Genomic DNA, 66,001 nt, shown 5'->3' with positions numbered 1-66,001 from the left:
CATGCAGCCAAGAATACTATATCCAGCTAGGCTATCATTGAAAATAGAAGGAGAGATTAAAAGCTTCCAGGACAAACAAAAACTGAAAGAATTTGCAAACACCAAACCAGCTCTACAGGAAATATTGAAAGGGGTCCTCTAAGCAAAGAGAGACCCTAAAAGTAGTAGATCAGAAATGAACAGAGACAATACAGAATAACAGTCACCTTACAGGCAATACAATGGCACTAAATTCATATCTCTCAATACTTACCCTGAATGTTAATGGGCTAAATGACCCAATCAAAAGACACAGGGTATCAGAATGGATAAAAAAACAAAACCCATCTATATGTTGCCTACAAGAAACTCATTTTAAACCCGAAGACACCTCCAGATTTAAAGTGAGGGGGTGGAAAAGAATTTGCCATGCTAATGGACATCAGAAGAAAGCAGGAGTGGCAATCCTTCTATCAGATCAATTAGATTTTAAGCCAAAGACTATAATAAGAGATGAGGAAGGACACTATATCATACTCAAAGGGTCTGTACAACAAGAAGATCTAACAATTTTAAATATCTATGCCCCTAATGTGGGAGCAGCCAACTATATAAACCAATTAATAACAAAATCAAAGAAACACATCAACAATAATACAATAATAGTAGGGGACTTGAACACTCCCCTCACTGAAATGGACAGATCATCCAAGCAAAAGATCAACAAGGAAATCAAGGCCTTAAATGACACACTGGACCAGATGGACATCACAGATAAATTCAGAATATTTCATCCCAAAGCAACAGAATACACATTCTTCTCTAGTGCACATGGAACATTCTCCAGAATAGATCACATCCTGGGTCCTAAATCAGGTCTCAACTGGTATCAAAAGATTGGGATCATTCCCTGCATATTTTCAGACCACAATGCTCTGAAGCTAGAACTCAATCACAAGAGGAAATTTGGAAAGAACCCAAAATACATGGAGACTAAACAGCATCCTTCTAAAGAATGAATGGGTCAACCAGGAAATTAAAGAAGAATTGAAAAAATTCATGGAAACAAATGATAATGAAAACACAACGGTTCAAAATCTGTGGGACACGACAAAGGCAGTCCTGAGAGGAAAATATATAGCAGTGCAAGCCTTTCTCAAGAAACAAGAAAGGTCTCAGGTACACCCTACACCTAAAGGAGCTGGAGAAAGAACAAGAAAGAAACCCTAAACCCAGCAGGAGAAGAGAAATCATAAAGATCAGAGCAGAAATCAATGAAATAGAAACCAAAAAATCAATAGAACAAATCAACGAAACTAGGAGCTGGTTCTTTGAAAGAATTAATAAGATTGATAAACCCCTGGCCAGACTTATCAAAAAGAAAAGAGAAAGGACCCAAATAAATAAAATCATGAATGAAAGAGGAAAGATCACAACTAACACCAAAGAAATACAGACGATTATAAGAACATACTATGAGCAACTCTACGCCAACAAATTTGACAATCTGGAAGAAATGGATGCATTCCTAGAGACATATAAACTACCACAACTGAACCAGGAAGAAATAGAAAGCCTGAACAGACCCATAACCAGTAAGGAGATTGAAACAGTCATCAAAAATCTCCAAACAAACAAAAGCCCAGGGCCAGACGGCTTCCCAGGAGAATTCTACCAAACATTTAAAGAAGAACTAATTCCTATTCTCCTCAAACTGTTCCAAAAAATAGAAATGGAAGGAAAACTTCCAAACTCATTTTATGAGGCCAGCATCACCTTGATCCCAAAACCAGACAAGGATCCCATCAAAAAAGAGAACTACAGACCAATATCCTTGATGAACACAGATGCAAAAATTCTCACCAAAATACTAGCCAATAGGATTCAACAGTACATTAAAAGGATTATTCACCACGACCAAGTGGGATTTATTCCAGGGCTGCAAGGTTGGTTCAACATCTGCAAATCAATCAATGTGATACAACACATTAATAAAAGAAAGAACAAGAACCATACGATACTCTCAATAGATGCTGAAAAAGCATTTGACAAAGTCCAGCATCCCTTCCTGATCAAAACTCTTCAAAGTGTAGGGATAGAGGGCACATACCTCAATATTATCAAAGCCATCTATGAAAAACCCACCGCAAATATAATTCTCAATGGAGAAAAACTGAAAGCTTTTCCACTAAGGTCAGGAACACGGCAGGGATGTCCGTTATCACCACTGCTATTCAACATAGTACAAGAAGTCCTAGCCTCAGCAATCAGACAACAAAAGGAAATTAAAGGCATCCATATTGGCAAAGAAGAAGTCAAACTATCACTCTTCGCAGATGATATGATACTATATGTGGAAAACCCAAAAGACTCCACTCCAAAACTGCTAGAACTTGTACAGGAATTCAGTAAAGTGTCAGGATATAAAATCAATGCACAGAAATCAGTTGCATTTCTCTACACCAACAACAAGACAGAAGAAAGAGAAATTAAGGAGTCCATCCCATTTACAATTGCACCCAAAACTATAAGATACCTAGGAATAAACCTAACCAAAGAGACTAAGAATCTATACACAGAAAACTATAAAGTACTCATGAAAGAAATTGAGGAAGACACAAAGAAATGGAAAAATGTTCCATGCTCCTGGATTGGAAGAATAAATATTGTGAAAATGTCTATGCTACCTAAAGCAATCTACACATTTAATGCAATTCCTATCAAAGTACCATCCATTTTTTTCAAAGAAATGGAACAAATAATCCTAAAATTTATATGGAACCAGAAAAGACCTCGAATAGCCAAAGCAATATTGAAAAAGAAAGCCAAAGTTGGTGGCATCACAATTCCGGACTTCAAGCTCTATTACAAAGCTGTCATCATCAAGACAGCATGGTACTGGCACAAAAACAGACACATAGATCAATGGAACAGAATAGAGAGCCCAGAAATAGACCCTCAACTCTATGGTCAACTAATCTTCGACAAAGCAGGAAAGAATATCCAATGGAACAAAGACAGCCTCTTCAATAAATGGTGTTGGGAAAATTGGACAGCCACATGCAGAAAAATGAAATTGGATCATTTCCTTACACCACACACGAAAATAGACTCAAAATGGATGAAGGACCTCAATGTGAGGAAGGAATCCATCAAAATCCTTGAGGAGAACACAGGCAGCAACCTCTTCGACCTCAACCGCAACAACATTTTCCTAGGAACATCGCCAAAGGCAAGGAAAGCAAGGGCAAAAATGAACTATTGGGATTTTATCAAGATCAAAAGCTTTTGCACAGCAAAGGAAATAGTTAACAAAACCAAAAGACAACTGACAGAATGGGAGAAGATATTTGCAAACGACATATCTTCGACTAGATAAAGGGCTAGTGTCCAAAATCTATAAAGAACTTAGCAAACTCAACACCCAAAGAACAAATAATCCAATCAAGAAATGGGCAGAGGACATGAACAGACATTTCTGCAAAGAAGACATCCAAATGGCCAACAGACACATGAAAAAGTGCTCCACATCACTCGGCATCAGGGAAATACAAATCAAAACCACAATGAGATACCACCTCACACCAGTCAGAATGGCTAAAATTAACAAGTCAGGAAATGACAGATGCTGGCGAGGATGCGGAGAAAGGGGAACCCTCCTACACTGTTGGTGGGAATGCAAGCTGGTGCAACCACTCTGGAAAACAGCATGGAGGTTCCTCAAAATTTTGAAAATAGAACTACCCTATGACCCAGCAATTGCACTACTGGGTATTTATCCTAAAGATACAAACGTAGTGATTCGAAGGGGCACGTGCACCCGAATGTTTATAGCAGCAATGTCTACAATAGCCAAACTATGGAAAGAACCTAGATGTCCATCAACAGACGAATGGATAAAGAAGATGTGGTATATATACACAATGGAATACTATGCAGCCATCAAAAGAAATGAAATCTTGCCATTTGCGATGACATGGATGGAACTAGAGGGTATCATGCTTAGCGAAATAAGTCAATCGGAGAAAGACAACTATCATCTGATCTCCCTGATATGAGGGAGAGGAGATGCAACATGGGGAGTTAAGGGGGTAGGAGAAGAGTAAATGAAACAGATGGGATTGGGAGGGAGACAAACCATAAGTGACTCTTAATCTCACAAAACAAACTGAGGGTTGATGGGGGGAGGCAGGTTGGGAGAGGGGGGGTGGGGTTATGGACATTGGGGAGGGTATGTGTTATGGTGAGTGCTGTGAAATGTGTAAACCTGGCGATTCACAGACCTGTACCCCTGGGGATAAAAATATATTATATGTTTAAAAAAAAAAATTTAAATTAAAAATAAATAAATAAATAAATAAAAAGAACTAATGGGGGAAAAAATTAAAAAAAAAAAAAAAAAAAACAAAAACAAAGAAAATCCAAACTAAGTTTGAAACTTTTGACTCAGAGTTAAAGAGTTTAAAGAGAATGTGTTTTGGCCAGAATAACCATTTTATTTCTAGGAGGTATTTGAGAGGCTCCGTTTTCTCCTGCCTTTTCTTCACCTTTTGCCTTCTATCTAGCTGGTAAAGCCTGCCCTGATTCCATGAATAAAGCAGGAATTGAGTTAGACAGTAATGCTATTACCTCCGGCCCTACGGTCTTATCACCATCCACGACAGCATGACGGCTTATGAAATATTCACAGAAGGCCCACACTAAAGCTGGCACAGCCTCAGAGTCTGTGAAGCTATGCTTTGCTTTGGATTTAAGAATAAGAAACAAGAAAGCTCAAAGTGCATTCACGTCTGCAGACTTGTTAAAACACCCTCCACACTGCACTCTGCCTGGGTAAAATAGAGTCTACAATTTCAGATGTTTCATCAGAGGTGGGACTCCGCATTATGGATTGAATGTTTGTGTCCCCCCAAAATTCCTATGTTGAAGCCGAACCCCCAGTGTGATGTTATTTGGAGATGCAGCCTTTGGGAGATAATTAGGGTCAGATGAGGTCATGAGGGTGGACCCGCATGATGGGATTAACGCTCTTCTGCGAAGAGACCCGAGAGCTCATGCTCTGTCATGAGCTCATGCTCTGTCATGTGTGCGCTCTCTCTCCCCCAACTCTCTGCCTCTCTCCCTCTTGTTCTCTGCCATGTGAGGACATACCCACAAAGAGGGCCCTTACTAGAAATCCGGTCAGCTGGGTCTGGCTCTTGGACTTCCCAGCCGCCAGAACTGGGAGAAAATAAGTGCCTGTCATTTAAGCCACCCAGGCTGTGGTGTTCCGTTATGCCAGCCTGAGCTGACTAATACGTTATGAAATCATTATCATTAACCACACGGAGAGAGGATGTGTGGCAGCAGCAAGTTGTGTACAAGACTTCATAGTCCTGAACACACATAAATCCTCTCCTGATTAAAAAAAGAGAGAGAGATAGTTTCGGGGCAGCATTTTTGTTATATTCTACATGTGCTCAATCTTATTTGAGTGAAATGAGGCAGTTATGTGCACAGCACGTTTTCTGGGAGCTCAACCTCTCTATCATCCCTGCCATGGTGCCTGAAATTCCCGCCCCTAGGGTCACTTTTTAAGGGACTTCTGGGAAACAGGCATTTTTAATTGGGTCATTCTAAAGGAGTAACAAAAAGCCTTGTAATGGCTTCAGAGGGATGACCCGGACTCCGACGAAGCTGTTTCAGGTTTCTAATCCGATTCTCGCAGTAGCTCCTCAAGGGAAGCAGGACAAATACTATTGCCCTGGATGTAGGAACGAGTGTCCCAGAGAGGGGATGAGGGACTGAATCTACACAGGATGTCAGATCCAACATACTAGAAATGCATAGCCATCCCTTAGCTTCCTTAGAATCAGAGAACAAGTTGAGAGGTCACTTACTGAGCTGGGATCAGTGCAAGGCGACAGGTCAGTCCTAAGGGATCTTTGGATCCAAGCCATGAGAGAACAACGGGAGGATGAGCTGTCCCCTTTTCAAGCATAGTATGAAGCTCACCCGGGAGAAGTGTCTCTACCCGAGGGATGCAGAATTAACATCGACACCTTCGTTTCTTGTCCTGATCTCCTTGTTGGCCAGGTCCCTTCTCTTTGCTCTTATTACACCTCTTTCTGTATTCAACAGATTTTCATAGTCTGGTGTGCTTTAAGAATGTACCGTGTTGTTGACAAGGCTCAAAGTGATTACATTCTAACTCAGAGCATCTCTGCATGCCATTGCACTCGTCGTTCCCTCCATCCGCACGCCCTTCCTTCCTGTCCGTCCACCACTCTCACAACCACCTCCGTAGCTGGCCTGGCCACTGCTCTGTCTTCAGAGTTAGGCTGATAAGACACAAGCATATATATTGATCAGAGCAATACATAATAATTATGCATATAAAAAAGACCACAAGTTAATTTACAAAGGGAATAACAGGTTTTGTGTTAGGACCTATAAGTGACCTTCCTATGAGATCATGATAATGACTTTATCATTTTAAAATACAATTAAATGCCATTCCAGATATTTTGTTCTGGTAATCCCTCTCTCAAACTAATAGTTACTAACTGGTAACTTTATTCTCCTTGCACCAGGCAAACCCTCTCTTTCTGTAGCCTGTCAGAAAGAAAGAGACCATGGACTTTAGAGCTATGCAAATCCTGCTTCTGCCTCCTTCTAGTAAGTGTTTACTTAACCTCTCTAAGCCTGAGTGTTCTCATCCATAGGACTGAAATGGCTCTTAGTTCAGAGGGCCACGGGGAAGGACCAGGGGTCTATGTGCAGCAGCTGGTGCAGTGGCTGACATATTGCTGGTATGTCGTACACGGTAGTTCTCACCTTGCTGAGACAGGGTTCACAACCAGCAGCACATTATCCATCCCAAATTCCTCAACATCCAGGAGGAGCCCTAGCACGAAGTAGGTGCTTTAAAAATGTTCATAGAAGGAATACAAATGAATGGATGCAAAGGACACAGTAATCCCATTGGTAAGTTACCTCCTCGAGCACTGGGATCGATGTCCTCCAGCTGAAGACCAGCAAGAACACATCTGTGGTGGAACGAGTTAGGTTTATTATCTCCACAGCCAAGAAGACTGGACCCCACAGACATCTCACTAAGTGTCGAGAAGGACTTATTATAGGAGTCAGACTTTATATGGAGGTACTTTTGGGGAGGCCTTAAGGAAAGGTGGCTCTGCTTCAGATTGAGTGCTGTCAGGAAGTGGGTATGAGCCAGGGATTGGATCTTTTAATAAATCTTATCTAGAGAAAAGGAGAGTAGAGCGAAGCTGATACCATGTTTGGTAAAGATCCAGCAGCCGCTTGTCTTAGGCAGGATGGGGGGATGTTGGGTTGTTTTTGTGGTTTGGACAATATTTATGACTTTGTAGTGTTCAGCTGTGATTAGGAAGTGGTCTTGTTATCTGGATCCATGACAGTCACAGTGGCCTTGTCTGAGGCTGGTGTTCTATGAAATTATTCACGGGAGAGCAGCCAAACCTAGTGCTGGGTGCCAGGCCTGCTCTCAATGCTGGGGTGGTGTTTCTTTCTCTCACTCTGGAAGATTTAATTGTTATTGTTTTTTCTTATAGAAGTTTAGCTGACACACAGTGTGACAGTGGTTTCTGGGGTACAACATAGTGATTCAGCAAGTCTAACAAGATTTAACTCTTAAAAATTTGTCTCTATCAGTCTATCCCTCTGTGGGACATTTACCTATTATTCATTGACTATTAACCAAATCCCTATATTTAGTCAGGCAAATGTTTAACTTTTGCCAAGAAATCTCTATTTGATGATTCCACTTGTTCAGGTTAAGGTTGCAAAAATAAATGAGAATGATAATATCACACAAAGAAACATATCAGGACTTTTTCATTTTCTTGTCTTAATGAAGTTCTTTGGTTATAGATCCAAAATGAGAGAGGCCCCAAGATTTAGAGGAGGAAATATAATAGGAAAAATTCAAAAAATTTCTAGTACAAGTTAAACTATAACAAAGGCCATAATTGAATGTTATCAAAAACAGCTCATCCCGGATGACATCCGCATGGTACTGAAACCCTCCCAGAGTCATTGCATTAGTAGTATGACCATCACTGTGTATAGCTCTTAGATCTCGCCAACAACATTATAAATTATATTACCCTTCTTTTACAGAAGATAGAATCTGAGCCTCAAAGATGTCCAGTAACTCTTTCAAGACCTCACACACAGTGGGTGATAAAGCTATATAAGACTGGGGGCGCCTGGGTGGCTCAGTTGGTTAAATGTCTGACTCTTGACCTCCGTTCAGGTCTTGATCTCAGAGTCATGAGTTCAAGCCCCGCAATGGGCTCCATGCAGTGCGGAGCTGACTTAAAAACAAACAAACAAACAAAAAATCCTCAAGACTGCAAAACCGCCTGGACCACAGCCCCTCTTCTCTCTGCTCCTTCCCAGAGCCACTGTCTTTAATGATGCTAGCATGATACTGAAACCAACCAGGAACAGTCAATAATTATAAGTAAAAAACTTCTAGTTTGGGGAATTGTCACTTGTAATGAGAATATATTAGAACAAAGATGGGTATTATCAAGACAGCTGAAAACGTAAGGTGATGAACAAGATGGAACCTGATGGGAAAAGCATTGTATTTGGGGTTTTGTTTGTTTGGGTGTGTGTGTGTGTGTGTATGTGTGTGTGTGTGTGTGTGTGTTTGGTGATGACACAGATCCCCATGGAGAAAAACATGAAATCTAGTAGACATACTGTTTAGTCACTAGAAAGGAATGTCAGTTTAGGTACTCCAGACAGTAGACACTAAGACAAATTCAAAAATGCAAGAGGCTTCTCCAATGAAGACATACAAATGGCTATCAGACACATGAAAAAATGTTCATCATCACTAGCCATCAGGGAGATTCAAATTAAAACCACATTGAGATACCACCTTACACCAGTTAGAATGGGCAAAATTAGCAAGACAGGAAACAACATGTGTTGGAGAGGATGTGGAGAAAGGGGAACCCTCTTCCACGGTTGGTGGGAATGCAAGTTGGTGCAGCCACTTTGGAAAACAGTGTGGCGATTCCTCAAGAAATTAAAAATAGAGGTTCCTTATGCCCCTGCAATTGCACTACTGGGTATTTACCCCAAAGATACAGATGGAGTGAAAAGAAGGGCCATCTGTACCCCAATGTTCATAGCAGCAATGGCCACGGTCGCCAAACTGTGGAAAGAACCAAGATGCCCTTCAACGGACGAATGGATAAGGAAGATGTGGTCCATATACACTATGGAGTATGATGCCTCCATCAGAAAGGATGAATACCCAACTTTTGTAGCAACATAGACAGGACCAGAAGAGATGATGCTGAGTGAAATAAGTCAAGCAGAAAGAGTCAATTATCATATGGTTTCACTTATTTGTGGAGCATAACAAATAGCATGGAGGACAAGGGGAAATGGAGAGGAGAAAGGAGTTGAGGGAAATTGGAAGGGGAGGTGAACCGTGAGAGACTATGGACACTGAAAACAATCTGAGGGTTTTGAAGGGGCGAGGGGTGGGAGGTTGGGGGAACCAGGTGGTGGGTATTGGAGAGGGCACGGATTGCATGGAGCACTGGGTGTGGTGCAAAAACAATGAATACTGTTATGCTGAAAAGAAATAAAAAATTTAAAAAAAAGAAATGTGGAAAAAAATGCAAGAGGCTTATTAGAAAGGTGAGAGAGGCGAGAATGCCCTCGAAAAGGTGTTTCAGTGTGTTCGGACTGCAGTAACAAAATGCCATCAGCCACCTCGCTTAGAAACAATGGCAATTTATTTCTCACAGCTGAGGTGAAAGCAAGGTTATTCTCCCTGGATCGCTCCCTCCCCACCCCTTCCCAACTACCCATCACAAAATACAAATGAGGGAGGAAGAAGCAGGGATGGGCAGGAAAAGCCTTTCACCCACAGGCTGACCTGTCCCCTGGTAAAGGAAATGTAGGAAGAAGCAGATTGGAACAGGGAGAGCCTCAGACCACAATGCAGGTCTCCACCAATCCAACGAGTCATTCTGATCCCACTGGGCAGAGATGGCAAGGTCCAAGGAACCCCACTCTGTTTACTCACTGACCAGGGGCTGCCCGGAAAGAGAGTGGCCTCAGCTCCAAGGATTTGGCAGATTCTGAAGGGGCTGCAGCTGGAGGCTGTCCACTACCTGCCCTCCCTTCTGCTGGAAGGCAAACTCCTTCCTGAAGAGAGAGATCTGGGGGGCCCTTCTCCGTGGCTCTATCAGGGGGTGCATTCTATTAAGGAGTAGGATGTCTTCCTCAAGTTCTGCTGCAGGCAAGATGAAATACCTCCAAGGACAGTCCTTTCTTTGTCCTGGGTTCACATTCATCAGGCAGCATTCACATGGCTCATTCAATTTGGTAGCTACCCACCCCTGGAAAAGAAGTAATTGAGGAAGCCAACTCAAAGTATAATAGCCACTAGGGAAAGAGGGTGCCTGTTGAAATGAGCAGACCATCCAAGCAGCATACCCCCACCCCCAAGGCGAGGAGACCTTAATGCACTTCCCTACACGCTCAGAATGACAGAACTAAGTAGAAGCCATGTCCATTCAACCCACTCACTCTCCTTACAAAGCTTCAGTACACATTAAACTGATCACTCCTGCAAAACTAGATAGAAATTCTGTTTCTAAACAGGAAAAGCTAAGTACCTGTTTTCAATGCTGTTAATTGTATCAGTGCTTAACAACCCATGAGATCTCTCCAGAAACAGTCCATTAAGTATTACTCATACATATCACACTTTGTGTAATACCAGTCATTCGTAATGGCTTTGGATTTTCAGTCCATTAATGTTGCAGCTAAAACAGACCCATCGATGCTGAGATAAAATTCTTCCAAGGGCTCTATTTTAATGAAGTCTCTATATTTTTAGAAGTTAGTTTAAAAAAAAAAATCTGTGTTCCTAGGTGAACTGTGGTTGTCTAGCCTGTCTTCATGTCTGGCTCAATTTTGAGATCATAGCCACAGGCCATGTATATTTTATAGCACAAGTCCATAAGGCATACATAGAGGAGATAAAAAAATATTTAACTTTGAAATCAGTCCTTATGTCTAGTATTTCCTGGAAACTTCTAAGTCTTTCAGCTGCTTTTAGAAGACTAGTAATCTGTATCATATTGCATAGCTTGAAAATAGAAAATACTGGTAATTTCTTACGATTTGTCCCTTCAACAATATTTAAATAGATTTCTCTGTTTATTAGACTCAGCAGTCAAACAAGGGAGAGATCATCTCCATTTAAATGAGATGGCATTTCTACTCTCACTCTCTCCTAACTCGCTCCCACTCTTAAATACAAATCAGGTAATTTTTCCCTATTGGTAAACACAATAGGCAGACATCTAAATATTGTATGAAATAAGGGGCATGGAAATCCCATTTGTGGAAGGATGTCTCAAGCTTTGGTATCCTGTGATCATATAACTTGCCCTGCTGTGTCTGTAACACTCTCAGGAGTTAGGAGAGAATAGGAGTAGAAATGCCATGTCATTCATTCATTCATTCATTCATTCATTTATTTATTTATTTATTTATTTATTTATTTATTTTCAGCATAACAGTATTCATTGTTTTTGTACCACACCCAGTGCTCTATGCAATCCATGCCCTCTCCAATACCCACCACCTGGTTCCTCCAACCTCCCAACCCCCGCCCCTTCAAAACCTTCAGATTGTTTTTTAGAGTCCATAGTCTCTCATGGTTCACCTCCCCTTCCAATTTCCGCCAACTCCCTTCTCCTCTCTAACTCCCCTTGTCCTCCATGCTATTTGTTATGCTCCACAAATAAGTGAAACCATATGATAATTGTCTCTCTCTGCTTGACTTATTTCACTCAGCATAATCTCTTCCAGTCCCGTCCATGTTGCTACAAAAGTTGGGTATTCATCCTTTCTGATGGAGGCATAATACTCCATAGTGTATATGGACCACATCTTCCTTATCCATTCGTCCGTTGAAGGGCATCTTGGTTCTTTCCACAGTTTGGCGACCGTGGCCATTGCTGCTATAAACATTGGGGTACAGATGGCCCTTCTTTTCACTCCATCTGTATCTTTGGGATAAATACCCAGTAGTGCAATGGCAGGGTCATAGGGAAGCTCTATTTTTAATTTCTTGAGGAATCTCCACACTGTTTTCCAAAGTGGCTGCACCAACTTGCATTCCCACCAACAGTGTAAGAGGGTTCCCCTTTCTCCACATCCTCTCCAACACACATTGTTTCCTGTCTTGCTAATTTTGGCCATTCTAACTGGTGTAAGGTGATATCTCAATGTGGTTTTAATTTGAATCTCCCTGATGGCTAGTGATGATGACCATTTTTTCATGTGTCTGATAGCCATTTGTATGTCTTCATTGGAGAAGTGGCTGTTCATATCTTCTGCCCATTTTTGATATGATTATCTGTTTGGTGTGTGTTGAGTTTGAGGAGTTCTTTATAGATCCTGGATATCAATCTTTTGTCTGTACTGTCATTTGCAAATATCTTCTCCCATTCTGTGGGTTGCCTCTTTGTTTTGTTGACTGTTTCCTTTGCTGTGCAGAAGCTTTTGATTTTGATGAAATCCCAAAAGTTTATTTTCACTTTTGTTTCCTTTGCCTTTGGAGACATATCTTGAAAGAAGTTGCTGTGGCTGCTATCGAAGAGGTTACTGCCTATGTTCTCCTCCAGGATTCTGATGGATTCCTGTCTCACGTTGAGGTCTTTTATCCATTTTGAGTTTATCTTTGTGTACGGTGTAAGAGAATGGTCGAGTTTCATTCTTCTACATATAGCTGCCCAGTTTTCCCAGCACCATTTATTGAAAAGGCTGTCTTTTTTTCCACTGTATATTTTTTCCTGTTTTGTCAAAGATTAACTGACCATAGAGTTGAGGTTCCATATCTGGACTCTCTACTATGTTCCACTGGTCTATGTGTCTGTTTTTATGCCAGTACCATGCTGTCTTGGTGATCACAGCTTTGTAGTAAAGCTTGAAATCAGGTAACGTGATGCCCCCAGTTTTATTTTTGTTTTCAACATTTCCTTAGCGATTTGGGGTCTCTTCTGGTTCCATACAAATTCCAAAACCTATGGGATACAGCAAAGGTGGTCCTAAGGGGGAAATACATAGATATCCAAGCCTCTCTCAAAAAAATTGAAAAATCCAGAACACAGCAGCTGTCTATACACCTTAAAGAACTGGAGAATCAACAACAAATCAAACCAACTCCACACAGAAGAAAGGAAATAATCAAGATTAGAGCAGAGATCAATGAGGTAGAAACCAGAGATACAGTAGAACGTATCAATGAAACTAGAAGCTGGTTTTTTGAAAGAATCAATAAGATCAATAAACCATTGGCCACACTAATCCAAAAGAAAAGAGAGAAAGCCCAAATTAATAAAATTATGAATGAAAAGGGAGAGATCACAACTAACACCAAGGAAGTAGAAACAATCATCAGAAGTTATTATCAACAGTTATATGCCAATAAGCTAAGCAACCTAGATGAAATGGATGCATTCCTGGAAAACTATAAACTCCCAAAATTGAACCAGGAAGAAATCGACAACCTAAATAGACTGATATCTAGTAACGAGAGTGAAGCAGTGATCAAAAACCTCCCAAAAAACAAGAGCCCAGGACCTGACGGATTCCCTGGGGAATTCTACCAAACTTTCAAAGAAGAAATAACACCTATTCTCCTGAAGCTGTTTCAAAAAATTGAAGCAGAAGGAAAACTTCCAGACTCTTTCTATGAAGCCAGCATTACCCTGATCCCCAAACCAGGCAAAGACCCTACCAAAAAGGAGAATTTCAGACCAATATCACTGATGAATAGAAATGCCATGTCATTTAAATGGAGATGATCTTGTTCTTGTTTGACTACTGGGAACAGGATTCCTAACTCACTCCCACTCTCACATACAAATCAGGTACTTTTGCCACATTAAAAAGGGACAACCTGGCCGCATTTCCCAGTCATCTTATTCTCCCATTCTGTAGACTTAGCTCCTTCATGTCTACTGAAGAAGGGAGCCCTGTTTTATAGTTCTCTCCTCCCCAATTATTCCTTTCTTTTTTTCCATAGCATTTACCAGAATTTTAAGTCATTATTAGTTAGACATTTGTTAAATGCCTGTCTCCTGACAAGATTCTGGGATCTTTGAGGGCAGGAGGGGTCTGTTTTTCTTGTTTTCTGCTGTGTTCTGGGGCCTGAGACTAGGAGGTTTACCCCTATTTCCATTTCTCTCACCACCTATGAGATGTTAACATTAGTTTATTTTGTATATAATATAATTTCAACTAATTATTTTATTTATTTTATTTTATCTTATTTTATTTCTTTTCAGTGTTCCAGAATTCATTGTTTATGCACCACACTCAGTGCTCCAGGCAATACATGCCCTCCTTAATACCCACCACCAGGCTCACCCAACCCCCCACCCCCTTCCCCTCCAAAACCCTCAGTTTGTCAGCTCAGTATTTTTAAATGAATTTTAAATGAATTCTTTACACAATGGTTACGTAGACTGATATGTATACTTGAAAATTATATAATGTTGCCTTGCGCAAGAATTTATTTTCTAATACAAATTTTATTCACGTGCAGCATCCTTATTGACAAGTACACATATCAAAGACTGACATCTCATGAATTCTCCAAACTGAGCACACCCACGTCCAGCATCCACATCAAGAAATGGGACTTTCTCAGCACCCCCAGAAGCCCCACCTCCTTCCAGGCACTGCTCTCCACAAGCAAGAGTAACCACTATCCTGATTTTTAACACCATAGGTTAATTTTGTCTGTTTTGGGATCTTTTCAAATCAAACCACATTGTACATACTCTTATGATTCTTCCTTCTTTTCCTCAACATGTTGTTTAAGGATGAGGTCACCCTTGTTGTTGTAGTTTATTCTCATTGTTATAGGTATTCTGTTGTATGACTGTATCATGATTTATCTTACTATAGTATTTATCCATACTGTCAGCAAGCATATTTATTATTTTGGTTATTATGTATACTGTCTATACAAATATTCTTTTTTTAATTTTTAAAAAATTTTAGAAGATTTTATTTATTTATTTGAGAGAAAGAAAGAGTGCAAGTGTGGGTATTGGAGAGGGCACTGATTGCATGGAGCACTGGGTGTGGTGCAAAAATAATGAATACTGTTACGCTGAAAAATGAAAAAAAATTAAAAAAATAAAAGAAAAGAAAAAAAAGAAAAAAAAAAGAAAGGGCACAAGTGGAGGGAGAGGGAGAGGGTGAAGCAGACTCCCTGCTGAGCAGGGAGCCTGACGTGGGGCTTGATCCCAGGACCCTGGGATCATGACCTGAGCTGAAGGCAGATGCTTAACCAACTGAGCCACCCAGGCATCCCAATACAAATATTCTTGTGTAAATCTTTTGGTGAAACATGTACACGTTTTGGTTTTCTATATAACTAGGAGTGGAACTGTGGATCTGTGAGAGTGATTTCTTTCGGGTGTATGCCCAGATGTGAGATTGCCAGGTTAGAGAGTATTTTCACATTAAGTTTTACAAAGCACAGCTAGATTGCTCTCCACAAGCTGTTAACTCCCACCACAGTGCATGAGGGTTGTACTTTCTCCACATCTTTGCCAGTACTTCATATTGTCTAACTTTCTAATTCTTGACAAAATTATGAGGTGGAAAGTGTTATTTCTTTGCTATTCAATTAGCATTTTCCTTACTAATAGTGAGATGGAGCACTTCTTGATGTATTTATCAGCTGAATGGGTCACCTGTTCATAACTTGTGCCATTTTTCTTTTTAAAGTTTCTTCCTTTTGGTTGATTTGCAAATCAAAATCGTAATGAGATATCATCTTACACCTGCATAAGCTTCTTATATATACTAAACATGTATCAATATTGGAAATATTCCCTTCCAATCTGTTGCCCAGATGTTGTCTATGGAGTTCCACGTTGCACAAAAATATTTAAAATTGCTTTACGTAGTCAAATCCACTGGCTTTTTTTTTTTTTTCATTGCTTTTGGGGGTTTGGTGGGGAGTTGTTTATTTTGCTTTGCTTTGCTTGTTTTGACTAGTGTAGTGTTTGAACTTCTAAGATCTTACTTAAGGACACTTAACTTGGAATGTGAGCAACAAGAATTTTGTAGCTTTCTCTCTCTTTTTTTTTTTTACGTTATTATACTCAATGCAGAGTTATAACTCCCAACCCCAATATCAACAGTCACATGCTTTATGGACTAAGCTAGCCAGGTGTCCCTCTAGCTTTCTCTTTCAGAATTAAATCTTGAATCAATTTCTTTAATGCTGTGTGAAGAAGCCAGGTTTATTTCTCTCCATATAGGTAGCCATATGTCCTGATTTGTGATTCCATCCCCGATACATAATAAATATCCACATAAAGATGGATCTGTTTATGGACTCTATTCCTGCATAAGCATCACACTAGTTACAAAATACAACTAGAAAGAGGAATCTGTGCTCTTTAATTTTTCTTAGTTATTTGTAAACCTTTATTCAGCCACATGAATTTTAGAATTACTCAAGTTCCTTTAAAATCTGCTACTAGTATTATGACTGGAATTACACTGAATTTATAGATTCATTTGGGGAAAATTGATATATTTACAATATAGATTGACTAATCTGTGAGCACAGTCTTTCTCTACCTTGTATAGCCTAAGTTTTCTAAGGATACTCTAAAATAGTTATGTTGAACTGTTATAGTACCTACTGCTACACTATAGAGAAATATGTAAATGTAAATAAAATGTTTCATGTAAGAGATATAAACATAAATTGGTCTTATAAATTATAAATGGAATTGTGCTTATTTGTGACTTAGAGAGCACAGAGGTGGTTAAAAAAAAAAGATATAATGTAGACTAGAAAGTTATGAAGTCAGGGGCACCTGGGTGGCTCAGTGGGTTAAAGCCTCTGCCTTCGGTTCAGGTCATGATCTCGGGGTCCTGGGATCGAGCCCCGCATCGGACTCTCTGCTCAGCAGGGAGCCTGCTTCCTCCTCTCTCTCTGCCTGCCTCTCTGCCTACTTGTGATCTCTGTCTGTCAAATAAATAAATAAAATCTCTTTAAAAAAAAAAAAAGAAAGTTATGAAGTCAGGCAGGCCAAGAGTTTGATTCCAGATTCTTTACTCACTGGCTGTAAGAATTTGAGTAAATTATTTAATCAACCATGCCTTGGGTCCTAATCTCCCAAATAGAAACAATACCCATGCATAAATGACTTAACTTGAAAAGTGCCTGGTATATGATGGGTATTTGATAAATGTCAAGTTCTCCATCAGAAAAGATGAATACCCAACTTTTGTATCAACATGGACGGGACTGGAAGAAATTATGCTGAGTGAAATAAGTCAAGGAGAGAGTCAATTTTCATATGGTTTCACTTACTTGTGGAGCACAAGGAATAACACGGAGGACATTGGGAGATGGAGAGGAGAAGAGAATTGGGGGAAATCAGAGGGGGAAATGAACCATGAGAGACCGTGGACTTCGAGAAACACACTGAGGGTTTTGGAGGGGAGAAGGGTGGGGGATGGGTGAGCCTGGTGGTGGGTATTAAGGAAGGCATGGATTGCATGGAGCACTGGAGGTGGTACATAAACAATGAATCTCGGAACACTGAAAAAAATAAAATTTAATTTAAAAAATAAAAATTAAAAAGTGAAAACAATTTTAAAATAATTAATTAATTAATTAAAAACTTTAAAAAAATCAACTTCTCTTTTTTTGTTTTGACCTAGGAATCCGTCCTGCAAAAACACAAACTCTGTGACACTCCAGTATCTTTGATAAAGCTAGACTCATTTTCAACACCAGCCCCACCATCCCCATGGTTTTTTCTCACTTCCAGGATGAGAAAATAAAATTCATTTTGGTCTTAGAAGAAGCCACAGATTGATTTCCCTCCTCTTTTATCTTCTTCCTGTGTCATTCAAATACTGAGTCCTCAGGCCCTGAATACAGATGAACATCATCTTAGCCAGCACTAATACCAAATATAACATTTCCCCTTTTCTCCACCCCAGAGAGAAGTCTCTGGGTGTACTAGATTCGTAATCATACATGCAACTGTGTTCGATACCACGTGTACATTTCAGTAACATTCCAGCTCTTCTTTATCACATTGTCCTCTTTAACTCTTGCATGTATTTTTCAAGTTGCAAGTATATATTCACGTTACTTTATGCATTCGTTGTCTCCCTCCTATACTAGACCTTCAGCGCACGAAAACAGGGTCTCCCAATTGTTTCATTCATCATTGTATGCCCAGGAACCAACTTGCCCAGACTGCATATTCAATAAATATGTGTTGAATGAGTGAATGAGTTTTTTAATTAATTGATGACCTGGGTCTGAGGACCGATTTATTGTCGACTGGAAAAAGAATTTTCTCCATTTACACACTTTACCAACTGACTTACATCGTTTCTGCATATCTGCGTTACTAAGCCAGGCCCTCTGATTTTTCAAGATAGAGATTTTAAGTGATGAAACTGCACAAGAAACACTAAATATTATAGCTTCAATTGAAATTAATTCTCTTTCCATATCATTTTTTCATAAATGAGGTCTAACCATAAAGCATAATTCTACACAGAGTGGGTATTCAATAATTCTTGTTAAATCAATTAAATTATTATTAAAATTTAGACACTGAAGTCAAGATTAGTATTACAAAGAAGTAATAGAACATAAAGAGAAAAAATTTTTCTGAGCTTTTGGAAATGAATTGAATACCACAGAAACTGGTGAAATCCTAGGAAATGTCAATAAGATGGAACACATGGGTTTTGTTATGACTTGTGAGACATTAACACAAACACTGTAAAATTCCCATCCATTTTCATAACAAGTACACATATGTGCACTCGTGCACAAAAGTTCCTCCACTAAAGTTCACATAGTCGTGGTGTGTGAATACAAGAGAACCAGATTTTTAGAAATCTTAATTGGTACAGCTTATATTTGAAAGTCTGTGAGTGCCAGGTTACAGGGGCCTTATAAGAAAAACTGCAGTGTTCTCCTGGGAATCCCTAAATTCCCACACCCTCTGAGTTATGGAGGTCGCCATGGTGACATCTGTGTACACCACTGCTTCGATGTGGACGGGCCACAGCTGCTAAGCCCTACTGGGGATCCATCACGCCCTGTCTGGCTGCATATTAAGTCACAGTCTTAGTCCACAATTTCTGAGAATCTCTGAACCCTTGAGCTCATCCCAGGAGAAATAATTAAAGTCACACTGACTTGAATAGCATATGGGGTAGTATATGCTATTAACTATTTTATGGTTCCAGGGTGACAGTCATTTCGGAAGCAACTGACTACACCTGAGAGGCGCGGCCCCTGCGAGTGGCCCAGAGGGAAGTACACTGAGCAATTATGTCCAAGACTGAGTGATCTCAGCCAAGGGGGCTGGGCAAAGTGCCGTGGTTTCAGGGTATCAGCCATACTTTTTGTTAGGGGTGAAAGGCCCTTTCTGATTGCTGTGACTTTAAGTCAGAAGTGTGAGCTATTCCTGGGTAAATGCCTCTGGGATTATCCAGTTCTGAAAATGTCTAAACACAACTGGGAAAACACACACCACAAAGATATACAATTAGGGGGAAAGAGCCCTATGTTCTTTTTATAGGCTGCCAGATCTAATCTACCACATGATCTGCCATCACTAAGGAGACATATTAGGTAAGTTTTCATTTCTAAGGTATGATCTTCTAAGTATCAAACTTAGCATACCCCAAAGCTTATTTGTTAAGACTCTTACCTAGATATGTTGACAAACCAGCCATCCCTTCCAGGACATATGTTCAGGTTGTGCACTGCACAAGTATGACACTTCTAAGGAGGTAGCATTCATATTATGTACAGGTACTAATATTTGAGAGCATGTGGACCAATGTAGAGATTCAGCCTGTAAGCCAAGTCCTGGATCAGCAGGCAAGACTGACCTCTACGTTAACCCACACTGACACAGATGGTCATGCACACACTTGGAAGAGAATGCATGTACATACTCTTTAGCACACACACACACATGTGCACAACATGCCCCATCATGAGGATATGCTGGGTGTTCCCTGAAATCACATCTTTTGCCCATATTTCTCACTACACTCAGAGTTTTCATTTCCTACCCCACATTATCCCACCCTGGTCTAGTCTTCTGGCCAGTGGTGAAGAAGAAATGTGCAAACTGCTGGTGTCTAGGGAGTCATTTAGAGAGTGAGTCCATGTATGTGCGTCCAGGATTGCAGCTTGCTGAGACTCTCAAAAGTACATATCAACAAGTTCAAAAAAACTTAAAGAACAGAGACTAGATATTCTACAGGGAAACATTAAAAAAAAAACAACCTCTAAAATATGAAGTCCTAAGGATTTAATTACAGAGGATCGTTATGGGGAAAGAAAAGGAAGGCTTGGTTAGAAAGATATGTGACTCTGACAGCATGTCAGTGAGCCTGGAGAACAGGTGTGAGGGGTGTTCAGGACCTCGAGGAAACATGAAATAACAGCAAGAACTTGCACCAATAGAGCAGAAAGGCAGGCTGAAGCTGGTAGAGATCAAGACAGTGAATAAGAAAGGGTGATCTACTGAGTTATATAAAGGTTCAGCTACTTGCCCAAGGCCACATAGACACAGGTAGTAAGTGGCAAAGCCTGGGTTTGAAGCCAGGTCTAAATGGCCCTGCCACCACACCACTACTTATGGCCACTCACTCAGCAAGTTCACCCGATGGTATGACCTCTCCTGGTTCAGGCTTCCATCTAGATAATTGCAGTTTCTCCCAATCCATCCTGGCTCCTCATCTTGCCCAGTTGAAATCCACTCCCCAGGATTTGCATAGACTAGAGCCATCTTCTTAAAATGTGACCATGTCATTCTTCTGAAAACCCTTCCAGGGCTTTTCCATTCACTCCCAAAATCACTTGATTTCACCTGCACAGCCTCTGGAGTCTCATCTCATGTCCCATTCTTCCCCTTCTCCTTCCCTCCACCCATACACACTAGCCAAGACACCAATATTGAACATGTAATAGGTCTTCAAACTCCTTTGTGTTTCTGGCACTGGGTTCACGTTGCTCCCTCAGCCAGGAATTCTCTGTATCCCAACCTTCCACTGCAATAACAGTCAGAGCCAAGCACAGGCTTTATCTCTCTGGCCAGGATGCCCTCTCTGACCTCCTAGCTTTGGGGAGGCCCTGCTCTGAGTCCCCCTGGCACCTCTCACCACACATATTGCCCAGAATCTTCTTCAGCTGTTTGGGCCTTTTTCCCTCATGAGAATTGAGCCTAGGGCAGGGAACATGCCTGACTCAATTTTTTCTCTCCAACATCCACTCAGGAGCATTGGCTGTTCAAGAAGTGTTCATCGAACGCTAAATTGCAGCAGTATAAATTCTTTGGGTGGCCCATTGGGCTTGCAGTGGAGTTTCTTCCAGATACCAATCCTTCATACTTCCAGCTGCACGCGTGCCTCTGGATGCATCTTTTGGGAAAAGGGGAAAGGGGTTGTGGGAGTAGTATGGAGACATTTAGTCAATTTCCAGTTTTCACTCCGGCCTTCTCATGTACTCTTGTCCCTGGTGTCTCCGTTTTTCTGAAGAGTAAACCCATACTTTCCTTTGGGAGTGAAGAAAGGAGTGCCAGGACCCGTCTGTTCCATATGGAGTCCTTCCGTCAATGCTCCCTCTTTGCCACCTCCTCGGTGCCATAATTTTCTTTGGTAACTATCTCCCCCAACTCGTGAGCCCCTCTGGAGTACTCTGGAGGGAACAGGCTTCCTGGTCTCCAGCCTCCTCAGCAAGAAGAAAAGTTGCAAGATCCGAACTACATTTACTTTTTAAAAAAACCTACTTTCCACCCTTTCTCAAAATGTAAGCTGATGAAAGCAGAAGTACTGTTTCATTCACCGCAAAGAAGAGTGCATGAGAACTCTGCTCCATCTGCGCTATAGGTAGATGACTAGATAGATCGAGATCGTGGCCGCTCGGGAAGTTTCTCTCTCTGTCTCTCACTCTCTCACTCTCTTCCCTTACAAGTGTATAATTCCTTTCTTATGTGCTTGCATTTGGTGATATTTCAGGAGAGATCCAAGACAAATGCATATACTCAGCCTACTGCGTTTAAGGAGAAGTCTGGTCTTTTTTCTTTAATTCTTTATATTCCGTTGCAGTTTATTTCCCGCCAGAATCCGGTGTGACTCTGGAGTATTTTCAGAGTATTTTCTGAAAGTCAGAAATTTAAGTCAGAGTATTTTCTTTCTATGCTCAGATCCCCCCACCCCCGTGGCTTCCCAATTCATCTTGAGTAATATCCAAAATCCTTAAAACTCTTGCGCAGCCCTGCTGTCTGGCTCCCTCCTCCCTTCCCACTATGCCTTCATTCTCGTCTCTGTTTCTCTCCAACCAACTCTGCTCCAGCCACCTGGCCTCCTTGCTCCTCCCAGAACACACAGAGAACATTCATACTACAGGGCTTCTGTTCTTTTTGTTCTCTCTGCCCGGAATAGCTATATTCCTGACTCACTCCGCCTTTTTAAGCATTTCATAAAACATCTCATTGAGTCCTGCACTGACCTCTCTATTTAAAATAGCAACTACCACCAGCCCCCGTCTCTTCCTCCAGCACTTGCTTTATTATCCTCCCTAGCATATATAACATTCTATGTATTCAATTTTTATTTATTTTCCACTTTTCCTCAAAATATGTCAATGAAGAGAGACTTTATTTGGTTCATTGATAAGAACAGTGCCTGGCAGGGACAAATAAGTATGTGATAAATATTTGTTCCATGGGTAAGTGATAGATGGAGGAATTAACAACCGCACTCCCTAAGAATCTGAGTTGGGACAATCTGTCAGATAGCACAAGGTGTCTCCAACCAAGGTCCAGTGGCAGGTGGAGACCCCAAGGAGAGGTGAGGACAACTCACCAAGAAGGAGAGGTGAGTTCATCTCGGTTGAATGAACATAGTCCATAGGCTTTATAGGAGAAGCTGATTCAATCACAGTACATGGTTGGGTCAGGAAACCTCTACAAATCAGCTATCTAGCCATCTTGACATGGTACAGTAACATGAGGAACACTGGCCAACTATGAAAGTGTGAGCAGAGTTCTCTAGACCAAGCATAGGCAAAACACAGGCTCTACACGCATCTGGGTCAACAAGAGCTTGACCACAGAATGGATGTCTGCACATGGGACCAGTCAGGACCAAAGTTGAACAATGTCAGCACCGTGGGTTTGGAACAGAAACATTGGTCCTTGTGCATCGACGAGGCTTGGCAATTTTCTCCCTCTGCCTGGCCTATGAATATTGGACTGACCTTTCAACCAGATAAGGGTAGTGGGAAAGGGGAGCAGGGCCAAATGATCAAAAGTGACTTTGGGTGTTACAGTGATACTTGGGTGTTACAGTCATTACTTTGGAAAACAAGAGATTTGACCAATTATTTCTATGAAGCTGATGGAATGGAACATACTGACTCAAGGGGTAAGTACTTAATGCAGCAGTGATGAGTTATTACTTACCTTTCAGACTTACTCTGGTAGCTTGTTATGAAGTACCTCCCAGTGTCTGGCACAGGGAGGTCCTCAAAAACAGACACTAGTATTATTATTAGACAAGGAGTAAAGCATCCCCCAAAACATGAGTTGAATGTCAATGTCCATAGTGGAAAAAAAAAAATTAGGTCAGTGTAATTTTCTCAGTTACTCCTCATTGGCAAATTAAAAAGTTGGACATCTTCCATCTAGGCCCTGAAGCTGCGTCACTGGCATTATTATATGGGGGGTAGGTTATGTCAGCCTCAAGGAAATTAGTGTTCGTCACTTAATTGCTTTGCCTTACAAAATAATATAGGCTTTTATTCCAGTGAATTTTTAACTATATTTCTCCCATTTTGAATTCAATTCCCTCCTCTGCAAAAAGGAAGTAATACCTACCTCACACGCATTTTATGAGGATCAAATGAGCTCACGTTTGTCAGCAGCAGGTAAATGGAAAGCTTTGTGTTCGTTGTCACTGCTGTCCATTCCCTTCAGAGAACACACCTTATGCTTTGAATACCCACTACAGGGCCCATGAAGCATGTGCCTGAAACCCTCTGAAGCCTAGATTAAGCCAGACACCCATGCTCCCCTCTGACTCCTTGGGCTTCTGCCATGCACAAAATGGGAACAATATACGTGAATGTTCCATTTCCATGGTTCTGGAAGGATTTGATAAGAAAGACCCTGTGTGGTGGCATAAGACCATTTTTACTTATTTACTTATCTTATTTTACTTATTCTAGGGGAAACTTTGAATTCCCAGGAGGCATTACTAAATCCTAATTGACTGCATAAGGCAAAAGACCACGCCAACAATGCCACCACCAGCATTTCCACAGAGTGTTACTCAGATGTCCATTAACAAAAACTTGTCATGTGTATAATTCAGTGGGATAAATATTAAGGCCATGATGGATAATTCTGAAATCAAATAATCATGGTCCCTTGAGGTGAGAATTTTATGATAGATTTGTATATTTTTTCTATGTCTGTCCATTTGCTTTTTATTCTGTTTTTTAAAAACTTTTTTCCTAAGATTTTACTTATTTATTTGACAGAGAGAGAGTGAGACCACAAGCAGGGGGAGTGGCAGAGAGAAAGGAAGAAGCAGGCTTCCCACTGAGCAGGGAGTCTGATGCAGGGCTTGATCCCAGGACCCAGAGATCATGACCTAGGCTGAAGGCAGATGCTTATCTGACCGAGCCACCCAGGTGTCCCTAAAGCATTCTTTTTCGTTTTGTTTTGTTTTGTTTTTTTCTTTCCATTGTGATTTCTTTTTGCAGGATATTAAGGCAAGTTAGATGCCTCTTTAGCCCCCTCTGAGAACGGTGGGTGACACATCTCATTGAAAAGGACTCCACAGAAAACTTCAGAAAGCCGAACTTGGAGTCCTAGTGGATGATGGACACTTTTTTTTTTTTTAATCCTTAAAGAATTCTTGAAGGATGTCTTGCTCTTGCCTTCAAGGTAGAGTTGCCAGATTTGACAGCTAAAAATACAGGCCACGCAATTAAATTTGAATATCAGCTAGACACCAAATAATTCTTAAAGCCTTTTGTGAAGAGTTGAACACTGATTTTGTTTTAAGCTAAAACAAATAATTCTCTAGTTTGTTTGTTTGTTTGTTTGTTTTTGAGGTGGAGAGAAGAATGACATGTATTAAGCTAGCAGCAAACCTGTATTCTCCACATAGGTTTTTTTTTTTTTCTTCTTAATATGGTCTGCAACTAGAAGGAACTGAGTGTTTTTAAATAAAGAGTCATATAACCAAAACTTCCCCTTAGGATGAGAGTTCTAGCACATAACATATACAACAGATAGAAATAAGCAAAATCGGTTGAGATATTGCTGTTTGGAGTAGGAGAGAAGTCTGAAACTTAGAGGCAGAAATACAAATAGAAAAGAAAGGAACAGTGTGTGAGAGATGTTGAAGCGTTGAGTCTACATGCCCAGGAATTCATTAAATGAGGAGGAAAAGAGAAAATTAAATGTCAAGTGTAATTCTCAAGCTCTGTCTAGAAGAATGTAAGTCTCACTTGAGGAAAATGAGGAGATCAGAAGAAAAGGCTGATTAGGAGAACAAATACTGTGAAATATCTTTAAGACTTACAGAATTGCAAATTTTCTATTAATTAGGCATATCTAAAACTAGGACATCTAAGTCTGTATGGAAATTTAAACGCATTATAGTAAACTTCCAATAAAAGCAGAAAATAAACACAAATGTGCATGCACACATACACACGCTTTAAATGAAAGGAAAAAATTATATAATCTTCCTGGCATGATAAGTTCTGATTATAATTTTACTCATTCAATTAATCTTGCTTCAAGAAAAGGAAAGCAATCATTACTATTGTTTAATTTGCTTAATTTCACCAATACTTATTATGAACTATTGCACCTGCTGGGGATACCAGCAGGACCAGCCAGGCTCCTGCCCTCATGGAGAATGGCAGGTGCACCAAAGAGAAGTGTAGATGTAGAAATACAGGATAGCATTTCAGGGCGAGATGAGTGCCAAGGAGAAAAAATAAAGCAGGATAAGTATTAGAGAATGACTGGGTTTCTGAGACTCTATCTCAGGGGAGGTCAAGGAAGTTTTCTCGGATGAGGTCATATTTGAACAAAGACCTAGATAAAGTGAAGATACGAAATCTGGTCAAAAAGCAGCCCAGACAGGAGTAGTAGCAGCAGCAAAGTTCCTGAGGCCGATAGCTAGAGAGTAGTACTTGTTGCCATTTTTCTTCCTTCCCCACACACTCTGGGCCCTTTACTCCCCTCAACCAACCGTAGGCTTGGATATGCATTTTGCTTTTTGCCCAAGGGTATGGGAGTGGTTGTCATAAAATCACATTTGTCCAGAAGTTTTGCACATTCTTGTATGGTTTGGCTGGGTCTTTAGTGTCCCTGCCATCTGTCATCAGAAGGTGGCAGCTCTGGGTGGGTACCGCTCTCAGAATGAGAGACTCATGGAACATACCTGAATCTGACCCAAAGCCTGAAGGAGGGCCATCCAACCAACCCATGAGACCAAAGACAAGAAAAAAGTTTTCCTTTTAAGCCACCAAGATTTGGGGATTTGGAGGAATGACACAGCATTCCTGCAGCAGAAACGTGACTGACACAACAGAAACAAGCTTGAATGTTTATGGGGTTAAAAAAAGGTTAAATGAAATAACTAGAGCAGAATACACAGCAGGAAGGATACTTAGACACAAGGTCAGAGAGAAATTACATTAGACCCTGTGGGGAGTTCAAGTTTGAAATGTCTTTTAAGTGGGATAGGGAGGATTGTAAGGTTCGTGCTTTAAAAGATCCTGCTCACAACTAAAGAATCATTGAACACTACATCAAAAATTAATGTTGTACTCTATGTTGGCTAATTGAACATAATAATAAAATAAAATAAATTTTAAGGGGCGCCTGGGTGGCTCAATGGGTTAAGCCTCTGACTTCGGCTCAGGTCATGAACTCAGGGTCCTGGGATGGAGTCCCGCATCGGGCTCTATGCTCGGCAGGGAATCTGCTTCCTCCTCTCTCTCTCTGCCTGCCTCTCTGCCTACTTGTGATCTCTCTCTGTCAAATAAATAAATAAAATATTTTTAAAAAGTAAATTTAAAAAAATTAAAAACTCATAAAAAGGAGTCTGTTGGATGCTGTGTGAAGAATAGAATTAGAGACTTGGGTGGGGAGGGCTACCATTAACAGATGTTTCCAGTAGTCTAGGCAAGGCATGACAGTGATGGGACCATAGGGGAGCAGTGGGGAGGAAAAGTGTGACTCCATGTGACATATTTGTAGGCTGAACGGGCAAGACTTGCTGGTGTGTTGGAGGTGAAGGTAAAGAGACATGGAGGGGCATTCCCTAGAGTTTTGGTCCTAGAATAACTGAATAATCCTCTGGAATATTCCCAGCACTACTGTTTACTTCAGGGGAGGCAAGAGAAACATAAGACATGGTTCTCATATATTGACACCTTGTAAAATAATACGTGAATTTTAAATTAAAATAGTCTTTGCCTTAAAACAAAAAAAATTAAAAATCGAAGTCTTATAATAAATATTGAGGATTTCCAGGAACATATTACATAGGAAATAGCACTATTCATATAGATAGAATGTTCACAGGTTTGTACCTGTATTCAACCCCCCCCATACACACATTTTAACCATGATTTATAGCTGCCTTAAGGAGTATAGATACTCTGAGTCCTGTGTGAGTTGCTGGTGACTCTCTACGTTGAATTAGGATTTGACAAACTAGCAGGAGAGGACAAGTGGAAAGACTTTACACAGAATTTGCTGGTGTATTCACATGACAAGAAGTTAAGCACGGCTTTAAAGTTTTAAGCAAGGCTGGCTGGGAAGAGAACCACTCTAAGGTAAAGAGTGAGCGAGACCAGTCTGCGGAGGAAGGTAATGTAGGCTTTTAGAAGTGTCATGTTCAAGGTGACAGCCGCGCTTTCTGCAGAAATGAACACTGGTGCCTAGAGAGAAAGGCCTGGAATAATAACAGTAATCACCAGCTAACAGTTTCTGAGCACTTACTTGGTGCTTGGCACTGTCTAAGCACTTTACACATATTATCTCATTTGACCTACATAAGACCCCATAAAACCAGGTCCACTTGGGGAAACTGGCTGAGAAAGTCAAACAGCTTCACGAGTGGCAGAGTGGGGCTGATGGAGGCAGCCAATCTGATTCCAGAGTGGACACTGAGCTGTCAGGTCCAGAAGGAGGAGAAGACATAGAGAGCTTTATGAATTGAATACATCCTTGGCCTCTCCTCTTGTCACCCTTAGAGTGGTTTTCATGAATTCTGCTACAGAATATCTGCTTCCAGTTTGCCTTTCCTCTCTATCCTGGCTTTTCAACTGCCAGAGAAGTCTCGTATTCATACGTCTCTCCCTTGATGCTTAACACAGTGACAGCCATCTTCATTGGTTCCTTCATTCACTTAGGCAACACATTTCTATTGGCCAGCAGTGATGGACCAGGCTCTGTGCTAGCAGAGCAGGAAGAGCCAAAGAACAACGCAAGCTCTCCATTGTTGGGAAGACACAATCTGGCAGAAAAGGGAGAGATGCGAGCTTGTCATTGCAGGATAGCTCAACGGCTGCTGTAACACAGAAGAAGTGCTGTACCCTGCATCACATACTAAGGAAAGCAAGAGATGTTTTGTTCTCTGTGACCAGATACTGGAAGAGTGCATTCATTTCCAAGGAGGGCCAATGTAAAATGACTAAAAACTGGGGGGCCTGGAGCAACAGAAATTTATTCTCATAGTTGAGGAAGACAGAAATCTGAAATCAGGGTGTTAGCAAGCCTCCAGGAACTCTAACAGCAGATCCCTCCTTTCTCCCAGCTTCTGGTGGCTTCCAGAGTCCGTTGGCTTGTGACAGCATCAGTCTAATCTTAGCCTCCATCTTCACATGGTCTCCTTCTCTCCTGCATCTGTCTGTCCTCTAAGAAGAGGACTTCTCATAAGGACATCAGTCATTAGATTTAGGGCCCACCCTAAATCCAGGTTAATTTCTTCTGGAGATCCTTGATAATCACATTTGCAAAGACCCTACTTCCAAACAAGGTCACATTCTGAGACTTTAAAGTTCACATTCTGAGAAAAAGGAATGGTCTTCCCAGGCAAGAACAACTCTAGCCACAAGTGACAGACTCATGTTGAGCCAAGCTGGATGAAAGGGCAAATTGGGACTCATGTACCTGGAAAGGACAGTAGTATGAAGCAAGGACCCAGTACTGCCAGCTTGTCTCTCCTGCTTTGTTGGTCATTCATCCTGTTTTTTTCCTGTGTCCTTGTCATCCTCTACACCTTTAGGGTGACCTTGCCCCGCCAGGCTGGAGACAGGGCCATGGACACCACACGTTCACCTTCACCTTCACCTTTGTCTGAATAGAAAGTAGCATGGTGCCCATCTCCAGCCTAAAAGATCCCAGGGCAGAACAGATTGCGTTGGCTTTCTCCAAAAAAAGACAGTGTGTCATGTAAATCATGAAAACAGAAAAATATATGTCCTCCTTAGATGACCAAAAAAGAAATGAAAAGGTTGAGATCATGACCAATCTAGAGAGTCAAACAGAAAGCATGTGACTTAGAATGGTTGGTAATCTACATATAAAAATGATTGCCTTTCTCTAATAAAATAATATAACATCTTTTAAAGCACTAATAAAAAAGCAAAGAGAAGAATTGATTTAATTCATCAAAGGATACAACATAGTCATCCATCCTGAAGAGAAAGATGGAGTGGAACCTCTCTTTGGACCTAATGATCACTACAAGGATTTCTATTTTAACTTCTCATGTAGGGTGTGAATAATGCAGGAGTTAGAAAAATGTACTGGGCCAAATACTAATATTTTAGGCCTTGCAACCAAGAGGCAAAAATTGAGGATATATTGTAGGTACTTACATAAACCATGTAAGATATAATCATTTAAAGCAATAAGAAAATAACAAAAAATAAATATTAAACTTTCTTAGCTCTCGGTTCCTACAAAAACAGGTGGCAATCTGAATTTGTACTTTAAGCCGCAGCTTGCCAACCCCTGGGGTAGACCTTCGGGTAGCAAACCCTCAAATTCTCCCATTTAGGTTCAGTCTCGGCTTTCTTTGAGCTCATAATTGAATAGTTTTAGAGATAGGATAATAGCAGTCATGTAGTTGATTTTTCCATTTACCATAGGAAATGGCCTGGGGCCCTAAAGCCACCTGCTCATGCCTTCAGCTCTACTTTGCAGCAGAACCCATCAAGAACATTTTTACTCTTGATCCTGGACCTTTTCCTCTATACTGAGGTGCCTCTTCCAGATCCATTCTTCTCAAATCACCAACACCAAACTCAAGTTTAAATACACAGGCATCCCTGCCTAATCGAGGCCTGACCATGCAGCTGGTCCCAATTTGAAAATCGATGGAGATGCCATGGCAAACTGGAGCGAAGAAACACAACAGCTGTGCGGGGGTTGTCATCCCACTTGAGAAATGTACTTTGAAAAAAAAAAAAAAAAGAGAGAGAGAAATGTACTTTGTCATATCTCCAAGACATCAAGTGCTACAGCCCAGGCCACCGACCTCCCCAACACCTCTATTAATGGCAACAGCAATACCAGGAAAAATGACAACAATTAACACGTTTGAACATTTACCCTGAGCCAAGCACTTTTGTTCACTTTGATAAGCATTCATTCACTGTTTGAAGATTTCAAGAAAGGAGGTACCATCTTTGCAGGTCTTCTTTTTTTTTTTTCTTGCACACCATCAGAAGATATATATAGCTTGACTGTGTTCCTAGTGTACATTACATAACCCAATTCATTTGTCATGATTGAGGCTGGTTTTTAAAGCTTATGATTTATGGCTCTGACATGCCACAATGAATTAAAACAGGGTGGGTGTCCAATATAGCTCACAGGAATGACATTCCACCCATGGAGCACAGAGTCGCAAAGGTGGAAAGCAGCCAGCATGCCGTGGAGAACCTTATGTGTGATAGCTTCTTGTGTTCCTTGGCACAAGGCACACTTATATCACAACACAGACACCTCCCCCACCCTCTCCAGGCCATAATTCCCCCTCATCTGTAGTGAATTCTCCCAGCATTTCATCATGATCCTGCACCTGGTAATGGTGACGCTTGCAGTGAGACCACCATGGAAGCAGAAAGCATTGCTACAGGAACTCTGAAAATGGGACTCCGTTTCCTGCCAGAATTCTACCAAATGAATGAAAAGATATGAAGAGTGAATATGGCAAAGGCCAGTTTAAGGTATCTAAGTATACTAATGACCATATAATAAGCATACAAAGTCCTAATATTGAAGACCTAAATCTTCCTCCAGCTTTATTCTTCAGTCAATCCAAACTACTTTCTAGTCTGTCCTTTCTGTTTTCCCATCCTTGCCCCTTTCCCCAAACCAGTCTCAGTATCTAGAACTTCCCTTCCCCTATTTTGATATCTCAGTCAGATATCCAGGCAGATATTACTAAGTTATTAGTTGTATCCAGACAGATACAACTAAGGGCTTCAGCACACTCCATGGAGGACAATGGTTCATGTTAGCAGTGTGAAGACGCAGAGGCATATCTCCAAAGAACTATATGCCATTTGAAAATTACCTCAGATTAAGGGAAGGGGTGTGCAAGCTCCCAGCTGAGCATTACTAGTCTATCATTAGTTCTCAACTCTGGCTACACAACAGAATAACCTGGAAAGTTTACAAAAGATATGATGCCCAGACCCAACCCCAGATCAGTTGTCTCAGACTCTCTGGAGGTAGGACCAGGGCACTGCTAGGTTTTAAAGCTGGACAGGGGCACCTGGGTGGCTCAGTGGGTTAAGCCTCTGTCTTCAGCTTGGGTCATGATCTCTGGGTCCTGGAATCACACCCCAAATCAGGCTTTCTGCTCAGCAGGGAGCCTGCTTCCCCCCTCTCTCTCTGCCTGCCTCTCTGCCTACTTGTGATCTCTCTCTGTCAAATAAATAAATAAAATCTTTTTAAAAAATTAAAAAAAAAAAGCTGGACAGGTGAGCCTATCAGTTCTGATAATCACTGGCCTAAATTTTAAATTTTACCCTATCTCCCAAGATCTCAATCCCCAGACAGAACATCAATAAATACTGCTCTGCAATATCTTCTCTGAAACCCTGGAATCAGATGTATTTCAGAATTCAGAATTTTTCTGGAGACCCAGTGTGTGTGTGTGTGTGTGTGTGTGTGTATATTAAAATATGTAACACGCCCCCCCAGAAAAGTCTGGGGCAGCAGCCCATAATCAAACACATTAATACCTTATAGTGAGACAAACAAATATCCATACAAAATGAGATAAATAGTCCATAACTTAGTTGAGATCAGATTTTGTTCATAAATGAGCTAAGAAACATTTTTCCATTTTCAGAGCTTTGAGATTTTGGAATCATGGGTAATAGATGGTCGACCTGAGTTAATCAAGTAGCTCCCTTTTCCCTAAGTACAGACATTAATCACAAAGATGAACAAGACTGGGATCCTCCCTTGACAATGTTACATTCTAATTGCAGAAATAAGGTAAGATGTATATAAACAGCCAATTACAGTCAGGTCCACCTTTCTCAATGCATGCTTAGGATACTGGTTCTCAATCCTGCCTGCACATAAAAGTCACCTAGGAACTATAAAAATATTGTCATGCCCACCATCCAGAAATAATTAAATCAAAATGTATATATACATATTTTGCATAAAATACATATTTTATACATATACTTATTTTTGGCATAAGTAGTAAGCTCAAAAATAATCTTAAAGAAGGAAAGACAATGAGAAGAAAGCAAGCAGATTGAAAGCCTATTGCTGAGTATAAGTAAAAGTAATTTTAAAACTTGTGATTTTTGGGGTTTCAACAATGGAGAAAAGACCCAGGAGACAGGAGGAGGCTATGGAAGGATACAGAGCAGTGGTGAGATATAATTCAAAAGGAGAAATTTGATTTGCTAAACAATAATAATAATAATAGGAAAAGGGAAAAATATTTGATGTACTTCTCTTTCAACCAGTGCCTCTTGGTTAGTCTGGGGAAGAGGAACAGTCACTGAAGAGACTGAAAGAACCGTCTCACCTAATTCTGTGTCACCCTCCCTTTGCCAGCCCCCAGCCCAAAGCCGATTGAAAACAACTTCTCCAAATCTTCTGCTCTAATGTGGCAATTTGTTATATACTATCTTGTGGCATCTCACCAATTTTTTGAACTGCAACTTAAGTTCCTGTTATGAGTTAGGTCTTTACTTATGTGTACCTATCTTCCTAACTAGATCATAAACTGGAAAAGAGTTCCCCCACAATACTACCATGCTTTACATAATTTAGATTTTCACTAATTTTATTTTGCCCACAAACCATGGCCTTCCACTGAGGCTAACCGAATTGGAAGCAATATAAATCCAAGAAAGTGAGAAAAATAAGAGAGACTGCTTTTTCCTGGTCTAAAATTAGGAATGTTTACCCTGGACCTCACAAAGTGGACTAGGAAATGCAAGACTCGAAGGTAAACAGTAATACTATACATCACTAAATGAGAGGAGCAGGAGGATGGATGCGTGAGAGTTTTGAAGGCTCATTTATGAACCCAGGTGACCTCCGGTGTTCTGTGGTTGCAAAAGTCACTGAATAAAAAATGGAAGAGAAATTTTAACTAAGTTACTAACAGAAAACCTTCGTTAGACTACCTGCTAACCCAAAGAGAGTCATCACTGAGCTTGGCAAACAAAACTGAGAAATTATAAGCATAGCTTGATGTCAATAAAAGAACATTTGAAGAGAGGAGGTTGAGCCGCCATTGTTTTTTCTAAACTATATGGAAGCACCTGGCACAGTGAGATACATGTTATGTGTATGCACTGTGATGTTTGGTTATGCACACAGAAAAAATTCTAGCATGGCACAGTAGTAAGGGTGAATGTCTCTGGAGAAGGGCCCGGGGTGGGTCAAGGAGGACTGCCTCAGTGAGGCTTCAGAGTAACAGATTTACTAGAAAAAATATATATATAAAACATATATTCACCATATAAATATAAATGCTACACACAACACACACACACACACACACACACACACACACACACACACATGCAACACAAATTTGTTATGAGACTTTAACTTGGCAGTCAGAATGGAAGATGGATGTCAGTTGGGAAAGAGCAGGAGCAGGCTGGAATCCTGGACTGACCCCACCCCTTTGCACCTGATCTCTGTGCAAAGGTGTCCTATGGAAACCAGAGCCCTTTGCCACAAGTTTAAATACACATACTAGCACAGGAGCCTGGGAAGCCATCTGAGCATGTGGAGGACCATGGGACAATTCAGGTCCACCTATTGTCCACACTAATGGGTTCTAGGATCAGCCTCAGCATTGTGAGCTACAAGACAGCTGATGTTTTCTTCAGTCCTTCATGTCCATGCAAGACTCTGCCTTGTGCCCCCTGAACAGAGACATAAAGGAAAGCAAATTCTGGGAAATGTAGTGCCTCTAGACATTAAAAGGCCTCAAAAGGACTTTAATTTACATTGTTCATGAAGTTTTTTTGGAAAAAGATATATTTTATTAAAACATTTTTTTGAATCCTTAAAGAAATGAATTCTGAACCATTAAACTATGGCACATGGACAAGAAATTGATCATTTATTTCTAAGGCTGTCACGACACTGACAATATTCAATCCAATGATTAGAGAAACAATCAAAAACAGAAAAGATACGTAAGCTGAATATTTGAAAACATTCAAAGGATCAACAGAATTTCCTCAACCAAAGGTTGGTATGATAATGGCACACCCTTTATAATTTTCTATTTTCTTAGGTACAGGAAGGTAGAGTTCTGTGCACCTTCCACAGAGGCAAAAGTTCTAAAATTTAATGTCTGACATAACATCTCTTTTCCCTTAATTCACCACAAAGACTTTTGTCTCCAGCAAACTGTTTATCACTTTTGCATATGATGTCTTTCCAACTAATTCAGTCCTTTTAAGTCATGAACTCCCAAAAATAAATAGAAACAAAAAATAGCACTCATCAAAAGGAGGAGACCATATGTCTCCACCAGTCATTTTTAAATAAAAATCAGCCTTTTTGTGGAACTTGAAATAAACTCTTCACACTTCTGGAAGGCCTCCCTAAGTGTGACCTTGATAATATGGTATTATTGTTATTTTTATGCCATCCAAATGAGTGTGAAGACTGCATTGAGGTGGGGCAGTAGGACTACAGCTCCAATAAGCAGAGGCTGTAGTATCTTTAGCAATCTGAAGTATCTGATACATTTGTATGGCACTGGCTTATTGTCAGGAAGCACTTTGACAATCAAGTTTTCCAAGCCACAGTATTCTAACACAACACTTGCGTTGACAAGTGTTGATCTGTGCCATCGTTGTGAAACGTCGACTTAATCCTTTATATTTAAGCCCACCCACACTGTAGCCAACAGCCAATGAAATCAGGCCATAGGCCCTCATTTAGGGATGCTCTCAGCAGCAGTGTGCTAAGTTTTTCCAGGCATTAGTGACCTTCACTTATTTACACAGCAAACCAAGGAGGGAATTATTCTCTCTGTTTTAGTAAGGAAGAGAACGGTTGAGTAACTTGTCTGAAACCTGATTCCAAAACACATGCCTACTACTGTAGTATCCTACCTTCTTCCAACTCTGATCATGGTCACAACCCACCACCTCCCTTATTTAAGTAATAACAGCCCATATTTATGGAGAACCACCTATACAGATGTGTGTCTAAATAATTTGTGTCTTTTTAAAATTTTTTAAAGGACTTTATTTATTTATTTATTTTTGACATAGAAAGAGAGAGCACAAAGAAGGGAAGTGGAAGGCAGAGGGAGAGGGAGAAACAGGCTCCCCGCTGAGCAAGGAGCCTGATGCAGACCTTGATCCCAGGAGCCTGGGATCATGACCTGAGCCAAAGGCATATAGTTAACTGACTGAGCCACACAAGTGCCCCAGATTTATGGCTTTATAATCATTTAATCCTCACTGTTGTCCTACAAGATAGAGACTACTATTATCAGCATTAAATACAAAAAGAAAATAAGCCTCAATGAGGTTCCTTTAGCGGGAAAAAGAGAAAGAATTTGAACCTTACAGGGAGAAGAAGAGAAAGAATTTAAGTCCTGGGGTTGGTTCAAATTCCAATATCGCCATCTTCCACATCTTTATTTCAAGTTAAAATATTACACCCCAAGCCTGTGCGCTTATCCAACTAGCTTCAAACTATTTTATTTCTAACCTTGCTCTCATTACATTGAATTGCCTTACACTTTTGACTCTCTCCAATTTGGGGAACTTACATTTGACCTTTTTTTAAAGATTTTATTTATTTATTTGTGACAGAGAGAGCAAGCAGGGAGAGTAGCAGAAGGGGGAGGAGAAGGAAAAGGAGAGAATCTCAAACAGATGCCTCCCTGAGTGCAGTGCCCAACATGGGGCTCCATTTCAGGACCCTGAGATCATGACTTGAGCCAAAAAGCCAAAACCAAAAGTTGGACATTTAACCGACTGAGCCACCTGGGCACCCCAACCTTTGACCTTATTGAATTTGGTTTTTCTTACTTCACCATCACACTCTAAAAATTTTGACTGATGGCCCCCAGCTGTAAAGACACTGCTGAGGACCTTGTGCAATATATTCTATTCTAGCACCCCCAAACCCCAAGCCTGGATATGATCATTGCTACTTCACAAGAGGTTAAGGACAGAAGCCAGATCCGGACTTCTCTCTGTACCCCTCCCTCAGGAGTCCACATGTGCTCATTTAGCATCTTAGGCACCCCTGGGAAATGCCACCAAGGCCAGTTTCCCATAATCAGTGCTTGCTGGTTAATTTCCTCCCATTTTCGGTCAGACAGACTCATGCTGGTTTACAGAGTCATGCTTCCCCATGAGAGAAAGCAGCAATACTAAGGTGAACAACTGAATTACTGGACACCATAGCGCCAAAGTAAAGTTTCCTATCAAACACTTAAAACTGTTAATGTACTGACTGAACACCAAAAGGAGTTTGTAAAATAGACTGTAGACTAGGGTTAAAAGGATGGCAAAAATGGTCAAAGGTATGCTTTATTTTGAAACCTTAAGAAATGAGTAAAATTAGTTCATATGCATTTCTGTATAACAGAACAAAAGCCCAATAAAATATATCAAATTATCTATATTTATATTAAACTTATATCAACAATTTAACATGTTAAATATAATAAATATGTTAAGTAATATTGATGTTCTTAACAAAAAAGATATATATAAAACTAAAACATTAGTTTAATAGCTTTGTTATTTTTTTAAAACAAATGGGATTTTGTGACAGTTACATGTTATTTAATTTTAGAAGTGCTATTACCCTGTCTGAGCATGTATCAGACCTAGCCTTAACCCTATTTTGTTTTCACAAGAACATCCTATGGAAATCAAAATATTGTAGCAAAGATAAGTTCATCAAACTGAGGCTTCTTGATGTTCAGTTCGTCTTGCATTTGACCATTGAAAAAAAATCTTCATTTCCTCTTGTAAAGCACATTTCTCATTTTTTTAAGAAAGCAGAGGTATATATACAATGGCATATTACTCAGCCATAAAAAGAATGAAATCTTGCCATTTGCAACAGCATGGATGGAGCTAGAGAGTATAATGATGAGTAAAATAAGCGAGACAAAGACAAATACCATATGATTTCACACATATGTGGAACCTAAGAATCAAACAAAGAAAAAAAACAGACTTTAAATTTTTAAAGATTTTATTTATTTATTTATTTGAGAGAGAAAGAGAGAGATAGTGAGAGAGAACACGAGCAGGGAGGAGAGAGTGAAGCAGGTTCCCCACGAGCAGGGAGCCCAATGCAGGGCTCAGTCCCAGGACCCTGAGAACATGACCTGAGCTGAAGGCAGACACTTAACTGACTGAGCCACACAGATGTCCCCAAAACAGACTCTTAAATACAGAGAACAAACTGGTAGTTGCCAGAGGGGAGGTGTGTGGGTGGATGAGTGAAACAGGGAAAGGTGATTGAGACACCTCCAGTTATAAAATAAATAAGTCATGGAGATGAAAAGCACAGCATAAAAAATGTGGTCAATGACATTTTAATTACGTATCGTGACAGATAGAGACTACACTTAAGGTGGTGAGCACTGAGTAATGTATAGAATTGTTGAATCACTATGTTGCACAACTAAAACTAATGTAACATTGTATGTCAACTATATTTCAATAATAAATATATTTATAAAATATCTTTTAAAAGAAAGCAGAGGCTCTAACTGTTTACTTTCTCTTTGAAAGATTTAGCTTGTGTGTTTATATCAGTTTGAATGTTCTTTGTTTAAAGCTTCTCTCACAGATATACACAAAAAATTACATTTGTATAGTATGAGTATTTAACAAAATTAAACATGATAATATTACAAATGTGTTGTAAGTTTATCGCATCAGACAACACAGGGAAGCAATCATAAATTGATGGTCTGTGGTACCGTGAAGATTTATTTGTAAGCTCTTAGCTTATATCAGTGTGCAGGCCAACCTCAGGGGTTCCTGCCTGTAGCTTCTTAGGACTTTGACCCATTTTTTTTCCTAAGCATATTATCTCAAAATAATGAGAATGGCCAGATATATATTTTATTTATATCTAACATAAACATTGTAAATACATTTCAGAAAAAACACATTTCTAGAACCACTTCCTCCCCCCAAGCAGAGCAATTCATAATATCTCAGAAAGCAACAGATACCTTAACTAGTAAGAACAGTCTGGGAAATTCTAGGTTAGAATATTATCCCTCAATGGTTATATACTGTACATTTAAATTTCTGGGGCAGTGCCTTAACCCAAAGGCCTGAAAGATTTCTGGTCAGAATGCTAGCACCAAAGCAGATCAGGGTCTACTTAGTTTTTAGTGTTAATCCAACCCAAACAGCTTCTATCCTTGGGGCTCAGCTGTCAGGGGTCTGAAGCAAGGCCATGAATGTAGTTGTGGCCAGTTGGTAGAGAAGAAGGATTCTGAGCTTCAATCGGAGAGTCTAGAGTTCAAAGCTCTGCCAACTTCCATAAGTATGTTCCCTCTTCGCTCCGGATCTTCTGTAGATCATGAGTAACGACACCATTGTGTAACAATAACACTGTGTAGATTTTCAATAAATACATGGAGTTCTTCCTGTATACCAGACTCTGTTCTAGGTCGTAAAGATACAGCTGAGTAGAAGATAAAGAGTCTCCAGGAGCTTACAACCTAGTGAAGAGAACATAGACAATTAACAAGGAAACCAATAAATTAGAAAGGTAAGTGCAGTTCGTGCTAAGTACTATGAAAATAATAAAAACCAGATAGTGGACTAGGGCTATGCTATCAGTTAAGGTACCACGAGCCACATGTGGCCATCTAAGTTGAAACTGATTAAAATTAAATAAAACTAAAAATGCAGTTACTCAGTTGCAGGGGCCACCTTGCACGTCCTACATAGCCACATGTGACTACCATGTAGGACAGCTCAGATACAGGACTTCTCCATCATCACAGACAGTTCCATTGGTGGCATTGTTAACTAAAGTAATAAGAACTTAGGATAAGGGACTGCTTTAGATGGTATTTATATGCATAACAAGCTGTGCAATGAGAAAAACAAATGCTAGTAGGGACTCAATAAATTCGATCGATTATATTAACATAACTTCTGAGTCTATGTATTTTTTTTCTCACTTTATTCCTCAATTTCTAAAGTCTGGGAATAGACCCACTTAAAGGTATTTTACTTTTTAATTCTAAATTGTGGACTTCTAATATTTGAAATTCTAGGCTGACAATTTAGGCTCAACACACTTAAGTGAACAATCATTTTTTCCCTGCACGGTTTTCTTGATAAGAAGAAGGAGGAAGAGGAGGAGGGGGAGGAGGAGGAAACAAGTTCCCCCAAAATTTTGATGAATTATAATCCTCAGAAGTAGCCAAGTACTTTCAGATGAAAGGATAGTTGAAACTTAAATTTCTTAAAGGTTAAAACTTTATTTCAAGTCAGGACACATGAGATTTCAAGATCTAACTTTGAGAAGCAAATTCTTCTGTCCTTGATTTTCTGTAACTCTGGCACTGATATACTCCATCCACATCTTAAAGATCTTTATGACAACAGAACTCGGCTTTGTGTCCCATTCCCAAAAGGCTATGTGTAAAGTGAATATTTATGCATTGAATCGTATCTCCCAGTGAATGCTATTTTGAGAATGTTTTACTTATATAAAAGAAAATAGCACCAATGCATAAAACAGCCAATGAGTATTTATTGAATTCCTAAAACATGACCAACACAAGAGGCAGAACTACTCAATAACTAAAAATTTTATCTTGTTCTTCACCACCACATTCCCCGACTCTAAAATTTTGACTATACACTCAACCATAGTCTGCTGTGCACATTCATTTTGAAAGTCTCATAAGATAATAGTAAGATGAATGATTAAGTCAATTCATCTTTGCACATCTATTTAAGAATCACACACAAGTTAATGTACACTGGTAGATTTCATTTCTATTTCTCTGAAAATGACTAAGCAGCACCATTGGCTCTGCCCCAACGAGGAATTCAGCAAAATTTATGCAATGAAAGACCCAAAAGGAGGTATATTTCCAGCTAGAGCTGGAGGATTAATTGCATTTCTGTTATTCCTGTTTGTCAATCTAAGGGCATTGGTGTTAATACTGGTAAGTGTGAAAATCATAAACTACTCCTGTAATAGCCATCAAAGTTTTGTTGACCAAATGGCTAAATGGAAAAAGAGGTTAACCATCTCATTAGGAGAACTGAAAAGTGTTGATTGAGCCAGCAGGGAGCTCTGAAAATGATTTTCCTTTTCTTGGACTTGCCACCTGGTACCCTCAGGGTAGAACAAAAGTGACATGTTAACCATATACATGGAAATCGTGTCCAAACTTATTAAGAAAGCAAGTGTGAAATGTACAACCCCACAAGAGGAAGACCTAGCTAGGTTTGGTTAGCTACACAGCTGCTCCCCAGACCCAAAGGCAGCTGCTCCAAGCTCCATTTAAGAAAAACCATGAGACCCCTTTAACCTTCCCTGTATGGGCTAAGAAAGCAAATCAATCTATTTATACCTGTTCAGAGAATAAAGAAAAATCTCAAAGCTCAGTCTGAAAAACACTTTAAGAAATGGACTGTGTCCAATTATAAAACAGAACTCTGGTTACTGCACAAACTGCCCAATAATTTAAATTGCATCTTCTCCCACACCCCCACCAACCACCCTTGGAAGCAAAGTATAAACCTCAGAACAAATTAATGAGTCTTCAGGGTAATGCAAGAAATAACATGTTTTTTGTCTCAGCTCAGACCTATTAGCAAATGAAGTGGCAGCCGCGTGCTCGAGCTTCCTGGATTATTCCAGATCCCAGGCACAGCGAAGTAATTGTTCATGACCTTTTGCACTAATATGCTATGGGAATATGTTTACTTACCAAATTTTCAGGAGAGATATCTTCAAGGATTATTACTTTGGAAGAAGTTGGCACTGATTCCTCCCTTGTATGTAACCATATATGAAATATCTACAAGGTGTTTTTTCTCTCTACCTCCAAAAATATTCCGTGTTCATGCTTTTGGAAGGAAAAAATACACAGAAAACTAAAACCAGGATTATCGAGTTTTACTTGTTTTTTTAATTGGATTTGTTCACTTCATAATATATCATAAACATTTTCCCATGTCAGGAAATCTTCCACTAAAGTATGAATAATGGAATACTCTAATTTTAACAATCCTTATTTTTGAACTTTTGGGTTAGTTTCAAAAATTGCTATTATAAATTACACTTCGAGGACCATGCTTCTACATAAATCTGTCTGCATATGTTTCTTTGAGATACATTTTTTTAAAAGTGATAGTGCTTGGTCAAAATACTTAGAGTATTTTTAAAGATCTTGAGAAGTGTGGTCAGATTCAGATAGCCACTCTAATTTATGTACAACAGAAAATGAAGATTAATAATCTTGTGGAATATTTATGGGCAAGAGCTGAACACGACATGGCCACGCCCTTGCTTTGATAGAATTCTTCCCTGCAAGGGCCATTGGTTGATCTTTCATGACCACCAGATGTCGCTGTAAAACAGAGCAAACTGAACTAGACCTTGAAGGAGAAAAGGGGAATCCAGTATTCGTCTCAGAAACACTTGGCTACCCTACGTTCTCCTCAGGCTGCTAGGAAGATTGAGCTTTATCAAATAAAGGAGCAAACAAACACATGAATACTGTCCCTTAGATCAAGCACAAGGACATCAGAGGACTAGATGCCTTTCAGTGACCCTCAGGTTAAGGGCTGTTAATCTCTTTTTGCTTTATATTTTCAGAAGTGGACCTTGGTTTCCCGAGGAGCCGGCAACACATGTGCTTGTTCACTAGCTCACAATGAGACAGAGTCTCCTGGGGTCAAATGAAATGTTTAATGAGATGCCTTCAAGTTTTTCTATCTAGTAGCTAAATAAGGAGTGTAACTCAGCAGAGAAGAGCCGCCACTAGGAGATGCCTCTCCATACCGACTTTGGACAGTCTTTGGGGATTCTTCTGACTTTAGTGAATGTCTCCATGCTTCCTTTTCCTGTTTCTGAGGAAAGGATGCTTCGCACCCTAATGGGTTTGGAATTTCCAAAGATGAGGTAGAGTTGTTCTCAAGATGCTTGGTACCTGCAGAAAGCTTTGCTGTAAGTAACACAGTGACGCCAGTACTGACACCAGCCAAATGCAGTTGGAGATTCTAGTTAACGTACTGGTGTGGTTACCTGAGCAAGAGACACATGAAAAGAAAAAAAAAAAACATACAGGTGCCTCACACAGTGCCAGAATTACGAAAAACTAAATGAGGCTTTAATCTTAAACATGCTAAGGAAATTAAAAAGATTTAGTATTGATACTGGTGCTTTTCTCACAAAAATATGAAAAATGTAAGAATAAGGATAGTGACATCTGTTGATAAATAAATGCTTCATACAAACAAAAAGAGGTGTTAAAAAAATAACGGGGATAAAAGGAAGACCTGAATTTTATTCAGCTAATTAAATGGTACAAAATGGGATGTGTAAAGACTTTTTAGATGACCAACTGGGTAATGGAGGCTGGCAAAAGAGGTAAATGAATCTTCTCTTAGCCAATATTCATAGAAATGCAGTGAGTGTCCTGTTAAAGGAAGCTTCCACCTCACTGACCAGAACACGCGTGGAGTGTTTTGCTCAGTCAGAGGAGAGATGACAAACCAGACTCCACCTAGGGGGGAGAGAACAGAATCACTGAGTCCCAAAACCTTGCCCTTTCCACAAAGAAAGAAAGTTTCCCCGAAGAGAAGATGAGGGTAACAATGTGATAGTTCTTTTCAAGTATTAAATGATGGTCCTATTAAAAAAAAGGCCATGCAATTTATCCCACCGCTCATGTGTCCAGGGTCAGCACCCATGAGGGGAAGTCATGGGGTGGGGGGAGCGGGGCGGAGACAGATTTGGAAACAAAGTCAGGGCTACTAGAAGCTAAGGAAAGACATGGAGTAGATTCTTCCTCACTCATTTCAGAAGGAGCCACCCTGCTAATGCCTTGCTCTTGGACTCCTAGGCTCCAGAACTGGAAGAGAATAAATTTCTTTTAAGACACTCAATTTGTGGTACTTTATTATGGCAGCCCTAGAAAATCAATATAAAGCATCTAAAATCCCTGTACCTCTAAACTTACTGTTACATGAGAAAAATAAGCACCTGTTTATTTAAACTAAATCACTGGTTGAATTTTCTATTTCTTATAGTGGAAGGAAATCTTAGCTAAGTGATCCAGAAAGGGAAGAAAACTAAGTCATTAAGGAGGGCTGGAGATGGGTAACAACTGGGATAAGATGGTTGGGTCATGAATTTCAAAGATGCCAAAGACCTCCTTTTTTTAAATAAAAGGTTTATATTTTATGTGACATCTTTGCAGTTGAATATGAATTAAAGACCTGCTTGCATACCAAGACCAGGTCCTTTGGGTAGTTCAGTCAAAGAAGTAAGACCTCCAGCTGACTCAAAGAGAAGCATCTGCTCCCTGGCTCGGGTTTTGGAATTATGTAGCCTTGAGCTCATCACTTTCTTCAATACCCTGAGGTGTCAGATCTTCATGATAGTTGCTATTTCTTTGAGCCATGGGTGCAGTTACATAGACCCTAAACATTCTACCACTGTAAGAGTGAAAAGTTCGTCAGGTATAATACCCCTAACTTTTTTCCTAGCTTTATCTGAACGGCCTTCTATATGGATGGTGTCAGAGCTTTGAAGCATGCAAGGTATAGTAGGAGAACTGAATTTATACTTTCTAACTAGCTTTCCATTATACATTGTACAAAAAGTTGCTACTTCATATACTCTCACCAGAGGTACTTGGAGAACTTCCACCTTATCCATGGCAGAGGTAGGCACCCATCCACTCTATCTTTGGGCTAAATCCAGGTCTGGAAGCACAGCTGCTGCTTTGTGCCCATCTGGATAGTTTGGGAGGCTTTTGGTTTTTGTTGTTGTTGTTGTTTTCTGTTTTGCTTTGTTTTACAATTCCTTCTATCCTCTTAGGTATTTTTGGAGTGAAATCAAATGGATCCTTAAGTCACCAATGATGAGGATTTGGAGAGGTAATATGGAAAGACCAAGGCCACAAAGAAAAATCAGGAGTAAGCAGACTTGAATGACACCAAAGTAGGTGATAAAACCTGAGGGTAGGATATTCCAGAAAGGGAAGGATTTTGCTTGAAGGATGAAACATAATAGTCTAGAAGGATAATGATAGTCTGATAATTGATAGAATTCCAACACCTTCTCCAAACTTGATGATAGATGAATGATGGGAAATCAAGTTCATTCAGCTCAAGAAAGCTCAAGTGAAATAGTGACTTTGAACTTGGATGATGGATGATACATCACCTTAAATTGTTATCACATGAATTATTCAAATAGTTAATGCCCAGTAAAATTTAGGAGCCTAAATTATCTGAGTAAGTGAGTTTCAGGTTTGGAAGGGATTTTATATGTATTTAGTTCAAACTCACATCATAGTAAGGGTGCTTGTCCTCGAGTTTTCATCTCCAGTGGAAGGCATGACCCCAGCCTTAGAGTTTCCTTGGTTATGTGACTATATGTGAGAGAATAGAGTGAGGAGGAGAATGGTTGATGACGCATTGTTCTGAATGTGTTGATTCAGCAGATTATTTTTAAACACACCCAATTTAAATTCACATCCTTTCCTTCAGATTCCAGTACAAAGGGGGCCTTTTTCCAAAGAAAAAGCTCTTGTGACTATAAATATTCACTGACAAACTAGATACAGAACACATTAGGAAATAGGGTAGAATATCACAATTTGCTGGTGCTCCACAATTTGCAAAGGACAGTAATAAATGTTTGTTTCTAATACATCATTTCACTCTTTAATTTTTCTTGAAATACTACCATAGTCCTTCAGAAGGAAAAGGATGAAAAAGTTATACTTCCAAAGTGAGTATATATTCTGCTCCCTGGCCTTTCAGAAGTCCACCGTACCTGAGCTGTAACAGGATGAATGTTCTCTTTGCACTGGTGATAGTTATTGACTTATAACTAAATCTGACTAAACAAAGTACATTACTATTTTCCCCTTCTCCCTCTTCTATTAGAAACAAGAAAAACAAACAAACAAACAAACAAACAAAAACCAGGGGTGTCTGGGTGGCTCAGTCAGTTAAGCTTTTGACTCTTGGTTTTGGCTCAGGTTGTGATCGCAGGATGGTGAGATGGAGACCTCCTTGGGCTCCGCTCAGCCCAGAATCTGCTTGTCCCTCTTCCTCCCCCTGCTCACTCGTGCTTACTCGCTCTCTCTCTCTCTCACCTCTCACCTTTCTGTTACTCAAATAAATAAATAAATAAATAAAATCTTTTTTTAAAAAAGGCAACAAAAACATAAAAACAAAATGATCTGAAAAATGCTCACTGCTGGCAGCAGAAGCCTCTCTGGATTTGGCAATTTGTCCCCCTGACGTTTACTGTCTGATGCACACTAGCTTGCTAGATTTTGCAGAGCTAGGCTAAGTGTGACAGACCTCTCTGACTATGAGTTGGAGAGCTTATAAGCTCTTTAATGTTTCATTCATTTGAATTGGGGTTTTTCTGAAGAATGAAAAATAAGGTACTGATTAAGTACATGTAAATGATGTGGTGAGAAAACCCACCTGAGGCTACAAATGCCTCACTTTTGATTGAACAGGACATGTGTACCATGAAGGACTCCCAGAAATAACTCATTCTGAGCCACTCTCCTTGACTTTTCTTGAAGTATCAAGGGTTAATGTGATAAGACAAACAGCTTTGTTCATAGATAGTACTCAGTCTCTGAAAAACGTATATTTTATGTTTTTAGGATCAAAAAGAATTATCCCAGAAGTGGTATTTTTCAGAAATATATGGTTCTCAAATGAAGTAAAGTAGCTGCGATATACAAAATCATACAATTTTCTTCACTTTTCTGTAGCTGAACATGGCTTACCAGCCCCAATTTTCATCGCAAACAGAAATACTTAATGGTATCATTTCAAGAAAACCTGATTCTTGTGGTTTACTCTTCAGGTTCTTTTGGCTCCTTTCTCTTCAGCTCAGAGATTACTCCCTCCCTTACTCCCAGGTGGCATCTGGATTTGGGGAAAGCTTATGTAGCCTCCCAGAACAAGTTGGTGTATAGTCAGGGTGTCTTGAGTCTGTGTGCTCTCATCTAACATTAAAGAAAAACTTATTCTGACACTTGTTAAAATGTTAAGGGAGATTTTTATTGGACTATTGAAATAGGGGCTTGCATGAGGGAAGAGAAATGGGACTCAAATCCAAATACAGTAAGAACAAGTGGGTATTATAGCCAAGGAGCAGGGCGAGGGGGGAAAATCACTAAGAGGACACGTCAAGGATGGGGGATTCCCACTAAACTGACCAACAGGATTTTTGCAAAAGGAGGTCAAGGATGTATACATCAAAGTGGGGGAATAAGGAGCTTGATCAGATGTCATGGGTAGGGGTGACTCAGCAGGTTCTTTGTGGACACTGAGCTGGGCAGGACCAAGGGAGAGGTGAGGTTGGAAAGACAGTTCAGAGGAGCCTGACCAAAGCTGGGTCAAGAAGAGACTTTGCCAGTGTCCACTGAGGCACAGTTCATCCTGCTAGTCTTGGGCCTCAGTCGCTGCCCTCCTAGCATCTGCTGCTGAGACCGTCAGCCCATGGCATCCTCTGCTTCTCAGTCCATTCACTCTTTCTAAGCCCCTGCTGAAGTCTTTCTGCACGCTTCCCGGGACTCAGAAACTAATCTGTGTTTCTACCTGACATTGGGGTGTTCAGAACACTGGGGGTGCCTTCAATGTCATCCACATTCATCTCCCATGAACCATTGTTACTCTAACCTGGAAAACTTTGGGAGCTTCTCTTCAAGACTCCCTTTTTGAAAAGCCAAGAGTTGTCCCTCTCATTCAAAACCCCCCACTATTTACCAAGGGTTTCCACTAGTGCGGACGAATAAGGAAGGAAAGAATTGTTCCAAACCTGCCAAACTTAACTTCAGATTTGAAGAGAAGAACTAGAAAAGCCCATAATGTAATTGGAATTGAGAAATGAAAAAAAAAATGAGAAAATAAGAACAATTATTTCTCCCTTTATGGAATGTTTTTCAATTGAAAAATTACCATCTAGGATTAACAGACATCCCAAATATAAAGGATAGTTCTGAATTAAATTCTACTGATATAGTTTTTTAAATGTATGGAGTAATGTTCCTTGATCCTAAACCATGAAGTAATTTTCTCCACCGAATATTCTGTGTGTATAATTTCAGTGTATCACTGTCCGTAAGAAAAGGCAGAAATCTGAAGTAGAAAGAGTACTTGTTAAGATGTCAGGAGGTCTGGGATCTGTTTTAGTTTTGTCACTAACAAGCTGGGCAAATTATCGTACCTCTCTCAACCTTGGTAACCACATCTGCCAAATGATAGAGATCTGAATATGTAAGCTTCTTTTATGTTGTGATACTTGATGACTCTTTTACTGGAAGCTGGGCTCCCAGCTGGAGGCCAAGAACACGTGCACACGTCTGTGCATGTTCAGCTGGTGATCATGGCAGCCGGCCCGCTGGCCATGGCAAGAAGACCCAGATGCCTCTTGGAAGAACTCATTGCGAAGGAAGACAAAGCTAGGCTCCAGAAGCCTGACTGACAGCAAAGCCTCAGTTGACAGAACAGTGGTTATTTTGAATGTGTGACAGTGTTTATCATTCTTGTCCATGTCTAAGTTCAGTGAAGGACTAACTCATCGATTAATAATAAATTAAGAAAAACTGAAAGACGTGGTTCACTTAAAAAAAAAAAACACTAAAAAGTATGGAGTCAAAACATACTGTTTAGTGATCTTCTAACAAATTGTCACCAAAGGAAAGTGGGCATTTTCAACATGCCAGAGGCAAAGCAGAATCGTGGCCCCCAGAAGCCCCCAATGTTGTTGCATTGGTCCTTGGAGAAAGCACAGCTGTGCGCAGAGAGGGCGGGACACCCACAGAACAACAGGTGCACCACATGGGACATCCGGTGATGCCCAGGAACTGGTCCCCAGCACGTGGTAGTTCCTGGCATGAGCGCTGTAATTCCAGAGGATTCCCTTTCACCTCTGAAAGACTTTGCAGAGGTCAGAGGGCCTGAGCGAGAACAAACCTAGGGCATAAATACTGCTTTCAACTGCACAACGTGCATGTGCCCATCTTCCAGTAACAGAATCAAATTTTTCTTCAGGAAACCACCCCTACTTCCCTCTCAGGCTTAGTAGTTTGAATGTAATTGATCTTTTTCCCAGCTCCAGGAGGGTGGGCATGAGTCCCAGAAAAGGCTAATTGATAGATTCTGTCCTTTCGGCTGTGGTGATTATATTATGGACTGGCACGTAACCAGTCGGGCCATGAAATGAAAGTACAGGACTTCTACAGAATTTTTTTTGAAAAGAGACATTCTGGGATTATAAATGATGAGGAAAACGGAAGCCTGGACCTGCCAGAGATTGATACGTGGCAAAAAGACTCTCCCATGAAAGAAACAAACACAGAGGAAACGGAGGCAAGAGTTGTAAAGAATTATGTGAAACTTGGAGACAAGGCAAAGCGTTAGGTAACACGTCCTTCCAGGGTTGAAGGCCTCCCAAAGATGGATCTCAGGAACAGAATTTGGTTTGAGTCACTCTTGTTGACTGATTAAAGATCCAGAAGTAGTGAGTCCCATGTTAACCCATAGATATTTGTCCAGTAGAGATGCAAGTGATGTCTGTCCAGTGGAACAGATCATCCTAAACATTTCAGTTTGTTGCCATGCTGTACGTTAGCCAGTTTATGTGTCCCCCAGGAATCTTATTTTAGTATGCCTCTACTGAGTTGCCTATAAATGCCTAGCTTCTCAAATGATGTTTGGACCAGTTTTAATATCTTTATGTTTCTCTCACTAATTAACAAGTTAGGTAAAGTCTTTGACACATGGTTTATTTTATATTCACCTAAGAGTCATTTTTAAAGAGTACTTTTAAAAGAAAATTATACTTCAACACAGAGATGAAAGGAAAAAAAGTAAAAGGAAACAGAGAATAAGTCCTATCTACTTCATTCCAGTACCCAGACCCTGCTACTCCTACTTGTAGACTACACCATCATTTGAGTTGATATATTCTACATTTTGGCAAGCCAGTATGAGCTGGGTTTCTATTTTTTATATCCAAGATTCTGACACTCCGTTCCAATGTTTTTCCCCATACCACCAAGAAATTCTCCTACCAGCTGTGTGTCCAGCAGTTCAACTCAATTCTGACACTATCTACCCTGAGATAGCATCAAATTCTACATTTGAAGGATTCAATTCCATGAGACTGCCTCCTACCCCAGATGCTAATCACAAGCCTAGATTGTTTACCTGAGCCTCTGATGCACTCCTATAAGTTCCAACGTCCCCCTCCTAGCGTTTGATTACTTTGGAAGATTGGCTCACAGAACCCAGGAAACATTTTATTTTTACTACATCCCTGGTTTATATAAAAGGGTATAACTCAGGAACAGTCAGATGGAAGAGACCCACAGGGCAAGGTGTAGGGAAGCGGGTGCAGAGCCAAGTGAGATACCCTCCTCAAATCTCTTTGTGTTCATCAACCTGAAAGCTGTCTGAACCCTGTTCTTTTGGGGTTTATGGAAGCTTTACTACATAAATATAATTGATATAAGTCACTGCCCACTGTTGATAGTTCCAACCTGTTGCCTCTCTCACCTCACTGGGGGTGGGGATAGGGGAGGGGCTGAATTTCCAAACTTCTAATCCTGGGTTTATTCTTCTGGCAACCAGCCGCCATCATCAGAAATCCATCATCAGAAATCACCTCGTTAACCTAACAAAGATACCTTTATGGCTGTCATCACTAGGGAATGAGGATGAAGACCAAATATTTGTTTCTTGTTATAAACCACAATATCACAGTATCCATAATAGTGGTGATAAATACTGGTGAGCTCTACTCCCAGAAAAAATGCAGTTTGATACCAATTTGAATATACAGTCTGGTGAGATCGAGAACTATAGGATTACATGTTAAAATAAAAATATTTAGTCTTAATTTTAGCTGAGGTCCCCAAAACAATAGATACTTCATGCCACCTCCACAGTGTGTCACCATTAAGGCTACAAAGGCAATTCTGAAAAATAGTTTTGTGACCCTTCACTGGTCATTAGCTTTAGCTTATTAAAAAAAAAAAAAAGGTTGGAGAGGCTGAGAAAAGTATGGAATACTGGAAGACTGTGCTATGGGGGATATTGTCACTGTGCTGTGAGCTCCCCTTTCAGGAGGCATAAGGAAAATCTGCCTTCTCTAGACCTCAAGTCAGGAACCACTCAGAGAGTGAAGTATGTGGGCAGCTATCGGAATCACACTGAGGATATAAGGAGCTTGAGACTGCCACTAGTTACTGGAGTGACAGAGAAGTAAAAGTGTAGTGGTTGCACTGGGGTTGGCAAGTGTTCCCAGAGTTTACTGGGGTGGAAAAAGGCATGAAGATTTCCTGTAGATTAGATGTGGATCATGCATGAGAAAGCTGGTTTCTTAGAAGCTTTCTTAAATCTTGTCTAAGAAGACTATCCAAAGGTCCAAGGAGACCTCAGCAGAAAGAATCCAGAAGGGTCTCATTAGGTCCCTAGTGGTAAAGGAAGGAGTCACAGCAATTAAATGAAACAGTCGCCCTCTCTTGTGCCAAATGGACCTCAGGCAAGAAATCATAGTAATTCTGTAGTTCTTCACTTGGCCAGGACATGTTAAGTCTTAAACTGAGACTGCATTTGGGAGAAAAGAATAACCAGAAAATTCTTGGGCCTTGGTTTAAGTTTCATTTCAGAGAATGGGAAAGAGCTTTAAAAAAACTTTAAAGTAGGCTTGAATGACTTGCACAGAGGGTAAATTAGGCTGTTTTCTCATGACATTCTGTGAGTCCTTCTTGGCTAATGTAATCTTATGTAATGTAATGTAATCTATGAAGTCTTTACATTGCCCTGATTATGACATGAAGGTTTCCTTTCTCAGTGAAACATTGCTGAAGTCAGGACATACCTTGCAATCAACATGTATGTTTAATGTTATGGAAAAGTATAACCTTTTTTTTTTTTTATTTAAAAAATTAAATAGTTAAAAAATACGTTGTTCGGCTAATGATGAGCTGTAACAATGCACTGACCAAACATGCTTGAACATGTGTCAGCAACAGGCCTCTGGGGGAGAGGATGATATACGTCCTTGAAGCCGAGCAGCTGGGAACGCCTGGCCAGCTCAGATGGAACACTGCCTGCTTCTTTTTTTCTGTTATCTCCCCTTCTCCAGGGATCACCTATAGTTAATTAGATGATTCCTTTAAATGTGTTTACTCAACCACAAATCTTATACTGCTTGATCACACTCCTTCAACTCCTTTGTTGATTGTTATCTTGTATCTAATAAATATGGGACTGAGGAGTAGTTCCGGGCAGCGGCAGTCTTCTCAACTGCTGACTCCTGCTCCCTTTCTGTCGAAGCTGACTTGTTTGTGTCTCATTCTTCTCCCGTGCGCCATTAGCTTTAGAATGGGAGAAATATGGTAATATATCAAAAACACGGCTGCCCATTAGCACTCCATTCCCACCACCAAATCAGAAACTGCACAGAGCATATTTTTATAATGAAATCTGACAGCCTAAGAAGCAGTGGCCTTTCACCTCCTATTTGGGCAACAACCACATTTCTGAAATCCCAAGAACTGTATTACCAGGTGCCCATCATCAGAAGAGGTGACAAGGTCGTGATCAGCCAAGCTGTCCAAGAGAAGGGGTAGCAAGCCCGGTACTTCCATAGGTTCCATCTTTGATTTTGGTAACATCACCTTCAGGGAACCCAAATGTCAGCCCCAGCCTAGTGTCTCCAGGTTCAGGGAACAGGGCAAGACAGGACAGCATGGATTGCCTGGGCTCCAGAGATTTCTTCATACCATAGAATGGAGTGACAGTGACAGATGGCCAGAAAGCTACCTGAACAGAATATATCAGCTTTATCTGACGCTGAAAACATCGAATGATTAGGTTTTATTTCACAGCTATTTCCTGAGGAAATAGTTCCTGAGGAAACTCTTACTGGGTGAGGTAAACAGTTACAGCAAAGCAAGCTGTTTTATCTCGTCTTACCGAAGGTCTGTCCCACCCACAGGCTGAGCCCTCTCTCTCCTCCCTCCTGGATGGAGAGTCTGTGAGAAACTGAAGAGCTATAGGTCAAGGTTGTGCCATTGGTTCTCTGAAAACCAAGAGAAAGAGGCAGTAGAGACCCAAAGGACCAATCCTGCTTACTCCCCTTAGAACCAAAAGTCATAAATGTCCCTTTAAAGTTGGAAAATGTCACAAATATTTCTAAAACACAGTTATTTATGGATGAACTACTAAGCCTCCAAACTGGCAAGCAGGCACTGCCACAGGCATTGACCCAGGTCACAAGGAAGCTTCCAGGTGTGAGAGAAGATGGTGTCACCCTTTCTCCTACCATAACAAAAATGGTCCCCAGAATCCCAGACATTTTCACTTTCCTGAGCACCTGCATGTCCCAGGAAGCCTGGGACAGGACATGTCTAGTGTCTGTTGCCTCTCGGTTCCAGACCACATTTTTCTTCAGTCATATATGTCGGCAAAGAACCAGAATCTTTCTTTCCACCTGCTCACCTCTGACTGGACTGCTCCCCTCTGCCATTATGACTTTGTCAGAAACATCCCTTCTACCCTTACAAATATCTCTGACTTAGAATTCTGGCTGAATGGATTCGGCCTTAGTCTTTTTTCTGCCACCATACCCCTGGCCTCCTTTTGCAAACTTGACAGTCCTCTGCCCAGAAAACTTCTATATATTGACAAAGGTTCTTTGCCTGGTTAAACTTTAATCAAGCTCTAGAATCTTCCTAAGCCCATATGTACACTTCTTTGTAAAACTAGTTTTAGCAAGAACCCTGCTAATTCAGTTCTACCAGAACTGATATCATATCTACCAAAACAGATACCATATCTGATCAGGTCCCTCATCCCCCAGCACCCTCAAGTGACGTCTGATCCCCCTGGCCTGCATTTAGCAAGAGCCCCCCCTCCATGTCTGTTTAGCCAGATATTCTCTGCTTCCCTTGATGTTTGCACTTAGTGATTCTGCACAAACTGACCCCCTCCACACTGCTCCTTGGCTATCAATTCCCGCTGGCCCATGCTGCGGTCAGGTTTAGCATAATCTCTCTCTTCCACTATAAAAACCCACTACCGTGGTCTCTACCTTCATTGCAATTGTCCTGAATAAACTCCACCTTACCATCTTTAACAAGTATCACTGAATTTTTTTCTTTAGTAATATCAACCCTGTGGCAGCAGGGTTAATGCTCTGAATGTTATAAACTGGTATGGATTCTGTTTCCCTCATGAAGCATGTTTTCTAGTAACCATTCTATCATCGTATGTTTGGGGAAGGGTCTTCCACTTTGAAAATGAGTAGAAATGGGCACAGGGATGGCAGGGAAGTAAGAGAAAGCCCAAACAGCCCCAGTCTGGGGGTATGGGAGAAGAATGGATAGAAAGGAAGCAGGAGTCAACCTTGTGTGCTTTGCGGTGGTCCTAGAACACCTCAGGCAGAAAACCTGGCAGTTAAAGTATATAATTTAATAGGACATCTGTGGGTTAACGGATTCTGTGCCATGTTCTGTTCAGAATTCTGGAGTAGATCAAACTCTAGCGTGGCCCCGTGGTAACAGTAACATGACACCAACAGAGCAGAGTGAAAAACATTAACACCAAGTACTTAAGGAGATACAGAAAGGGTCTAAGCCAGCACACCAGGGTCTTAGGGTCTCGTGTGACAGAGGATTCTGAGATAAAACTCAGCAGCCCAGCCACACTGTAAAGCCTCAAAGTTTTCGTTAAACTGAAGGTCGGCTCTTCCTTACTGCCAAACCCTCATCTAAGAAACCAATCACAGGAGATTTCTAATGTGGCTTCCCTTCACGTCTCATTTGTCCATCCACCAAAATGACCATGTGCAGCAAAAGGCTGATAAACCGAGTAAGACTAACTCCTTACTTAATCCTTCCAATAGGAGACAAGGGAGTCAGTCTTCCCAGCTGGGGTCATCACAATATTAATCCATCATGGCTCTTTTTCTGTACGTCTTCAGGGATGCCACTGAAGAAGGGACTGTGTAGGCATACTGGCAGACATCTGTGATTTTGTGAAAAGGAACACATCAGCTTTTAAGGCTCCTGATAAAGTTTAGGCAGATACATCTAAGTGTTAGCTCTCATTCCTTCTGATCCAAAATAGAAAATAAACTCTACTTTCTTTGCACACCTGAATGGTAGAGCAAGAAAATCTGTGACTTCATTTCATGTTTGCCAGGAAAAATAAATTGAGCTCCACTTAACCAAAAATCTTGCCTCAACTAGAAATTCCTTTATTTTTTTATTGGTTTGTTTTCCTTGTCAGAGAATGGCCACTGGGACGGTCATTAACTGAGATGAGAGAGATGGAGAACATAGGAGAGGTGGGAGAAGGAAGGGCTGTGAGTTGTGTTGGAAAGGAGGTTCATGCTTGTCACAGTTAAATATCTGAGGTTCATATAAGAGGTTAGAGTTAGAAAAATAGATTAGTAAAACTATCTGCATAGAGATCACTGTTGAAGCTATGAAACTGAATGAAATTGGCCTCAAAGAGAGGATAAAAAAAATAACCTTGTGAGGCACACTCGTTTCAGGGGCAAATGGCAAACGATGAGTAGCTGTGAAGTGAAGCCCACAGGAGACACAGAAACCAAGGGCAAAGAGAGTTCTAAGAAGACCACACTGAAACCATTCTCATAGTTTACTTCCTGTCTTCACAGGGAGAGAGAACATGGAATTAGGTCACCTGCTGAGATTAGGGGATGGAGGGCAGCTCTTGTGGGGGAAAGTTTAAAAAAAGAATCATAGATGAATGAAAGTATTGCTGGACGGTGGAGAAGATGCAGCTGAAATCATAGCATGAAACTCTAACACATCAAATGGGACTGATTTCTTTTGACTCCCCGGCAAGCCACCAGGAAAATGTCTTTATTAAGAAAGCTACGCTTATTAAACCTCAGGAAGAGAGAAGAGCACCTTGGCAGAATCTTAGCAGCATGCTGGCAGAGGAAAGTCAGGGGAGGATATTGATAGGATTTGGAAACTGGCTGGGTGATTTTTAGTCAGGTTGGGATTATGCGGAGTTATGACATAATAGACTGGGAATGATGTCCCCAGCGAGGCAAGGGTCTTGAAGCAAATTTTTATGGTCAACCTGTCAATCTTATTTCTCAGGAGCAAATACTTCCTGGAACAAGAAGTTAAGATATTCTGTGCTTGCTCTTGGAATCATTAACCATAGGGACAAGAAAGTATCTCCAGTTATTGTTTAGCATAGGAACAGGAAATTGTTTTGGTTTCAGTTCTCATTTTATCATTTTCTCTGGAAGTATCAAGAAAGGAGCAGGAGTAAAAAGAAAAACATGTGATTATTCAGGATTAAGAACTGACAAGATGTGTAATGTAAACCTGTTAAACAGAATGCAGCTGAAATAGCAGAACATTGAGGTCAAGACCGGGAAGAGTTCAAAGTATAGTAGAAGGAAAAGAGCAGAGGTTGAAGTAACAAATATTACAGTCAATGAGAGTAAGAATCTTAAAAAGTCCTATGATAGCAGGGTAATTTGAGAAAGAATAACAACATATTTTTAAATATGAGGGGGTGGAGAGCCTGGGTGGCTCAGTTGGTTGAGAGCTCAACTCTGGTTGAGGTCATGATCTCAGGGTCCTGGGATCAAGCCCGCATTGGGCTCTGCACTGCACGGAGTCTACTTGGGATTCTCCCTCTCTTTCTACTATCCCCTCTCTCCCCACTTGTGCACTCTCTTCCTCAAAGAAATAAATCAATCTTTAAAAATAAATAAAATAAAAAGAAAGAAAGAAGGAAATATGAAAAAATGATTTCTAACACTGTTACTAATTACAGGTAATAGGTTCCCCTAATTATACCAATATTTGTAGAGTAACCTAGGATAAATGATTCTTTTGTCATTTTCACCAAATTTGTGATTGATAAATTCATTCTTGGGCTTTAAAACTAGTTCAAATCTCATCTCTGTGAAGCAGTTCTGCTTTTCTCAGGTATCCCCTCTGAAAAATCTCACCATACTCTGTCTAGACCATCCCATCACAATACAGTAAGTATATTGTTCACATGTGCAAGGGAACTGAAAACTACATTGCTTTTTATTTATTTATTTTTTTTAAGGATTTTATGTATTTATTTGACAGACAGAGATCACAAGTAGGCAGAGAGGCAGGCAGAGAGAGAGGAGGGGAAACAGGCTCCCTGTGGAGCAGAGAGCCCGATGCGGGGCTCGAACCCAGGACCCTGGGATCATGACCCGAGCCGAAAGCAGAGGCTTTAACCCACTGAGCCACCCAGGCGCCCCAACTACATTGCTTTTTAAAACCAAAACTGATTGCAGACACTGCTGTCCCTGAGGAAGTAGCAAAATTTCTCTATAGAGTCTTCTGGTTAACAAAAGAGATTCACAGTACACTGTGGCTGTGACCTCTAGAGTATGATTTGGAATAGTCCAGTGAAACTAAGAGAGAATAAAATCTTGGTTTGCTTTTAAAATGGGCAGGAGTTGGGGGATTGGAAGAAGATCAATGGGGGAAATGCGAGGAGACTATTGAGAGAGCAAAGGACCAACACTCACAGGGGCCAGGGGAGGGACATCAGCCAGCTGCCGGTAATGAAGGTGGCCTAAGGGATTCTAAAAAGAGAGTAGGGCAGTTTCACATTTAATAGCTTTCCATGTGGTTCTTTGTCACTATATGACCCCAAATCTTTAATAAAGTACACTAATGCATGAATGCCTGTGTTTTGCAAGAAATCAAGGAAAGGGTGCTGAACTCCTCAGCTGGCTCTGTTCGGGGCATAGGAAACAGAGCAGCCATGGAAGGGGAGGCACAAGGAAAATCAAGTCATTGAAGTTGTCAGAAAGTGGAGTGAAAAGACCATGAGAATAGAAGTCCATGGAATCTAAAACAACAATGAAATCTTGCCAAAGGTATCTCCTGTGATATGCAATAAGTATTTGGATAATTTTCCTTAAATATCTAAGGAAAGGGGATCCTAGCTGCCATCTCAGACATATATATGACTATATATATATATGTCTATTACCATATGTCACACACTGACATATGTATGACATATAATAAGTGGTCATTAAGTATTTGTTAAATAAAGATAAAATTATTTGTTAAATAAATAGATAAAAATATATGGATAAAAAACAGTTCTATTTTATTAGGGCTAGAAGATTAGATATTTCTTGCTGTTGTAAGAAATTATCAAAAAACAGGAAATAATGTCTTACATTTCATGTTCAAAGACCTATAGAGAAAACGGTCTCATATAGATACATGTCATGTTCTACCTTTGAAAAGTATAAATTAAAAAAAAAAAGAAAAATATGATTAACAAAACTGGGAAGGTAACACTTCAATTATTGAGAGAAGTTCAAGCATACAGAGAAATGAAATCCTTACAAAAAAATATAGGAGTGTGCAGAGATTATAGGAAAGAAATAATGACCAGTTGACAAGCTTAGCCTCGACAGTACATGTTACTTAGGTGATTAATTCTTACATCATCTCCGTAAGAGAGATAGCAGCAACACGTATAACAAACAGGAAATCAGAGGCAAAAAAAAAAAAAAAAACCAGATTGAACTGATGTGTAACATTCAACAAATCAGTAGTAGTGTCCAAAGCCCAGTTTCCTATTCTAACATTGGCAGTGAGGAAACGAAGACCGCAAAGGAAGACCACTTTCAAAATGCAGAAGATTCTCTGCCAACCCCACTGGAATTACAAAACCTTGTTGGTATTTTATTTCAATACCCATCTCCCGGCTAAAAGAAACCATCCCTGTCATAGATTGGCTGTTGCTTTTAAGATTAACCTTTTGGAAAATTTCAGGTAACACTGGAGGCCCTCTAGAAAATTAAGAGTCACTGTATTAGTAGTAAATTGTAATTTAAAAATAATAGACAAAAACTTGCATTTTATATACCTAAATCACTTTCCCCATACCATTCTGATGGAATTGAAAGCAATAAACCTTGCTTCAAAGACTTAGATTTATAGGTCACATTTATAATATTAAAGCACTCTTCCAGACTAAAGCAGAAAAATGGAGATTAAAGCAATGTGGTTTTTTTCTTTATTTATAGAATCAAGGCAAGGAGAGCAAATTTAAGATGACAGAAAGAGCTGTCGACAGAGTAGATGGGGAGTGTGAGGATTACTTCAAGCCATGAAATCACTCTACTTAAATATGTAATTTCAGTGCCAGCTAGCTGAACATAGTAGGGAGAGATAGACTAAATTTGAAAGTAAGAAACTGATTATTTTTTGTATTTGTTAGGAGTTTACACAGCATATGTAATATATAAAAGCTTTCTATGCAGACCAGTTTATGGAATAATATGCTACTGGAATAATTATTAGAATATTTAATAGAAAAGTACAAAATCTTTGTTCTACTCTCCTAGAAAATCAACGGTGCTTGCACTTCTCATTTTTGAAAACGGATTTATAATACTTAGTACCAGAGGATTTTTGCAAAGTGCTTTTAGGACCTGAGTAAAGAGATTGATCTCAAATACAAAGCACTGGACATTTTTTCGCTTTCTTTTCTCGTTGTAAAAAATAAGGATTCCATCCAGCCCATCATTTTACAAAGCCAAATAAATCACTTATTTTCTTCTCCTTCATATTTTCCAGATTTCTAGGCAATTTTTCAGAAACCACTTTTCCTTCATTTTTAACAAAAGAACCTTCCCTCCTATCCTCACAGTTGCCTTGCACATCTGAGACTGACTTTATAATCTTACTACTTCTATGCCCATTGTTATATAGCTATTCTAAAACAAAGCTGTCATTGACTGAAAATTGTATAAAATAAGTGAAAACTGCTGAGATCAGAACAAATGAGGCTACTTATGGAGAGTTTACAATGTTAATGGTAGTCAGCCATCACTTGGATTTAGCAGAAACTCAAAGATGAACAGGGTAGTGACTAAGCTTGATAGTAAAAAAACAAAAGAGAAGGCTTCAGTTATGATCTGATTGGAGTTTGTTGGCATTGGAAAGCTAGAGAGGGAAAACTAAAATCTGGCATAAATGCAATTTTGAAGGGGAGCATATCTGGCTGTCTCTGAGTTGGAACCAAAAGCAAAAATAAAGAAGCAAGTAGTCATTGAGAATGCCCTGCCCACTGGAGCAGTTGTAAGTTGACTTTCCAAAATGTTTGTGACAGAAGTTGTTGTTTGGCTTCCTAGGCTGTTTGTTGCAGATTGTGGGCAAGTGTTCTATTGTCATATATGGGATGGTCTTGCCACTGTCTGTACAGTCAGTCTCTCTTCTCCGTTTTTGGTTGGTATCTTACCTGTGAGAGGTTAACCAATTCATGAATGGCTAGAGGTCCAATCTTCATTGCTCATGGATTGTAAAGTCACCTTCATAGTCAACCGTATAGCAAAATTTTCTTGATTTTTTTTTTATATCATCTGGGCAATCATCTGAGGAGAGATTGGCTGTTCTGGGAAGGATGTAATGGAGTGACATAATGACGATGGTGATAAGAACAAGAACAATTAAAGGTTCCTATAAAAAGCATAGAAACAGGAATTTGAATCGTCCAACTTAGGTCAAGAACAAATTTCATAGACGATGAGGAACCATCTTAGAAAGACAAATGGCTTTTTCATTATGGTGATGTATAAATAGATAAAAATACATGGATAAAAAACAGTTCTAGGGGCCCCGGGTGGCTCAGTGGGTTAAGGCCTCTGCTTTCAGCTCAGGTCATGATCCCAGGGTCCTGGGATCGAGCCCCGCATTGGGCTCTCTGCTCAGCAAGGAGCCTGCTTTCCTTCCTCTCTCTCTGCCTGCCTCTCTGCCTACCTGTGATCTCTGTCAAATAAATTTAAAAAAAAAAAAAAACAGTTCTATTTCATTAGGGCTAGAAGATTAGGTGATCTTTGGTACAAGTAGATTGATCCAAGTAGAACATGATACAGATGCCACCATGACTAGCCCACAAGAAATCTAGAGCAAGGTTGTTATCCATCAGGATTTGAGCCAACGAGTTGAGACTGATCTGTATTCCACCTAAAGCAGAGATGGTATCATTAAGAACTTCTGCCAAAGTTAATGATAAGTTCTCACAGTCTTTTCCATTTTTATGATTCCCACAGATGGGAACACTGATTTGATTGTTTGCATAAACTATGAGTCAGTGATTCTCCCAGGTAGAATACCTAAATAATTAAGGGTGGCATTGTTTTGGAGTTTGTATCTGAATCAGAATTTCCAGCCTTGATGATTTATAGAATTAGGGTCTCTATGTACAGACAAGTCTCAGAGCACTAGTCCTAAACTGTATGAGGTGCTAGCTGAGGCAAACAGGACCGGGAATCCTGGACACAAAGAAAGTAGTATCCAGTAGGGGCACATAGAGAGCTAGGGAAGCGGGTGGGGAGAAGGAATGGTTCATGACAGAAAGTCAGAACCAAGATCTTACATTAGTTGTGTTATGTATTTGGATCTCAATTAGTCTCTCGCAATGGCAAGTTTTTGGTATACCACCATATGAATGTTGTTGATTTCAAATTTAACATAACCTTGGTTTTGATCATTAGATTGCAATATTTTTTTTTCTGGAAGAGAGAGATATAGCAAGATCACAGGTAAGGTTATGAAGGTCACTTGCCCATGTTTAAGGTGCAAGTGGAAGCGTCATTTGTTATAATTCCCTATTACCCCATTTGATGAAACCAGAATTGAGCAGGAGTTATAGGGATAGAGTGACAGAGGGAATGTCCAGCAGTCAGTAAAATGGGAAGCAGTGACTACATTTTGAGATAATCTAATAATGACATTCGAATGGCTGTATTTTTTTTAAAGATTTTATTTATTTATTTGAGAGAGAGAGAGACAGTGAGAGAGAGCACGAGCGAGGAGAAGGTCAGAGAGAGAAGCAGATTCCCCGTGGAGCTGGGAGCCCAAAGCGGGACTCGATCCCAGGACTCCAGGATCATGACCTGAGCCGAAGGCAGTCGTCCAACCAACTGAGCCACCCAGGCATCCCAGCTGTATTTTTTTTAAGATTTTATTTATTTGACAGAGAGAGATCACAAGTAGAGAGAGAGAGAGAGAGAGGAGGAAGCAGGCTCCCTGCCTAGCAGAGAGCCCGATGTGGGACTCGATCCCAGGACCCTGAGATCATGACCTGAGCCGAAGGCAGAGGCTTAACCCACTGAGCCACCCAGGCAGCCTCAGAATGGCTGTATTTTGATGTAATTATTATCATAAGGGAAAAAGAGAAAAGGGATCATTATGGGCAGGTGACAACCAGAGATCTATAGAAAATAAGGATGATCATAAGAAAGAATGGGAAGCAAAACAAATTATTCAGGGGCTCCAGTCTGACAACTTGGGTGAATCTGTCAACTGTCTGATCTCCTCAGCTTATTTCAAGGACCTTGGGTCAGTGGTCTATTTCTGAAGATCAGCTATTTTTAGAGGATCTCTGAAAATCCTCAGGTTGAAGTTTCTTATTGGAGAAGCCTTTTAATTATGTAGAATTTGGATTTTTTTCTTTTCTTTTCTTTTCTTTTTTTCAGTCATCAACTGATTGCTTCTTTAGTTTTGAAATGTGGGACACAAGGATTAACTTGGTTCTATGTCACTGCTACATTTGCTGTTAATAATACCTGCTAAGGTTCTGTCTAATGAGGTTCAAGAGCACTTTTTCTCTGATGTCTCTTCCAGCAGACAAATACTCGTTGAAAATCATGAAGGGGCTCTTCCTTCTTGGAAAGAGGCTGTAGGAAGGTAGCCTCAACCAATTGGTGATAGGACTTAGTATAGTATTTGGGTCCCTTGTAATATTTTGCCATGTGTGTTTACCACAGGATGAAGTCTAGTATCAGAGGTGAAATTCCTAAATGTATGGGCTTTCCAGTTACCAATTCATAGAAGGATTACCAACATATCCCCAGGGGAGTAGACCAAATGGCCATAAGGGTTATTGGGAGTACTGTTGGCCATGAGAGCTCAAGGATTTCTGAAAGCTTTGTTAATTTTAATTGCAAATGACACTGGTTCTTTGAATATTTCCAGAAGATTGTGAGTGGTGAAGGCACTGTAGTTCCTGAGTAAGAGGTAATGCCTTACTGAGTTATTTTATAATAATTCCCATAAAGTTATATATTGATCACTTGATATAAAAGTCGGTATACCCCAGGTTAAAAACAAAATCTAGCAGCTTTTTAGCAACTATAAAGGCTATAATTTTTTGACAAAGAAATGCTTCAATCCATCCTAAAAATAAACGTATAAAAACTATAACATAATCAAATCCTAAAGAGGAAGAAAGTTGGCTAAAATCCATCTGAAGGTGTTCATAATGTGTTTTTAAGTCTTAATTCCTGGCCTTGTCCCATCTTTAAAGTTTTCCCAAGATTTTGTTATTAATTGGTAACATATGGCCAATGTGTCTGTATCATGGTAAGGAGTTTCATGAAGAAATTTAATATCCATTTGAAATCATCTGATGTTACCAAGTAGCTAACTTGAGAGTGCCAGAGATGATCTTAGTGAGGGGTTCAACCATATATTTTCTATTCTTTCTTTGCCAAATCAGGAGTTAAATGTTGATATTTTATAATGGTCTTTTTAAATTCTTCTAAATATTCATCCTTAAAGGGTTTAGTTAAGATCACAATCTCAGTTAAGACTACTTATTTGGCATAATAATCTGTAAAAGCATTTCCTTCTGCCTTTATTTTCTCTTTTTCCTGGGCCTCAACCTTCATAACAGCCTCCTCTCTAGGAGGTAGGGGTACATTCAAGGTACCTTCATTGCTCTTTGTTTTTGATTAGGGTTCCAGCAGAAGTGAGAATTTCCCTTTGTTTCCAAAAAATCCCAAAGGCATGTCCTGGTCCAAAAAGTTGTCTCTCATTTGTATACACGTTTACTCTTTAATCTTTGGATAGTTGACAAGCTCTGGGAATGACAGTAAGTTCTGCCATCTGATCTAATTTTACCTCATATAGAGGACTATATTCTAAAAGAGAGTTTAAATTAATAATAGCATATCCTGCCTGATAACCTCCAGTTTCAGTTTTAAGGTAGGATCCATCGACATATAAAATATTAGGTTAGGATTCTCGGTGGGAGTCTCTAATAAATCCGAATGAGATGGAGAAAGGAGGTCAAGCAATTGTGAGATTCCCCTTCTTCTGGTTGAGACGGGATTCAGGATGTAGCAACGATGAATAGTAATGTGAGGGGGTGAAAGTAACGAAATCTCATAAGATATTAATTGGCAGACTGAAAGGTATTATTGTGTATTTTCAGTCAATAGTAATGTCTGTAATGTGTGAGGAGCCAAGCAGGGAACCGAAGACTAGTTCTGCAGAAGGATCAACAGATTTTACAGTAGCAGCTAGAACCTTAAGACAAAAGGACTCCAGCAACCAGGCCAATATTGCGGTTATGATAAGGAATGATTTTGATAGTTTCCAGGAAGCTGAGTTCAAACTACAAGGGCTTCTCCATATTGCCCATGCACAAATAAACAAAAGGACTCTCTGTAGTTAGGAATGCTGTTATGGATTAACAGCAGGTACACTTTCTCTCTTAAACAGATAAATCTTTAAAAAAAAAAACTTAAGAGGGTACATCTCAAGTTAAGTTTTCTTACTATAATAGAATAAAATCAAATTGTGATTATATTTAAATACACTGTTGGAACAATGACCATTTCTGATAATGGAGTTTGGAATTTATCCAAGAAATATTCAGCATCAAATAATTACTAATTTTGGTAGTAAATATAATGTATTTTGTTTATTTTTATTTTTTAAAGATTTTTATTTATTTATTTGACAGAGAGAGAGAGCACAAGCAGGGAGAGTGCGTGGCAGAGGGAGAGGGAGAAGCAGGCCTCCTGCTGAGCAGGGAGCCCAATGCAGGGCACGATCCTCGGACCCTGGGATCATGACATGATTCAAAGACAGACACTTAACCAGCTAAGCCACCCAGGCACCCCAATGTATTTTGTTTAAATATGAATCCCTATAACTTGCCTTTTCTTCTCAACAGGTTTTGGTTAACAATGTTGCTCTACATCACTACGGTATTTTTTCTGCAACATCAGAATCTAGTTTTTTTACGCTAAAGTTTACATTCAGGGAAAGGAAGAATGTTCACAGTGAGCATGAAGCATGTGGAGGCTTTGTCAGTCCTCGGCAAGGATTTTAGAGATTGCCTTTGTGTCTTGTAAGTGAGCATGTGAGAGGGAATATAAATGGGGTCCTCAGAGAATCCAGTGTTCTGTCTAGTTTGTGGATTTTAAGGCTATACTTCCATGATTTACCTCTGGGACAATTTATTAAATACTTTATTTTGTTTAAGAGATAATTTGATTTGGAAGCTTCTGCAGAAGAATGAAAAACACTGTCCAGCAGCCCTGAGAAATCTTACTTCCATTCTTTTACGAGGTACCTCTCAATGAACAATATTGTTTAAGTCAAATGCTTCCCAGAGGGGTCATCAAAGGCTCAAATCATTCTTGGTGAAGTAATGCCATTTAGAGATATAGTGGCCTGAATAATGAAGATAAGGACAGTACATATAAGAAATAGGACTTTTCCCTGGAAGAGCAGAGGATTTAGACTTAGAGGATCCAATGAGAACTGACAACAGTAGACCAGAAACAACACTTACACTCTTTGTGTCTTGGGTCTCTAACCTACTGTGTCTGTCTTCCTCTGAATACAGACCCCAAAATTTTTGTTTCCCCCACCTGCTACTAGCAGGTGGAAAACTAGAAAGAATGCTCTCTCTGACAAAACCAAGTTTTCTGGACAAAAGCCAATGCTAAAGGACAAATACATCAAGTTTCATTGGTGACCAACACCAAAACCTGTCCAAACAGACACTAGACCAGTGAGAACTTCAAATTTCACCCAGCTGTGAGTCTAGCTGGAACTATAGATTTGTGGGTCTGTGCCTTTGTCCCACCCTTTTATTCTCCTTCTTGTGACAAATAACACTAGTAGATAGCACAACACAAAACAGAATCACAGAGAGAGCAAAAAAGGATGAAAAGAAATGCCTTAATTCTACCAAGGATGCCTGACAAATGGAAACCAATAACAAAACCCATGTACCAATTTGTAA

At 40.1% G+C, this 66,001-nt stretch overlaps 1 pseudogene; it reads right to left on the bottom strand.

Annotated features, from left to right (window-relative positions):
- Positions 1-44,102: 44,102 nt before the first annotated feature.
- On the bottom strand, positions 44,103-60,244 carry LOC111149212 (annotated as a pseudogene).
- Positions 60,245-66,001: the final 5,757 nt, after the last annotated feature.

The sequence above is a fragment of the Enhydra lutris genome, unplaced genomic scaffold (genome assembly GCF_002288905.1).
Source record: "Enhydra lutris kenyoni isolate GAN:26980312 unplaced genomic scaffold, ASM228890v2 scaffoldscaffold21, whole genome shotgun sequence".
NCBI lineage: Eukaryota > Metazoa > Chordata > Mammalia > Carnivora > Mustelidae > Enhydra > Enhydra lutris.
The sequence above is the reverse complement of the archived record's forward strand: the minus strand, read 5'-3'. Positions and strand labels throughout refer to the sequence as shown.